The following is a 72,089-nucleotide window of genomic DNA, read 5'->3' on the forward strand; positions in this document are numbered from 1 at the left end:
AGCCCCAGCACACCTGAGTCACACCATGGTAAATATACCTACTGAGATCGAGAAGCATTTTGTCTGAGTAGGGAGTTAGTAAAACTGAGATCATGGGCTTAAAAATCATCCTCATAATTTATATTTGGAGACAGTATTGAAAGCTGACATATATAACAAAGACATACCTTCATGTAGCCCTACATAATAATAATTTCACAGAAATATTGGCATTGATAGTTACAGAATTCACTTGAATAATTGATCCCTCTACTTCAATAGAAGATCAGCCCCCATATCTATATTACTCACAGAAAATTAGAGTAGAAGATAAAAAAATTAAATTGAGAGGCTTTGGTAGCAAATGAACATATTTCCACTGAGTTCTACAGAATTAAAGTCTCATCTGCAACCCTGTCATCCAAAGGTATGTCTTTGAAATGCAGTCAGGAGATCTGTATCAGTCCTGCTTTTGTAGTATGTCACTGAAAATGGTTTCTGGGGCATCGGAACTGCATGATCCAGCAATTTGTTAAGTTGAAATGTGACATTTCAAAAAGAGGCTGGAATGGTCTCAGAGCAAAATCAACACAAAAATCTGCATCCCTTTTTTATCCAGACAGATGCTGGGTAAGAAAACTCTAATGAAAAACTGGGGTTAGTGGCAAAACTGCCCTGTGCAAGTTGCATACCGAAACTGCCAACAGCAGGGAAGCACAGCAAAGGGGTGTCTTCCTCTCACCTTGTTCATTCAGAACACACCCCAAAATCCTGATTCAGGCTGGAGGCCTCTCAGGCTCACTCTGCTGTTTACAAATGAGTCAGTAACAGAGGAAGTGCTGCTACTAAACACTGAGCCCCCCCAAGCTCCAATCAGTGTAAAACACCTTGTTTGAAGCAAAGCATTGCTGTTAACTTGTCTTACTTCGGAAGAACAGGCACAGATTTACTGGAAAAATAAGGAGAAAAATCAACCAAAACCAGCATCCTCCCAAATCAGGGCTGCCCAGAGCCATACACACACTTCTGCCATCATCATAAGGGAGCATGTGCAGCCTCCCCACCTACCCATTAGCAGGCAATTTTCTAACACACTGTCAAACAGCAGAATTATCACAAGTTTCATTTTCCTTACCAGCGGAGTTAACTGCATTCTGAAATGTGCTATCTACATATTTTTAAGCTTGTTTCATTCTCTCTGTTCCTAAATCAGCAAAATTTAGCAATCTTCAACATCTCCCTGCCATGAGTGAAATTTCTTTTACTACTGGAAAGGAGGGAGAAGGTCAAGAAGGCTTGGGAAAATTTGTTAGCATGATCTGTAATATGAATTTGGCAGTAAAGAAATTGAGAACATTTCTTTGGAAAACAATCAAAGGGCAAAGTTTCCTCTCAGAGCTGCGTGGTAATTCACGTCTTACATACTCCAAGGAAACTTGCTGCTCTGATGATCAGAATAGCAAACTATTTGCTGTCTGCCTGACAGACCAAAGATGGTCATTTTTCCTCCCTTTGTCAGTATCTTTCTGTCCAGGCAGAGCCACTTTGTGTGTCCCTTGACACACAGATGAAGACTGAATCATGCATCTCTGCTCAGGAGGATTAATCCAAGTTAGATATGGCACAAAAAGAAGTGACCAACAATAACAGGGCATAAATGCTGGCTGAGTCTTGTAGAGACTGACAGATGCTTTCTCTTACCTGGGTCTCAGCTGCTCCTGTTGTACACAAAAAGTCAGTGCCTTCCTGGTTGTCCACTCTCAGGACATACAAGCCACCAATACAGCTTAGGTTCTTGAAAGTCACTGATCTGAGGAAATTTGAGCCATCAGTATCCACTGCAGCTGGGGCTCATCAACAACACAAAAATGACAGTGAGAAGTTATTACCATTGAACAGTATGCTGGGCAGGAGCACAGCTGAGGTCAAAAAAGGACTAGACAAACTCCTTCCATTTCCACCCATGGGTGCATACTCTGGCTCCACAAGTTTCTAAAGCACCAGTCCATGGCAGGGGTATGCCCTTAGGATGTCCTGTTCCTATGCTCTTTGCTAAGTATCTCCCACAGCCAATGCCAAAGGTAGCAGCTTGGGATACTTGGATCCTGCTCTACCCAGATAAGACATTTTATATGCTACAATCAATACAATCATAAAAATAGACAAGAAAATTGTCTTGGCTGAAGTTTAAAAGATGTAAAATTCAAATGTCAAGAAAATGCTGTATGAAAGATCTTCAGAAATGGCTGGAAAGAGAGAAATGAAAACTTTGAGATATTCATGTAGACCAACCTCAGTGAAGGGAAGCAAAATCCTGATGCCACCTTTGCAGTCACCAGAGGAACAGGCTCACCTTAAAAGGTGCTGAAAGCAACCTCCAGAGGGTCCCACCATGAATGACCATGCACATCAGCATCCTGAAGTGATACAGCTCCACCAGCCATTCTTCAGGAACACAGAAGTACCATGCTCATTTAGGAGAACAACTTTTTTGGACCATTCTTCCTCACAGCCTCCTGATGTCAAGGCCACAGGTCTCCCCACTTGTTCCCTCTACCCTATCTGGGTGGGGTGCTTGTAACAACTCACCTTTTCCTTTTCTGTTGAGACAACTGCAGAAACATTCAAAAACACATTAAAAATAAACACAACTCCCAGTGGGCCTAGTGAATGAAGAACTGTGCATGAACAAACCTCCTGTTTAGTGCACCCTCTGTCGAGTCAAGGACAGCACAAGCTTTAGAGTAGCACTATTGCATTTAAAGCAGTCCACTGTGTAAAATGTCAGGTTTTTTCTACTCTGGAAATATTTTACATTCCGTTCTTTCTGCAGCATTACTAATTCCATGTCCTCTTTAAGGCTCTGCATCTGAATGGGACTCGCAATTACATGAGTCACTGCAACTATCCTTTGAAATTTTTTTTTTTGTACATGTGATCTGAATCCACAACTGCTGGAGCCCAAAGCTTGCTCTGCACACTCAAAGTGCCACAACAAAATGGGCTGAAATGCTCATTCCAAACGTTCAGTTTGGAGCTGCTCGTGGCAAGCAGCACAATGTTTTGTCACTGCTGTCACTTCCTTGTGAAGGGTGGTGGAGAAGCAGAGGGGATTTCACCTTGAACACAGCCCTCCCCAGACTGCCAGCTGACAGAACTTGGTGGTTCTCTCTTCTACACCCTTCTGGGTAAGCCCAGGGCCCAACCTGTGCTCCAGAGGCTTTTCAGGTAAGTACAACATGCCCACCTGGATGAACATGTTTGAATGGTCAGCTGGATCATGTGCTGAAGAGCCTGACTGAAACAGGCCAGTGCTGACTTTGCCCATGTTCTGTGGTCAGGTTGGCAGTGTAGGTTATTGAAGAAAATGTCTTATTCTCACCTATGAAAAGCTGAATTTGAAGCCTACGCACAGTGGCTTTTCTAGGAAAACAATTTTTCTAGGAATGCCAGTTACAATTTTAGGAAAGAAACAGTGTGGCAATTTTCAAATTCAAATCAAAATTCAGTGCAAAAGGAGAGAAGAAAGGCTTGAGAAGAAAAGGTCATGATAAAATACTATAAAACAGGTAGAAAACTGTCTTCTCTTTTTGTCTCCTCTCCCATCACTTTGAAGCCAGCTTCTTCCTAGAAAAGCTGCTTTCCATCTAAACTTCCATCACACTGACAGTGTAATGCAGAAAAGCACTGCCTGAAAATAGAGCTTTTCTTTCACCAGAGGATAATTACTAGTTTTGCACTGTCTCATTATAAAATGCTAGTACAGACCAGGATTTTGCCATGAAGATGCTAAAAAGCATCAATATTATACCTTATATAGGAGAAACTATACTGTTTCATCTGTCCTCTGCCCCTGGAAAACCACCACTTCTCTGGCAGACAAGGTAGAACACAACATCTCTTCACTTAATTTCTACAAGATCTATCTGCTTTAAATTGAGAGCTCTGTAGGGTGGGAACCTGTTAAGAACTATGCTATGTATGTGCATTGTAAAGAACTTTGTTAGATCAACAGGGTGGCAAAAAAACCCCCAAAAAACTCAAAGATAGTAATACCAAAGCCTCAAGTGTAGGTCCAAGGAATGACAGCATAATTATTTTTAGAGATGACTACAGCAGTAACTCAACATGACATGAGAGACTGGAGAAACAAGCAAGCTTGATTTAAACCAATGGGAAAGCCAGGAATACAGAATGGAGACTGTTCCTAATGCACCATATTGCATCTGAACATTTTGTTCTTACCCATCTATCCAAAGCATGATGTTTTGCATTTCATATTAACATTCTGAAGACATTAAAGAATTCTTCAATTCGATGTTCATATGCTGTGTCAGAACTCACACTCCGACTGCTTAGAGAGATGCTCTGTCTACCTTTTACTCATCTTCCCTCCCTCAGGCTCCTAACCATCCTCCTCCCCATTCCCAAAAAATCCCAGGGTCTGCTATTCTTTATTGGGAGCATTATTTAGTTCAGCAGAAAGTTGGTTACGAAAACGGTTTGTGGGATTTGGACTTCACTCTGGATTTCTGCACTACCTCAGCTGTTATGCATATGTACTAAGATTGACTGCTAACAAATCATCACAGTAATACTCGAGGTTCATATACTATTTCTCATCTTCAAAGCACTTTAAAATTTCCCAGAGGTTCAACAAAATCTGGGAGAGGGAGAAAGAGCTATGGGCAAAAGTCTTTGTTAACATTGGTCTTAATATAAACCATAGTTAGTCCCTTTCTGTTTAGCACTACAGCAGGAATGTTGCAGCCCTCAGATTTAGGTCTGAAGTGCTAAACAATGCTAAATTGCCAATAACACATTTTCACTAAAAAGTATTTTAAATACTCTTTGTCATATGGACAGCTCTCTTCAAAAGTTCTGTTCTCACCTTTGAGTTCAAAACTAGGGAAATGGTGACATTAGCATAATGTCTTGGGAGATGGATTTATGTATCAAAATAAAGGACATTCTGATTTCAGAAAGTTTCCTTAACAAAAAAATCGTATTTCATAGGAATAAAACAACAAAGGACATAACCAGGAATCAAAATATTTTTTTAAAGGTAGAACTAATAATGCCTCAATAATTCCTTCACTGTTCCAAGCAGAACAGTCAGCTTTTAACAGTTGAATGGAAGCTCTCACTAGTTTTCTGGCCAGCACTGGAAACAGCAATCAAGAGAACTTGGAAGTGAATCATTGCAGGCCTTACTTCTCCTCATCACGTACCAGGGGAAGAATTTTTCTCAGTGCATGAGACCAAATAAATGCTCTGTCCCTTCAACCATTGGTTTTCAGGAGCTCTGTGCCCACGCTAGGCACGCTCTGCAGAGCACACCCAGGCTCCTGGTGCCCAGGCACAGCTCCTGGGTGCTGTCTTCAGCTGTGGGACCATGTCCTGCTGGGCACATAGAAATGACCTTTCCAGCTGCAGGCTCAGCGCTGTGCTCACCACCCTTGAAAGTCAGGCAGCATCAAATCAGACCTTTTAGGAGAACTGCTACAAGCTGTTTTCTTCTTTGGACTGGCTGAGTCAGGCCTGCAAATTTTTTTCATTTACCACGACCAAAAATGGGGATGAAATTAAACAAAATCTAACTTTCTACTTAGTGGTAAATAAATATGAAAATGCAATGTATAAAATACTCTGTTTCTCATGTATTCCACTGAACATGCAATTCAATCCAGCCTTTATGCTTCAAAGCATGACTTGTATTTCACATGCTTTCTAGGGCACAGAGTTCTGTGACACAACAAATACAGGCTGCAAGTTTGAAACATAGATGTTCAACTGGTTCTTCCGAGGTCATTTATTTGGTTGGATTCCTTTTGAGCATGAAACATTTCTATAATGTCTGACAAAATATGGAAACATTCTCAGTTGAAAGGATACATGCATTCCAGAAAACAATCTACTGAAATCTAAAGAAACTCTTCTTGGAATACTTAAGTGCTAACTCTTCAGTTATGCAATTTTAATATGGTGGAAAGAAAGAAGTGTAAGCTATTAAATTTTTTTTAAAGCTTAGGAAGCAAATTAAAACAAAATAACATACATATTATTAATGAATAGCTACAGTGCAAGGTGCGTAATTACATCTTAATTAAATTCTCCCCTTATTATAGCTACAGTGCCTCAAAATAATGTTTTCCCTCTATGTCTTTTCCTTGTAGCAACATTTCTTGAAAAAAACCACAGGTGTAAAGCAGAAACTGTTAAGTATTTCACAACTGGGAGAATGAAACTGTAGCTCTTTTTTTTTTTAAGTTAGAATTTACAACTGTATTCAGAAATAAACTGAACTTCAACATGTTTTAATTATGTGTCCTTCTATGTGTTTATAATCTTCAACTTAAGTCTAAACTAAACAACAATGCTGGCAGAACACTGTAAATTTGAGGAACTGGGATGAAATACTTCAAGGTAAATGTTAACAGAACCATTTTCCTCTATACAAAAATAATTTGGTTCAGGTAGTGAGCCAGCCTCTGTATGTGCCATCCCCTACTGCCCAATTCCTGCAAAACCCACCATCACCTTTCTTATCTGGCTATTTAGGACTTTTCAGTTTTTCTCTTCACCAAGTCTAAGCTTCTTCCTGCATTTGCAGCTTTTCATTTAAGTCTGCCTGTAAAGAAAATCAGAAGAAAGAAGAGGTTATGATGGAGCTATCTTAGGCTGCACATTTTGACACAGTGTGGAGCAGCAAGGCAGACATTATCCTCCACACCTTCCTGTTTTGCAGACAGACCGGTGTTGCTGTCTGTCCTTACGCGATAGCGCGTTATCACATTGCCCTGTGCAATTCTGATGGATGGCACGGCTGCCATGAGCAGGAAGGGATCTGGGACAGCCATCCCTCACCTAACCTTGTCTTGGAGATAGGCTAATTTTCCTGTATTCTCAGACAGCCTTTACCAATAGACACCAAATCAGAAAAATTGCTTTGGGACCTGGTTGTTCCTACTGTTTGCCTTTGCTGCAGATGTTTGTTCTCTAGTGTAATGTGTTTTATTGAAACAGTGCTGGAATTAAAAAGCATTACTGAAAATGAACAATAAAAAACTGTATTTCTGTGATGCTGCTTGTCTGTCTTAATTACAAACACAATTATGAATATGCATCTCATTCTGGAAATCCAAACTGCTGTAGACATTGAGTGTTTAATTTGCAATGTAACATTTGTGGGGAAGGTACAGGGGTTGTGATGTGTTCTAATGAAATCTTTGGCAGTGATAATGCATAGCAATCTCTGATTGTAGAGCACTTGGAAATGTGGCATCACTGGAAAAAGGGCCACAACACTGGTGTTTTATGGGGAACTTGTATATTTTTCAGTATGAGAATTGATCACTGCGAAAATACAAGAGAAATGGAAAGAGTGCAATGACAGTATTTCTAAGAGTCATAACGTTTTGTTCGAACAACTGGGACAGGCTAACAGGTCTTTTACAGACTCTACATAAACTGTTCCAAAACTCAGAGTTACACTCTCAGTGGAATTCAGGTAATTTTGATAAAGCAAATGGATTTGTACCAGAAGCACTTGCAGTAACTTGACATTTCAGGAACTTTGTGGCTTGCCAGTCCTAGAAATCCCTATTAGTGCTATTCTGCAATATATCAATGGGTAACCACAGCTGAAATGTTTTCAAAGTTCTCAGTAGCTCAGATTAGAACCAAAAGGCTGGAATTTCTCTCTCAACTTTTAATCTTTGGAAATGGCCTTCACCATATTCAATTCAAGAATCAACAAATATGTCTTCATACCTTTATGTGATGTGTATACATGGTTGCTGGAACAGTGATCCTCTAGGCTAATCAACTCCCAGCCACTCCAGATGCCTTTTCTTCTCAAGTTTTACACACCTCTGGCTCTGGTCCTACCTCCACTGAAAATCATCTGCTACCACACTTTGCTATGGCTGCTGCTGAGACCACTCAGTGGCAGCACTGTGATACCAGACTAAAAGTTATTTTCTAGACTCAATTAGAGCAACAGTTGCCTTGTTAGTGCATATATTGAGACATAATGCAGATTGTGAAACCATATTTCACACGTAACAAAAAACGGTATGAGTTTGATCATGAAGCAGATAAAAACCTAATTATAAGACTTCTTTGGAGGTCCAGAAACTGAGAAAACAGGCGAAAATGATACACTGGTGAAAGAATTAAAACCTGAGGGGAAATTATTTTCTTTGTATACAACCAGAGTTGCAAACAAAAAAAAAAAAAAAAAGAAAAAAGAAAAAAAGAAAGCATTTTTCTCATCTGTGCAGTCTTGTAAAGAAAAAAAGCAAAAAAACTCTTAGCACTGATGTTAATGGCATGAAGGTCAAGTGAAAACCAGGTATTTACTCTTTTCTATTGATAGGGACAGGAGTGAGATAACACAGGCGAGATATCCCTTCCCATTTCTAAAGACATGTTGAAATGGAATATGAACTCAAATAGGTTTATCTAATGATCTAATCTAGTCTAATTAATATAATAATTCATATAATAATTCTAATTCATATTTCCCACTGATGCATAGTACAAGCAAAGCAATTTACCAATACCATAGTATTTTCAGATAATATTAGGTATTTATTAAACTGCTGCTTAGTCAATAGTGTCTAATGTGCTGTATCTGAAGTTCAAAGTGCCTAATGCCACCTGGTTGTTGCCAGTAAGACCAAATTCCAGCAGCTCCTTGGTGCAAATCTGTTCTAGCAAATCTGTTCTTTGGCTTTCAATCATTTCCTGTTAATTCCAGTGACAGTAACTTCCTTCCCTTCCTTCCATGAACCTCACAGAAAGAAATCATAGACCCCTCAGAGTCTGAAGACCACATACTGACAGCTGATCTGTTTCATTAAGGCAGCTCTTGTGTAGTCACACACCTACCAGACAAAGCCTAAAATTGGCATAAGTGAGTCATTTCTTACACAAATTGAAGGATGTGTGACATAGATGCATCTAACAATTTATATTAAGCACACATTGCATATACTCCAGCACAGCAGCTGGTCCTGAACCCCTAAAAAGGAATTTTATCACTGACATCACTGAGAGCAGGATTTGGCCTGTGTTTTTGACACATAGTAAGGCTGAAGATATATGTTGTCATATTACTGAGTATTTTTTATCTTATCATATGTAAGCTGACTAAACTAGGAGTTATTTATAGAGGCTAATTCACATTTTTACAGCATATGGATGTGCTTTTTGCCAGCTTTAGCACAAACACAGTTTATATTCATTAAGACTGAGCTAGCTAATTAACCATAGACAGAATTAGTGAATAGCTTTCTAGTAATAGTACCTCAAGGTTGCCAATAATTTCATTTGGGATTTCACACGCTGCAGACTTCTCCTCTTCAGCAGCGACTCCAGCTACAGCCTCGGAAGACGCTGCCCCTGGACAGGGCTCTTGCAGGCAATCCCCCTGGTCAGTCCCCTAGCAGCAACCAGCCAGAGGAAACACTGAGTTAGAACATCCTCCTGCCCTCTCTGAGACCCAGCAGCACCAGCACAAAAAGAGGCAACACACAGAGAGGTGCTTTTGGGAAGCAGTGCCTTGACAGAGACCATGGTGGCTGTCTCACACTGCCCAGGCAAGGCACACACATCCTTCCACAGGGCAAGAGCCCAGATGGGCTCACTCAAATAAATGTCCTCTGCTGACTGATTATTGCATTAAAAGTCTTTTCATTCAATCTTAGAAGAGAATGCATGCTATGTTCTAGAGAATAAATGCCATCAGTGACTGAGTTCCAATGGAAATTCATAGAAAATCAGCTTAAACAGCCCTCTCCCCCAAATAAACTAAAAGGAACAAAACTGTACCTGAGATTCTGTCACTGAAGCTGAGGGGGAAACTGCAGGTTGGTCAAGTTCAATCTCATTCTGGTAGTATTAAATAGAAAAAAAGAAAAAAGAAGAAAGTAATTTATGTTTAATTATTGCTCAGAGGTTTCTTGCAGTTTTTTTAAAATGGAAATGAAATGGCAGGCAAACAGCAAAAAACAATACCTTTTCTGTTACTATCCAGGTGCTCAGAACTGGAAAACATTCTGAAAATGATTATAGATCAGCTTTAATTTCTAACTGCATCTCAAGGGGCCCTCTTTATAATGCTTGGAAAGAACAGATGATTTTCATAATTTCATAACACTAGAGCTTCTTACTCATGTGGATAATTACGTTTAGAAAACACAGTGCTTAGGTAACATTCTGTCTTCCCACTGCAAATTTGTCACTTCTGAATGGGGACACTGTTGCAGTTTGGAATTGCAGGGGAGTATCAAAGGAGTCAGTTGGAGTGAAGTTGCAGTGACACTAAATCAAATAAGGCCCTAAGGAAGCTATTTTAATATGTAACTATAATTTAAGAGTTGCTAATGGCCCAAGTTTTGCTGCTTCTTCTTGTTCCTTTGCTGTGACTGTGGGAACCTCACTGCAGAGAGGGGGACCATGGGACCTGCAGCTCCAGGAATGCTCTGACAAGGGCACGGCTTTTCCCACCTGGAGCAGCTGGATGAAACACCAAGTCCATGCTCAGGTTCTCAGGAGTGATGCACAAGGCAGCCCTGTGTCCTCTAAAGGGACAAGGTTTTGTGTCCTACTTTAAAAAAATGGATGACAGAAAACATATGTGCCAAATAGGGCGAAAAAAGGCAATTGTGGCCAAGCAAGGAGCAGGGTACAGCACTGAAATGGTGTGTCTGGGGCCTCTGCAGGGGAAGTGCCCATCGAGAATATGAGGCAGATGTTCCAGTTCTGAGTCAGCGATTACAAACAGGATTTTGCTTGGATGGTGTAAGTAAACGACATTAATTCACATCAGGGTAATTGCAATTCCCATAAATTAATTTCATCATACTTTTGAAATTCTAGCTAGGTTGATATTTGGGTCATTTAGTTACTTGCTACAGTTAACACGCTGAAAATATTAAAGCTTCTATACATCTGCAGAAGTGATAGCAACCACTGAAAATACAAAGTTAGACCAAGCCACTTCATTACAATAAAAATCTCTTTTGTAGTCCTAAAAGCTTTTCAGAACTTCTGTTTGGACACTGTCACTACCTCCAAGGTTCCCTGTTATGTGTGAGCTCAGTAAAGTAGGTAGATAGCATTAGTCCATGTTTATAAGAATCTAACAGGCTGACAGAAAGATTTGCAGATTATAACTGAGGAGAAAAACAGTTATAGAAGCATTTTCTTTTATCACTTGTAATTTAAATTTTCAGCACTTTGTCAATGCCTACATACTCACAAAAGAAATACTCAGAAAGTTTGTGTTTGGAATCAAAATGAAAAAACTGACTCAAACTATTTCTTTCAAAAACAAAGACACATTGTTTTCAAATTCTATTTTTTAAAAACCTAGAACTTTTTTAATTTAGCAACTATCTCAATTTTCTTCCCTTATATTTTCTTATTAAAAATATTAGCTGAAGTGGATGACGATTCAAAATTACTTTCTGCTTCCTTAAAATAATATTTTTTGCTTAGCAACCTATTCACTAAAAATATAATTTTTTATTTAGATTAAATTATCATTCCATTTATTTTCTCCAGTCCAAATAAAAAAAAAAAAAGTCAAATTACGTAATAAAAATAGACCATGTTTTTAGAATCAATTCCAAGCCAATCAAATACACTTTTGTTGCATGGATAAGATTTTTCAGAGGTTCTGTTTTTCTGAATAATATTTTTACTTCATTGCATCTTTTTACAGAGAGCCATTCTTTACTCATCTGTTCCATGTCTAATAATAACCCTTGGATCATTAAGAAATAACTAAATTACAGCAGAACTAGTCTCTCTAATGAGCCATAATAGTCCCAACAGTCAGCCAAAAGGTTTTTTTAAAGACTGTGAAACTTCAATGTAGAATATGAAGCTTTTTGTTTAGTAATAACAAGTTTATGAGCAGGACTACAGTTTACAGCCAAAATATAGTGACCTAGAAATGCCATTCTGCATTGCTCCTTTCTATACATTGTGTCCTTCACAAGTCCAGGGGAAAATTAGAACGAATGAATTGTGGTGAGAGCCCGAAGCCAACAAACGTATTTAAATGAATCCTTCTGATGCAATACTTTCCTTTAAAAAATACAATTAAGTCTTTGTGTTTCCTTTGAACAAAACCTCATGTTTAATAGCACCAATGGCTCTGTAGTAAAATCTATTTAAAAACAGAGAAGGAGACACAGTAAGTTTTATACAGTTACAGAGGCTTTAAAAAAATGTTGCTAGTTTCTGAAGACTGAGTAAATTTATGGTAAATTACTTCCACTGACCTACATTAAAAACTTCACTCTCCTTTTTTTAATTCCTGAAGATTTGTCATTATGTGAGCATTATTCACTGTGACAAAGATGTATTACTCAAAGTGTCCTCTTGAATCAATATAACTATCGAAATGTGAGGAACAGTTTGGCAAGATGATAATGCCTTAAAAATTAATTGGCAATATTTTCCTGCACACTGCGGTCCAGCGGGTCCACGGGAATTCCAACATCAAGACATTGTGAGGCAGTTGCACAAATGTAGCTGGCATATCAGTGTCAGCTGCTCTGAAAGAGACTGAAGGGACAATCAGGTGCACTATTCTTACCAGTTCTGAGGTGAGGTGGGGTGCCAGGAGGCCGCTGGGCCGGGGAAGGCAGCACAGCTTGCCATGGGACTGATGGGTGAGCACCACCTCCCCAGCCCAGGGGCACCAGCCTGGCTGAGAAGTGCAGCTGGAGCAGACACTGCTCTCAGAGCACAGCCCCGTGCCACAACCCTGCTCTGGAATTCTTACTGGTACAAGTCTACATAAAGATAGGTTTGTATAAAAAGCACTGTGTTGTTCTGTACATAAACTCACTTTTCTTGTTGTTGAGAGGTAGCAAATTGCCTTTTTACAAATGTAGGCAGAGAAAAGACAGTAAAATAGTGCAGAGGGAAATTTCTACAACAGAATAATAACAGGAAAGAAGATTGGTAAAGCGTTCCAATAGATGAGTTCCACAGATGTGGTAGTTATTATAAAATTAGCTTTGCATAACTTACCAATACACCATTGCATTTTCTCCCTGATGTTATCTGTTACTTAAATTAATTTTTCTTAAGTTACTATTATTGCAGATTTTATCCATTCTGTATTTTATTATTTAAAGTTTCTGTGGCATATAACAAGCCCTGGCTGATAGTGTTACTTTTAATAATAGATATAAGAGGTTTTAGTATTATAGAAATGGCTGCTGGGAATATCTTAATAGTCATAGCACAGAACGTCTGCTCTCAAAATATTATGTAGATTAAAACTAGCTATTTACTTACACTCTAATTCAAGGCATTGAAAAGGTTTGCAGTATTTATGTATGTGGCATGAAGGGGAACAATCTACTCTAGGAATAAATATCAGAGTTTGGGAATTAGCAAAGCTAAGGTCAAGGTCAGTTTGGCTTTCCTAACATGCTTACTGAAAATGAGAATTCAGAGTTTATGTTTACTTATTTCATAAACAAGAAAAAAGACTGAGGGAGTGATGCATTTGCCTCTTTGATAGAAGGCTTTTGTACCACAGAAATATTTTAAAACCACCTTCTCAGCTTGGTATTACCTGAAATTCTGTACTCCTTTCTACACAGTCTTAACATAAATTCTCTGCAGCTAAACTTACCAAACACAGGAAAATAATTATTTATAAGGATTGGAAAAAAGATCCCACATTCAACATGGACCATTTCTAAAGCCTTGTAACATCTTTCCAAGCCTTTCAATGGATATAGGTTTGATTGATATGAACGGCAGATGAGTTTCAAAAAGGGAGCTCTTTGTGCATTATTCTCTATATTCATATCACCTGTGCAGTTTGTACTTGTATGCCATGGGACCTTATCCTACCAGAGGCCTGCACAGATTTCTCTCATATATATGTGAGCTTTGCTATCAAACAAACTCTGTAATACAGGATTTACATTACTTTGCTATTCATGCTGAGCATGGCGGGCCACACACCTACAAATGTGCTGAATTTCAGCTGCTGCAATAAAAGGCACTTACAAGAGGTGGTTTGTTGGGTGCCTGTATTTCATGTGGTTGAATTTGAATGAATACCTAATGGACAGAGATGCATTGACTCAAACCAGCCTGCTTTTTTTAATCCCTCCCCTTTTACCTGCCAGCATATGCAAACACAACAAATCCACCCCACCTGCCTGCGGAGGCATCACCCACGAGCGTTCCCACAGGAGGCTCCTGGGAGCTGCTGATAGCTCTACAAACACATCTGCCATCCTCTTCTGCAGCAATTGAATACATGAGGTCCAAAGGACCAAAGGATTTTACAAAGCACTCAAAAACTTAATCCAGGTATCTGATCTCTGTGGTGTGACTGAGGTGGCAGAGTTACCTCCTGTGCACCCTCACTACACGCATTTGTATTAATATTAAAAGCAGAATTAAGATCAATGAGGGCCTGAAACTCTGCCTCTGGAGGATGTCCCTGGTTGCCAATGATGCACACGGAAATTCTGTGTGCGTGTTCCTGGGCAGGAGTTTTCAAACCACTATTCCTAAAAGAGACAGAGGTTCAGTGAGTCAAAGGTAAGCTTTATGCTCTTATTCCTGCATTTCAAAAATCCAAGTCAGTATCTTCTAAAATAGTTTTCCATGTTTCTGATCTGTGATGTGAATCAACTTTGCTGACAATACATTAGTAAGAATCTAGTCTAAAATAGCTATTTGAAGCAATTTGGTGCCTACATTGACAAAACAGGATCTCCTCCTCCCCCCAGGAAGCTGTAAATCAGTCAGTGACATCTGGCCTCAAGGACATCAGAGTCATCTGAAATGTGGTAATTTATATTAATGAACATCAATATTAATTTTTAAATAAAAAGAATTTGCTACTGCCATTATGTTTGCATAAGAAATATTATTTATAGCTTGTGTTCCTCCTTTCCTACATTTTGCCCATAAATTACTGTAAGGAAACACAATGTCACAGTTATAAATATTTTTCCTTGGAGTTAAAGCTTTTACATATCCTCTTACTGTTTTCAGTAACTACATGAGGACAACCAGGATTTTCTTGCTACTCCAGGAGCTGCTGCCAATTTTAATGCTTGACTGAGTAGAAAAGGGTGCTTCTACAAAAACAACCAAAGCCTTCCTCTCTAGAGATATCTTGATGCAGAGTGCCCATTATGCCTAGATTCTGTAAGAATCTATCTTAACATACCAGGAAAAAAAACCAACAATAATACCCCCTGATTTTACTAGGCTGCAGTTGTCTTCTACTGCTTTCACCAAGCTTCCAATTATTGCTGCCAATTTGCAGATTATTTAGAAAGACAAAATAAAAGACATAAAAAAAATCCCCAGCTGGCTTTAATGCTGAGGACACATCACTAAATGATTCACCTTGGAATGGTCACTCTAAATTCACAGTGCATTTAGCATTGCCAAATCTCCTAGAGTTATGGGATTACAAGAGAATCTCAGCTTTCATTTAAAAATAAAGTTAGCTCTTATGGTTGCAGAGGAAAGATTGAAAACATGAATCTTGAAAGCTCAAAAATCAGACTGCAAGGAAAAAGAACCAAACAATCATTTTTAAGCAATTCATTATTTTTTGGGATATGTCTCATAATTTTAAATACTCAAGGCTAACATAACCCTTCAAAACATACATACAGATTTTCAGGAGGGGTGAACAATTTTGTTTTTTTTGTTCTTGAAAGCCATGGAACAAGCAAAGAACAGCCAGCTCCTATATTGGCCATACAATCATAATCAAGAGGGATCTAAAGTCATTTAAAAAGTAAACAAAAAACCATCACAAGCACCTTTCCCACAGGAATCACCTATCTAGAGCTACAAATGGTTTTAAAAAATAAAGGCCCTTTTATTACTCCTATGATCACATCTGAAAACCATAAAAGTAAGTTCTGTTGAACCCAATGAACAACAGGCGGAGGCATCCACCTTTATCAGGCTGGAGCTTTACACTTGTTGTGCATCTTTTCTACCACATTACTTTATCAGTAAAGAACCAATATGAATGCTGAAAACATTATGATAAAAATGTGAAACAAAACTGGGCCAGGTGCATCTTTGTACCTCTTTCTGGGACCAGGCTTCAAACATTTTATAAATACTGCAATTCCATACTCTCAGAAAACCAATTTGTATGAGAGCATGGGCCTTTGGCAACAAAATGGCCTATAAGAATTAAATTGCTTGGGGGGCTGGTATTCATCACACCTGCTTTAGGGGCTCTGTCAGCCCCCCAAACCCCTGCTTGCAGGAAGTGCAAAGACAACTGCCTCTCCTGAGAGACAGTCAACTAAGATAAATTAAGAACCTAAAAACTCCTTACTGTACCTGCCCTGGACTGCAGCAAGCACAGCCTGCTCTCTGGCCTTTTCCCAAGGGGAACCTAGGAAAGCTCACTCAGGGTCCCTGGTTTGCCTGGTGTGAGAAGCATGAAATATTCCCTTTTTTATTCAAATGGTCACTGTAGGAACTCAGAGATGATTACCAGCACCACGTGTTCCTCCTGCACCCTGAGTGTCTAGGGGAAGAGTCAGCCAGCTGTTGGCACCATCCTGGACTGTTTTTTCCAGGTGTTACATCCGAAATGCAGCAATATCTCACCAACTCCTACTGTTCCACAGGGCTTTAGGTCAGCCTCAGGGCTTCCAAAAAAAGCCTGCTAATGCAGACATGCCTGTTTCCAGCATGTGTGAACCTCCAGTGTGTCTCATGCTCTGCACACACCAGTTCAGAGCAGCCTGTGTGCTCCTGGAGCTGAGCCCCACCAAACTTCTCTTAGTACAGCAAGCACAGACTTCAAGCTTTACCTAAACAGGAAAAAAAAGGCACCAAGATTCCAAAAACCTAGGAAAACTTAATCCCTCCACCTTTTAGAACAAAAAGGGCTCAAGAAGAGCCCGGGGCACCTACAGAGAAAGTCTGACAGCAGAAAAATAGCATTTTGCTGTTGGTACAGTGAAGGGCAGTCACTGCCTGATGCTGGAAAGAGGTCCCACCTCCTGCCTTTGTCTGCCACTGCTCTTGGACAGCCTTCCCTTCCCACCCACTTCCTCTGAAATCAGCGTTTTCTCCACACAAGACTGGTCATGGACAAGCCCCTCACACAACTGCCCTGTGCTCTGCACGCTCTCTCAGCACCAAATGCCAGATGAACAAGCTCTCTGCAAACTCCTCTCAGTCATTAGGTGCATTAGATGTGGATAAGACTTGTCTGTATTGATTCACCCCCAGCTGATGCTACAGAAAATAGCTGCACTAACATTTAAAAGGTTGCTTTAAAAAAACCCCAAACCAACACAACCTAAGGAATATTGATCCAGAGCTAAAAGGGGGAAAAAACTGCTCACATAATTTCAAAAATACAATATAGAATTTTTTTTTAAGAAAAATGCCACATTAGAAAACTGCAGAATATATGGCCACATAAAAATGGGGAGCTTGTGTTCTTTGTTATTAGACCTAAAACATAAGGTCTTTGCCTGAATGTGTAAGTTTCTGTTAAAACAACAATTTGTCCTGTGGACTGTTTTTATTGGAATCACATTTTGCTTTGGAAACAATCATGCAGAAAAACAACCAGTAATTTAGACATCTTAAAAACATCTCAGAACAGGCATGGCTCTGAGAACAGATCAGTTATGGTAATTCTTCCGCTGTGAACTGCAAGGTTTTTAAAATCCATTTCCATATTTTTAATTAACACCTAGTTAAAAAAAAAAACCTTACTGTAGGTCATTTTAATCACAAATGGGAAAACAAATTTGTTTTATCAGAAAATGGATTCAACACTATTTTAGGGACTTATTTTTCATGTTTTTATCATAAAAATTAAGCCATTAGCATACATTTCCCAATGTGGGAATGCAGAAGCAAGCCAGCTCTCTGAAATTTCAGAGTTACAGTTTTCAGTCACCTCTCTATGTGAAACTAGTCTATTTTAACACCAGAATATTTGATCAGCACACACAAACCCTCCACATAAATCTAAGGTATCAGTGCTTCTTTACAACTCCATTTCTATGGAATTTCAATCTGCAGAGTTGTAACCATGGCCTGTTAGTCTAAAGAAACCCTCCCTTCCTTATGTGACACTTGGATTTCGTGTCCCAATGTAAAGAGGCTCTCTCATTACGTATGTGTTCATAAATCTGTTTATGCTGCATCTCAGCGTGTGTGCCTGTGTTTGTTGTAACTCTCCCTTAGAATCCTGTCATTCACGTTAGATAAAAACGCAGCTGTGGGTAAGGGCAGGGTTGGTCTGGTGAATGCAGGAGTTAAACAAAGCCTTGCCTCAGCACAGCTTGGCTAGGTGGGTGATTTGAAATCTAGTAAAGCTTCCCCTTGGTAAACTGCCAAAGCCAACCACACCTTGGATGATGTGAGGTTGTTTTTGAGAAGGTAACATCTCCTTGCAGATTATCTCCTCCCACTTCAACTTGGAAGGTTTCTGAGAACAGTCATTTCCATTTCTGTTGGGGCATGAAATGGTTTCTGCTGAAAAATAGCATAAATCTCATTCTGCTTTGACTTGTTAGGAAGCTCATGACAAATCACATAATCCAATGTGGATTTTTAGAATTTGTTTCAACAATGCATGGGAAGAAACAAACATTTCTACTGAATAATTTCTCTCCAATTAAAAAAAACAAGCTAAAAACAGTCTCTTAACTCCTTATTCCTTATAAACTCTGTTAACTACATCTTATAGAAAATCACCATACTCACAAGTAACAGAACTAACAAAGATCTAACATTTGCTCAAAGATTTCCACAATCATACAGAATTCTATCACAACTCAGAACAGAGAGCAAACACTTCCAACTCTGGAGTGAAAATCTTGAGCCAGCCATAGAATAAGTGAAGCTAAAGGGTATTGCATTGAGTTGTACGCTGCAGCCTTTCCTCTCCCTCCCCTTGAGCTTTGTCTCTCTGAGAAACTCTGTTCTACAAAAATAGGCAAAGAACACGTGACCACAAAGTTTGCACGCAGTTTGCCTGATGAGATAAAGACAATGTGTCAGCTTTTGATGGGAAAAAATGAAGTAATGATGCCAAAGGGTTTTATTTATTCCTTTCAGCACCACCTTTTCCTTGGCAGCTTTCCTAAATAGCAATGTCATAAATACCTAGAGGGAGCAAGCACCCAATGGCAGCATCTTCTCTTGAGAATGCAGAGCCATACCCAGAAACATGACATCGCCTACTCTGAAGTTGCTGTCTTTTGATCTAACCCTTAGAAGAAAGCACTCAGCAGGAAAATCCAATGTGTCTGGATTGCCAAGGAGAGAAGTGGAGGAGAAGATAGGAAAATCACTAATCGCTGGGAAGCTTGGCTGGCAGCACAGAGAAAGGCAGGCTGGATGAGGACACAGGATTCATTTGGTGCTGTGGAAGAAAAGAGCAAGAGTGATGGGAAGCAGCAACCACATCTCATGGGTGGAGGAGAGGCAGTAAGGCTGAGCATAACCTGGAGATCAGATCCAAGTTCTCACTCTGAAGACTCCTGGAGGTGGGCCCTATTTAATTCCTTACCTACATTAAGCTTCTTCCCTCCAATAGTCTCTTGATCCATTGAGACAAAATGTCACATATGCCAGTCCTTCTATGATGTCATTTTCCATTTTGGTCTTAAAAACTGGCAGAATGTGAAGCAATTCTCACCACTGTCACTGGGCTTGTGCTTTTATGTTGGCCAGAAATACTGACCCCTGCATGGAAACACAGTCCATACACACATACACACACATACATATGCAACTGCTAATTGTTTTTTAAGCCTGAAAGGACTGAAAAATAAACTTACAAAAAGGCTTTTAAAGAAGAAGTCGATACCAAAAGCTGAAAAAAAAATGACTTAACTAGATACCCTAAAGAGAAAAGACCTTACCAAGTATAATAGACAAATTTTCAGTAAAGTCCCTCTGTACAAAGTATCTCCACATTTATAGGACTGACTGCTTTAAGAGTTCTTTACAGGTGTCCATTGTATCATGTATACCCTTATAAATCATACTGGATGCACAGCTCCATATGGAAAGAACAGAGTTGATAGGAGGTACCTTTGAAAAACTTGGCCCCAGAACCAGAGACAGGTTATTTTTCCATGACAACAAGTAATAGATATATTTCTCTCTCTGTGCTAAATTAGTCTCAGAGCAACACCCTCCATCAGAGAAAGACCTTGAGGTGCTCTTATAATACAAGTGAATGACAAATGGAGCACTTTAACTGGATTTTTAACAGTCCTAAAATTATTAATTGTGAACTTTAAATAATTATATTTCAACCAGTGTTTTACTAGTTCTCTCCCTACCTTCTCTGATTTTAATTTTCTCACTTGTCAGCGTGCCTTGGCAGTGAGAACAAGAAAGACCTCAAACCTTTGCTGATTGCCTTCCATGCAATCTGATTTCTATAAATTAGAAGTTGCTGATGGGAAAGCAGACAGCAGTACCCTTTGATCAAGATACACATCTTGATCTCTTTTATCATTTTTTAAAAAAACAATAATATTACAACAAAAAAAAAATCATCATACAAGCTTTTCGATCAAAGTGTGTCACTGTCTGCTTCCCAGTCGACATACTGCCAGTAAATTGGCGCGGTGCCCGGAATGCGCAGGCAGCAGCTGGTGGGGTTGATTACCATCTGTATAGCCACTAGTGTAGAAAATATTATGTCTCCATCTAGTGGGCATCTGCAGTTTACAGGAAATTTCAAAATGGGTCGGAGCAGACTTCCGTGGGCGGCAGGAGCTTCACGCGACTCCCCACCAGCAGAACTGGGCTATCTGAAACAAGGAGGGCTTTGGAGCCCCGCCCCGGTTCCATCCCTGTGCTGGCACTTGTCCTTGAAATAATGTTTTCTGCAGAGGTATTCATAGAACAACTATTTCTGTTCTCACAACAAACCACCTCTTTCCAGCGCTCTGCAGCACCCTGGAAGATTCGGTGGTTGAAAAATGTATAAGAGGTCTGGAATGTATAAGAGGTAACAGGAAAAGGAAGGTGAGAGCAAGGATGTCATTAATGATCAAAACTCCTGAAATAAACAATAAGGAATGAGATGAATATGCCAAGACAATAGTTCCCTTTATATATTAATATAATATATATTATTATATTATTTGTATAAAATAATACAAACTGCCCTCCCAACTACTTAATGGCAGGACATGCAAAATGTACTGTTAACTCTCTCATATAGTTTCTGATAACATCCTTGACTGAAAAGCAACAGGGGTAACACAAGATACACAAACCTGTTTTCAGGAGAGTGCCAAGGAAACAGTCCTTGGAACACAGATTTTAGAATCCATGTGGCCACCCAAAGGAGAAACTGAGGCACGAGCCAGCACTATGACAGCTCTCTCACAACAGTCACAGGACTAGAACAAATAGTTAATAAAGATTAATTCTACTCCACTCATTACACCACACTCCTTTTCATCGATTTCCATCCTTTTTGACAACTACTCCACCAGCAATTTACTGACTGGGCATATTTTATGCACAGCCATCTACTGTGAAAACTGCATCCTAATGAAGAATATCAGTACAGCAAAATGAAATAAAAACCGACAAGATCATACTATTGATTTTCTCCATCCACACAGACCAGACCTAAATTCCCTTAGCTTGGGAAATCTGTTGAGATAACTCTCCAACATAGCACGATTAGATTTCATTTAATGACTTTTCAGAATGCACTGTAGGTCCTGAAACAACTCCTCTTGTTTTTCTGAGTATCTTTTAATAAAGTTGTTCTAAATGTGTTTTGATTTGACACCTAAACTGGTTACAGTAAAGCATTCTTTATTTTTATCATACATTTTGTTACATTAGAGGTAAGTTTATTACTCTATAAATAATTCATTCAAAGGAACTTCAGTTTAACAGCACCTAATAGACACAGTCACTTAAGGCAGTATGCTGGCAAATTCCAGCTTTAAATCAGAATTTGATCTTTCTTCACATAAAAAAAAATGGAAACTACTCAGAAGAAAGCATTCAGTTTTAAGAAACTCAGGCATGAGCACTTAAAAATGAAGTCAGTGTGTGCCAACTACTGACTTCTGTACTAATTTATTACATTGCTTGTTTGTGCAGGAAGGGGATGAGATTTGTTTCAACAGAAACTAGAAGAATTAGAAACGACTGTTTTCCCTTCAACAATTTGCTGTGATAGAAGCTTTATTTTTCAGGTCAGCGCTCTCCATTTTTGATTGCTCAATGGGAGTGCCACAATGGCTAAAAAAAGAATGCTCTGAAACTTCAGGAAATAGAAACTGCTGACTACCTGGTGAAGAAATAATGATTTATAATATATGAATAGGGGCAATAATTGGATAGCAGGCTCTACTCAAAAAAGCCTTAATTCACAGATGTGACATCAGAAAGTCATAATCCATCGATCTAGCATCAGAATGATGGATTATGACTTTTTGAGAACATGTAGATATGTCAGCTTCATGAGCATTCCGGGAACCGTAGTCCAAATTGTTTTACTGAGATCATTTGAACAATTGCAGCTTTTTCCAATAAAGCTGATGCACTAATATTTTGAAATACAAAAGTTCTGGTTTTTTTAAAATCCTAAAAATCCTCCAACTAAATATCACAGGTTGCCATAACTTGAGATTGAAGATTTATTTTTTTTAATTGCTTAGATGTTGTGTGATTTTCTAACAGAGATGACAAGAAGTTTAAAACCTAATTGCTTTTTACGTCAAAAAAGTTTCCTATTCGAGTTTGGAGGCAAAATAAACAAGGTGTTTTCTTTCAGGAAAGAATTGACATATTCTCTGCATGTTCCCCCCCAGTCTACTTAGAAAAAAAGTTATTATGTGGATTTAGATAGAATCCTTTATGAAAATAAATAATATTCTTGCAATGCTTGAATACCTAGAGGTTGAAATATATTTTTTATACAGAAGCTTTTGACATTTTAAATTTAAAAAAAGACAGTTGAAACTTCAATTTCCTCATAAAAAAATAGGCTAAAGTTATTGAATAAAATATTCACAAAAGTTCCAGAGATCGTTTCATTCAGCACTGCATACTTACTTAAAGGTAAACCAAAATTTCATTCATAAAATTCCATTCCAAAATCTTCCACTGGCTTTTCCCCATTACAATTATGTGAAACCACCTCTCAATTAACGACTGTGACATTAGACTAATTCAGGGGCTCAGACAGGTAAGACCTCTTCCAAAAATGCTTTCTGCTTGAGTGAAGTGTTGAGAATAAAAAGAAATCTAAAACATTACATCTAAAATATTACTAAGTAATTTCAATGTATACTCATATTAAAACTATAAAAAACCTGTGACTAAAATATCTTCCAAAGGTATAAGAACTTTATGTTATACAAGTAACAAGGGCTAAAGGGCAAAATAAACAAACAAAACCAAGCCATGGTTGCATATGTCCCTATTTTTTTTTTTCTGGAAGTTCATTTGTCTAGGAGGTTGAGTTTCTCCTTCTCTGATTTTTCTCACCTTATTTTCCTTCTTACTCACAAAACGTTCTAAAGGGGGCTTATTAATAAAGGAACTACTTAGGTGAAATTTTTTAGTTGATACCCCCTCCCCCTTTGGTCTGTTCCTGAATAAAGGTATCACAGAGGAAATGTCACAGGGCTCTTTTATAATGGCTGAAATAATTTCTTTCACTAAGTCCTATGTATACATAAAGTAAAGACATCCTGGGTCCAGTGTCAACCCAGATTTCAAAGCAAACAATAACAACAACAAGACCAAAGGAAGGGAAAAAAAGTTGCAGGAAAAAGAATCCACTTATTAGAGCAGACAGAAGTGATTTACTTCATTTTGACAGCTAAATATTAAATGGCTAATAAAAAAATCAGTGCCATGTTCCACAAACTCCTTCCTCTAAACTCACCTAATGTTCATAAAAGTCTCACATAAAGGAATCACATCACTGAAAAGCAGCTACTTCTTTAAAAGAGCCTTAAGCAACAATCACACTGCACAACTGATCAAAAGAGAGAGCACCTCACGCCATTAACTTTTCTGGGAACTACCACTGGCAGGCTGTAATTACTCACTTGAAGGCAGTCAGGAGGACACCATGCCCAACTGTTCTCTGCCTGTGATTTATACGCCTGAGGTAATGACCAGTGGCCAGAATATCAGTGTGGCAGCTCCCTTCAAAGAGCCTGTTGTGCAGCACCAAAACAGGTTCACTATTACTTCATCACCAAACCATCTTCTACCTGCATTTTCCTTGGATCCTTTTCCACCTAAGTATTTACCCAGCTCAACTCAATTAAGCTCATGCCATCAAATGAGATCAAGCAGGGTGGCTACAACCTTTCCAGACTGAAGAAAGACTAAAGCCCTTGGGACTGCATGCAGGGGAAGACAGGAGTACATTGAGCATCTCCTGATTCCTCCCCCTTTTTGGAGGTGTGCATTAGTCCTACCCTTTCTCTTGTAATTGAACTGGTTGTTTCCTTTCTTTGTCTCCACTGACACCACTAACTCATTTAATGTATGTTATGAAGCACCAGTCAGATGTTAAGTTTCTGCCTTTAATGATGTGTGCTTGAACCAATGACCTTGAAGTGCAAGGCACAATAGATCTTTACCATTCCCTCAACAGCCAGGCCTTTATTCATCAAGTTTATAAGCAAAACCTGTGTGCAAAAGGAACACTTACTCACTATTACTATTATGGTCATTCTGCTGGGGCTGTACATTGCACTGAAAGAATATGACTTATAAAGTGCATGGGTTAGTAAAATTTAAATCAAGCAAATGTTTAATACTGAGCCATTTCATCTTTTTCCAAAGTTCTGCAAATTTAATACAAAGCATTGAAATTGCACTTCAAGCCCTAAGGCTTGCAATGTTGGAGCCTGCCTGATTAACATAATTAAAAGAATAGCATAACTCAAAATTTAGTAAATAATGAAATATATGCAAACCTATTGTTTACCTCCAACTGATAGCATGATTCTAGCTAAAAAATTACACTGCTTCATAGCTGACAAGTTGCTAGAGCACATCCCCTTTTTCTTGCTGTGCATACCATTAAAAAAGCAGAGGTTAAACACAGAAATTAAAAAAAAAGGGGAATTCTATTTTTGGTCACAGTGGTGCTTAGTTCTTTCCTCTCTTTTTTACAATAAGCAGGTGTTGCTGAAGAGGTGAAAAGACACGTGGTAGGTGGACATTGACCTTGAGAAGGGTAGGAAAATGCTTCCTTGGAAAGAATTGTCCTTCCACAGTCACTACATATCTTGTATTGCATTTTCCTACCTTAGCCAAGATCCAGCTTGCAGGAGAAGCCAAGCTATATCCATTCGATTACTGGACATACATAGCTTGTGAGACCTGATCCAGAGGACTGCTCAACAAGGGCAAAGCTGACAATTTTATGTGGCATAAAAATCCTACCTTACACAGTGCTTGTGAGCCACTCACACCTGCATGGCCATGGAGGGCTCCCAGAGGTCACAGAGACAGGTTTTATGGGATGGAAATCTTATTTTCTTGACCCTGAAACCACAGAAAAAGTGCCGACTTTTTCTGCAAATGTTGCCTGCTTATCTTCATTCTCTCCTGCAACAATTCTGCCTTCTCCTTCAGCCACTACACTGATCACCAGCCCCTCCCAACATATGAGGTGGAAAGCCAACGACAAAATTAAAACAAGTTGGCAAATGTACCTATATATACATATTTCATGTTAGCACAGTTATGCTTCAGAAATTATGGCAACAGCAATAGAATTCTGCTGCTGTGATCATGGATAATCAAAGCAAGTGAAAAAAAAAGCCAGTGCTGAAATATTTTCAAAGGTATGAAAGTCTTTACTGTTGTGTAATTTAAATTTACTTGCCATCACTTGAAATTTCCTTTCGTCTGCGTGATTAGAATTTAAATGTTCCCAAAGTACATTAACAAATATAATTCCCGTTATATTGCAGATATACTGCAGCAACCTCCTCTTAATGCTGAACACTAACTAGGCTCCTTAATTCACTACAGAAAACACAAAGCACAATTAGTTAAAATGTTTTCAAATGAAGTCTTATTTGGGAATGACCCACAAGACGAACCAATGCAGCACTTTCTACTCTACTTACACATACACACATACACCCACGTGTCACAAAGTTGTAGTAGTATTTTCTACAGCTGTAAATATGGGATGTTTGCATTTTAGAGAGAGTGTTTTTAATGTAACAGTTTTCAGTTTGAGGCCAAATTTTGCACATTACACACCTCGGTAATATACTGTTTATTTTCGATACAATCCTAGCAGTTCCTCTGAAATTACTTGGGGCACAGTGGATTGAGGAAACATGAATTGAATGGTAAATCTTAGCAGCTCACTCAAAATGTTATACCTGGCAACAGTAACAGAAGGACAGACATTACATGCCTTCTCATGCAATATCGCATGAAAAATTTGTCTAAAAGTCACCATCCCAAATTCTTTCATTTTCAAATTCAAGATATTTTTGATGAATAGAAATTACTGTTCCCTGAAGACAGGGTTCCAGAGCACATTAGTGTCATGTCAAAGATTTTATGCAGCCTGAGTAAATTGGATCTTAACTGGGAAGTAGTTGACAGAGCCAACCTGAAAGCCAGGTAAACATGAAGCTGCAACACCCTGCTGAAACACAACTATTTATTGTAGCATTGGTCAAGTTCAGTGTACTCTTCATGAGCAGCTTTAATTTTTCCCCACCATACTGATCTTATCAGATGTGACAGGCAGAATCCTCTAAACAGCACAAATCTATAAAAATGACCTTTTATGTAACTGAATTCCACAGAGCAGGGTTTAGTTTGTTAAGTCATGCTATCTTTTTGTTACTCTTTGTCCATTCTTCTCCAATTGATTTGGTGGCAGGAGAAAATGAAAATTAAAAAAATCAAATTCTGTATGTCTGTATAGGTTAGAGCTATTGGTACCTATCTGATTAAGCAATTTATTTTGCTACTAAAATTGCTAGTATGTTAACAGATAAATGTTAAGGAAGAAAGCAGATTTGTCTTCTTAATTGTATTGGTTCAGTACAAAATGAAACAAAACCCACTCAAGTTATGGTCTGCAAAGCCATAAATGTATTAAAATAGCAATCAAGCTCTGAAAAACTTTAGGGCTTAATTCCCAATTCCCAGAGCAACTCAGTCCCCTGTGTAACACACAATGCCCTGTTGATCATTTAATGTATAACCTTTAAACTTTCCCATTACCCAAATAAGCTTCCTTACCACAGACTTCTACATTTTTTTCTAATGCATATGGTTTGCTGCTTATTAGTTTTTGTAATGTTTCCACTACTATGGAAGAAAGAAAAAAACCCAGCAATCCAGGAGACAAAGTCTCATTTTATCTTACACTTGTCAAATATTAAGATTCTCCTAGTCTGTCAGATTTCTAAGCTTGTCTAATGTCTTTCATTTGTATCCAAAATTAATAAAGTCTATCCATGCTGTATGATTTTCCAGTTGCTCTGATTCTGATTATGCACAATAATTTGTAATTTAAATTCACAAAGATGTGCCAGTGTAGCAATGTATTTATGTTGTCAGTTTTAAAGGCTTGGCCTTTTTGACTCTGATACCAAAGCCCTGTTCTTTCTGCCCACTATAAAGTTCCAGTAATGCTTGGACTGACCAATAACTGCTGGTAATTTGATTATGTACCATCTTTTATTATTTACCCATTTAACTGAGGATTGATCAGAACAAAGAGACAATTAAATATACTGCAATAAAACCAGTATGAATAACAAGAGTAGGAACTGAAGACAAGCAAGGAGGAAGGACAAAAGATAAAATCTGTGTCATGGCAAAATAAGTAACATTTGGCTCCTTACTTCCACCTTGACAATTTCTTGATTTCTCAAACAAAACATGATTACTAAACAGAAATTAATGGTTCAGTGCACAGTTCTGTGCATGCAGTATCAATAGACTCAAGGGGTCATTCTCAAAATTGACAGAAACATAATGACATTTTTAGAAATTCCACTGCAGGGCACCACAATGAACCAATGGTAGGATTATTAAAAAAAAAAAAAGAGTAAAAAAAAAAAGCCACACAAAAAAACCAACCATCCCCTCCTGCCCCCCTCCCTCCCCAAAGTCAGCTACCTAGGCTCTAGCCCTCACTTTCTTTTAATCTAGACCTTCCAGGACAACAGTGACACTAAAAACTGAAAATGGTCTATTGTGAGAGTAAAACTTTTCAATACTTCATTGGAAATCTGACCATTACAGGTAATTTAACATTTCTCCAAAAGTAAGTATTCAACTACATCCTAATTCCTGATGAATACAAAAAGCCGGCACAGTATCTTTCTTAGAACAAAAGAAAATCATTAAGATCCTAAATGTATAACAGATAGAGACAAAAATGATAAATGGGCTCCATGAATACAAAATGAATGCTAAGAAAAATGCCGAGAGAATGTAAAACAGATATTCAAAGTAGAATAATCTCTAAGGAACATCCCTAGCGCTCTTTCATTTTATTATATAAGAGTACTATATGCATTGGTTGCAATGTATTGCAATCTTTTCACAACACACAACGTCCAGTAAATCTAGAAATAGACCTGAATTCCAGCCTGTTAATGCCTGAAACTTGTCCACAGCCTTGATCAATGCAAAATTCAAGACATATCAAGCACAGGATGTTCTCACAACTCCGAGACCATATTTGGATGGCCTTCCTATAAAAGAAGCATGCAACTTTCATCTTTATCACTTAAAATCTATGTCATTTCCTTAGATTGTGTTCACAGGCCAAATTTGATATGCATAGTCAAAGTAAATGACAGTGCAAGTGCACAGGAGATATTTTTCCTTACCTCGTATTATTTGAATAGAACAGAATCAACACATAGGCACGGGAATTCTAATACTAAGAAAATAGTCATATGTGTATCAGAATGTAAATCATGCAGAATGACCTGTTCTGTGGGAGTAGTAACAATATTTTCTGCAATATGTATTTACAATATAGTGGGATTCTTGTAGAACCAACCAAAAAGTCAAAAGGACTACTTGTCATAAAAGTGGAAAGCAGAATGTTGAGGTATTTCAGCCAAAAACATCTGTATTTCTTTAGGAATTATCCTGGACACAACACCATCTGCAATGTAACCCTGCAGAACCTACATGGGCTCTGACATAGGCTTTGCAGTCAGAGGACAAAATATGAGGATGAAATCAGCCTAAAAAAAAAAAATAAGCTGAGCACTCACCATGTAAGCATCTTAAGGTCAGCCAAACAGTCAGCCCACTCTAACAAGTAGGAAAAAGTAAACATTAAGTATAAACAATTAAGTGTTTCTTCTTCTTCTTTCTTTCTTCAGCTTTAAGTTGGCCAAGAGGAGATTCAGGATGAGTTCACTACCAAATTTTCAACAGCGCACGTGGAAAGCCAAACCAAAAAATATTTTAGATAATAATCTTAACTGTGAAGAACACCAAAAGGTTCCAGCTGCTGTGTTTTCAAGCCTGCCCTGAGGAGATATTCTACCTATCTGATGTTTTCTGAGTGCTCAAAACACATAATGAAGTCTCAGCTTCCACAGAAACACAATGGATTTGTGGGAGACTCAGGCAGCACAAGGTTAGCTAAGGCTGATGGAAGAGGCAGATTGGAGCCCATTTCCTAAATCAGAAGAGGAAAGAGTGAGGCTCAGTGGGCTGGAGCTGGTGGGAGCTGGCCATCAGCCCACACTGAAGAAGGGATTGGAAGGACAGAACTTCCACCTTGCTCTGTCACTAGCAGCCTGCAAATGACTCCAGCCTTGGGATCAAATGGTGAAGGAAACTGTGCAGACAGGAGAGAAAGGGGCCAGAGCCCTGCACTGCCACATCTGGGCTACCTCAGCCTGATCTCTTTGCTCACCAGGTGCAGGGGAAGGAGGGCATGGAGACCACACTACACCCAACATATTGGGTATGTATAGGCTCTCCTTCCAGTACCATTTGGCAGCTTATTCCCATATTTCTGGTGCATTACAATATTGTTGCAGTGTATTCAGACTCTCATGAAAGAATCAAACATTATGCTTTGGATAAACTCCATCCCTTTGCCAAATGTTTTCCTCATTTAAGCCCTAATAAAAACATTTTGAATGATTATACAGAACCTAAACGGTGCTGAAGTCTTCCAAAAGTCTAGCAAGCTTCAAAGAACAAATAATACAAATGCTGAAGAAAACAGTTGTTTTGTTAATATTCTATTTACACAGCTGGATCCTTAGGAATTTTATCCATCTGTATATTTAGTAAGCAAGGCAAATTAATGCTTAGAATTGCCATTTCCTCAGTGAAAAACAAACCATTAAAATGAAAAGACTCCCCCACAATCTGTCTCCCTCTGCCCCATTCCAGATAGACATACACACCTCCCCCGTAGCCATGAACCACGAAGTAACTGGAGAGGATTCTTCACAGACAGATGTAATTTATAACAAAGGCAGGAAAAGGCAACCCTAACACAGAGCTTGCTGCCCTTCCTATAAAGTTCACCTCCTTACCAAGAAAAAGCAGAGAATAATTTGTTTGGTTTCTGTACTCAACTCCTTTTTCTTTTATTGTGAAAAGTTTCCATTGTCCTTTTATGTTTTGATTACTGAGTAAGTTTAGAGACTTGCCAAATAGCCCTAGATTGTTAACAGACCACCACTATTTAACTCTGAATGCTTTAACAAAATAAAGGCACAGTTCACATTAATATTCGATGCCCTCATTTTATTTATTATCTTTCCTTTGAAATTTAAACAATTTTCTTAGCTAAGGTTTATTAAATGTAAACCTAAGTAGCAATATAAGTTACCTCAAATAGCAACCAGACATCCTATAAAACTTAGCTTTCTAATGAGTAACACTACATTTTGCTGAGCTTAGCATATTTATAGGACATCAAAATAATGTTTTATGAATTAATATTCAAATACATCAGATTCAATGTTCAGTAAAAATACTTTATGTTGGATCTTATGACAAGTTGTAAAATTCAAGGTGGAATTAGAAGACACAAACTTTCTGGTGCATTTTAAAAAGGAACTTTAAAGGATTGTAAAACTTGTCTGTTATTTAGACTTGGATTACATTTGTCCTCATAACATCAACTAAACGGACGAAAATTTATTAAAATGTATATTGATTATAAATCATCATGGTAAAGAAATGTCACGCTATTTATTTATATGAATAAGGTCAACATGTTATTCATAACATAAGGTCATAAGATGTATGAATTTGATACTTAAATATTCACCCGTGGGGATACATTCCCATGAAATATTACATCACTTGCCCATTCCACCAATACTTTTATGAATGCAATTTGATTTTCAAGATGATGAAAAGCTGCAGATAAAGGTAAAGAGTACAAAACAGTTGTTAATTGTACTTTAAGGTCATGGATCTCTGTCAGTCGATTACCAAAAATTATGCAGGAAATCTTGGAAACAGGGCAACTGCTCTGGAAAATCAGTCTCCAGTAAGTCAAACTGTACAGGCACCAAAATGGTACCTTCTGGCAAACAACTTTAAAAAGGGCAGCTAAATTTGAACCACCAAAATATAAACAAAATGTGGCACATTCTTGAATAACTCCTTGATCCCTGCTACATTACATAGAAGGGTTTAACACTGGAAATAGCACTGTACTGCAGCAGACATAATGCATTGGGCTCAAAATAAAATGTGTCTCTACTTTTTTCAGCAGATTCCTTTCAAGTTACGTTCTTTGAACTTCCAAAATTTGAGTTATTGTGCAAATAACTTTCTGCCAATGTGCCAGCAGTGACCTACCTGGCTCTCAGCAGCATATGTACAAAGCCCTTCCAATGGTTTGCCACACTGGCTGATAAAGAATCCTGTTTTCTAGATTCCTGTCTCCCCAGCAACATGCCCTATGGCAAGCTGAGGACCCCTAGGTTGTGTGGGTCTTGCTCCAGCAGAGCCAACTATGCCATGATGGAGCTGGGGCTCTGAAATGATCTTCAAAAGCACTGCTTTTGTGTCAGGGAGTTTAAACACACACATGTAAGAATAGCAATTCTCTTAAGTGTTTTTCGTTTTAAACTGGAAATAAATCAAACTGCAAAATTCTCAGATTCTCCTATGAAACAAAATTACCGATCTTTGCTCAGCTCTAAGTACTTTTTTTCATGCTGGTCAAGTTAAACAAGTAGCATTTGCAAAGGGCATCAACAGAGTGAGGTATTCTGGAATACCAGAAAAGTAAAACAAAATTGATATCCTAATAGTCTGTCCTCAGCTACTTTGCTTAACCACTTAAAAACGTCTCCAAGTCAATACATTTCTGCCAATCTCAATGTCTTCTATTAAAATTTACATCTTGACTGATAACCATTTTTAAATGTGCTGTAGTCTTCTGATAGAGCACTTCATCATTTGGGTCACAGAACTTTCTGATGACTCGCAGAAACAGGCTGTCATTAATGCACTGACTATCCTTCCAATCAAAGCCTACAATTCCTAGCTGACCTGCATTCCAGCAAATAAACAAGTCATTACTGCTCTTATCACAACTATGTATGCTTCCATACATTCAAACACATATACACAAACACACACACACACACGATTCCATACATATGGAAATCAAGTCACTTTCTAAATAAATAATTAAAAAACTCATAGAGCACATCTGTGTATATATTAATTCCTGCATAGTTCCAGAATTGTTTTCCTGCCAAGAATTCAAGGTTTTTTTCCCTCTCTCTAACATCATACAGTCAAAAAATGTGATGCTTTGTCAGCTGTACAACTGAACTAAAAAGTGATCATGAGCCTCAATTTTTTTTTCCCTAGTATCTTTAGTTTTTCATCCTCCAGGGTGCTGAGCAATGTGACCCCAGTCAATTCTCAGTTTAATCCTGTGTATGTGAATAGGTCCATTGAAATTAAAGTTCCCAATTTGTTCAGAAGAGGTGCTTGTTGAAATGCTGGCTGGGTCAGAACCATGGTGCTCAGCACACTGAAGGCACAGCCCATGTCAGCTATTTGGCACTTGTCCTGCCTGAATTCTTTTCTTTCGTGACTTCACGCATGTTACTGAGTTAAGAAGCAGGCTTGTTTTGTATTTGATGTTTCCTAAGAAAATAATTTAAAAAACGTTTTGTTAATCGTTCTCTAAAGCCTTGTAAAAGTACTCAGCACTGGTTTATGAGTTCCACCAGCTCTCTGGAGCTCTCACCAACTCTTAGGGCAGAGCAGTACAGCTACCAAAACTCAGGAATGTTAAAAGTTCATTAGAAGACCATCAGCATGTGACCTACATGGAAATTAACTGCTAAGCATCAGTGTAGCTCCCCTACTGACAAACGAGTATACCAACACAATCTTTGGAAAACAAAGGCTGTTTCTAGTAGACAACAGATGCTTAAATATTTGAAATAGCACTGCATACAATTCCAACAGACTCCACTTTTCACTCAGACTAATCACAAGTCCTTCAAGATCTCTGGTTACAGCCATAGCAAGCCTCAAGATCAAAGGGCTGGATATCTGTGAATTTTGTCAAAAATCCACTGGCTCTCCAGCTGCTTACTTCAGTAATCTGGACTTGGGTATGGCACACTTCTGTAACGGACATCAAAAATTACCCTTCAGACATCAAAAGACCGAGCAACAGTTTTAAACATCCACAATCAGAAAATAATGAACCTACTCCTGAAGCTGTAGTTTTGATCTTCATAGCAGCAAAGGCTTGAGGAACATGTTTTGAAGGAAAAACTAAATAAGAGCATGGCAATTAAAGAGAAATGGAATGCAACACAACATCAATTTATCAAAGATACATGATGCCAGACTAATTTCATAGTAAATTAAATAAATAATTTCCTAGACAAAAGCAATGTGAGAGACATGATCAATTTATGAGTAGGCAGGAATACCACACAGATGGGACTGAACGCCCTTGAAGTCGATTCACTCTTGTATTCAATGACAAATTGGGAGGTGACATTGTGGGGACATCTTTTTTTTAAAGCCTATAGTGCACTGGGAGTACCTCAGCTAGAAAATACAATAACAAAGGAGAACTAGAATAGCAGATGTACAATGAGATAGGCACACGATACAGGTATAAAACGTTTCTAGGACCTATCATGTAGGCTATTCCCAGCAGAGGAAAAGAAAGCACTATTGATATTTTACAAGGCCTTGCTTTTATCTCAGCAACAATATTATGTCAGTTTGGTCACTTATGTTCTAACAAAACTGATTTAAAGTGGAACAATTATAGAAGAAGGCCAACAGGATGACAAGAAGCTGGTATGGATGTAAGCACATGTGTATCAAAGTCTACCTTTAAAGCAAAGATTAGAGAGGGCTGGCTTTTCTAGTCTAGCTGAATGAAGGCTGACAATAAGATTGCTGTCTCTTTATGCACTAGAAAAATAAACACTGGGGATGGAATGAGAGCTAAAGGTCAATACCCGACAAATTGTCACAAGGACAAATGCACATAAGCTTGTCATGAATACACCCAGACCAGAAATTGAGGTTTTATAACAACAACAGAAACCAGGCATCAGGGCACTTCCAAACTGAAGGAGCAAAGACAAAAAACAAGTTAACTTTTTAAACTGGAGTTTGACAGGTTTCTGAAGAGGATTATGAATGTTTCCCTAAGAGAAAGCAGCATGAGAGTTGACAATTGAAGACATCCCTTCCAGTCCTATGTTCTTCTTGATGTCTTTGCCATGGTGATATTTAGAAAACAAAGCTACAAAACATCAACTCACTGGTTTTTAGGCACTAAAAATATCTGAAACCTCTAGGCTTTGAAAAGCACTCCATTAGCTGGGGAATGAGTTTCTGTAGTGTGAACTGATATGCTTATGGAAATGTTCTGGTTTCATACATCTCTAAAATGCAGTTCTCAAGAAGTCATGGATCAAATTCATTTAAACAATGATTGATTAACCAATCTAAATATTCAACACCTAATGAGGATTAGGTATCAAAGTCAAGTCCCAGATTTTAGGGCTTTGGCTATCAGAAGAAAAAAAAGCTTTATTAGCTTTCAAAAAGCATGTTCTTCCTATCCAACTCCTTAAATTCAAATAAAGAAGGGATTTTGTTCAAACTTAAAAAAAACCCCAACCCATAACTGGGTAAGGACCAGACACAGCCCAAATGCTTAATGCTTCAGAAAGTAGGGAGTACACAGAATGAAAGCATTAATGGAAACTAGTTTGGAACTCCAAGTACAGAGGATGATATCTAGTGACTGCTATAATACTGAATCTGCACTGCCATTAAATTTAATCTTTGATATTTTTATTGCAACCTGACCCACTATGACATCTCTAAAGAAAATTACATTGTACACTACTATTTCAAGAAGTCAAACTTAGCTAGTCATCTGGGCCATAAAATAGCAGATTACTCCATCAGGCTGGCTAAAGCAACTAGGAATAAAACTAGATTTACCAACCACATTATTTTTATTAGGAAATGTTTCAAAGCAGACATAATCCCAAAAGACCTTAGCCTCATACCATCCAAAAATACACAACAGAGAGCAGCAAAAACCGTGAACTGCAGTATAAGGTACAATTTGTAAATGAGAGAAAAAATTTGCAAGATATTGTGTAATATATCATCTTATCAAAGCAAAATATATTAACTAAATGTAGAAATAGAGAAGAATAAACTTCTACACGATTCATGTATTAACAGTTTAAACCTTTGTTCTAAGATCTGACGTGTTAATAGGAATTGCTCCATTGACTCCCTGAACATCAATATTTAGTCTGCACTCCTTTTGCTTTCCTTGAAATTGCGAGCTAATATAGGTGTACTAAATCACAGCTAGAGTGCAAAATGTCCAGAACAGGCAGAAGGGAAAAAAACAGTATCTTTAACAGCAATATTCCTGAAGAATTCTGGTATGGTAGCACTGCTTGCATTTTATTTTGGATCACAGCCACAGAACAGCTAAAGCACAGCTTCTTCTGTAATCATTCTAAATGGGGGGAACTGCTCATAATAGTAACAGGAAAAAAAAGCAATGAATTTACTTGGCAATCTTAATACTTCTCAGCAATTCCTTGTACCGTCATGTTTTCTAACAGGTATTCATGCATACATAATATATAGGTCTTTGTAGATCTGGAATGAAGGAGAAGTAAGGGATTTGATAGCTAGAAAGGCAAGTTTTAAATTTTAAATACTGTCAAAGTAGGTTAGAAGTGTGATGTGTGTTTTATCATCTAACCAAGCATTCATGTCTTTCTGTTTTAACCTTTTTTTTTCCTAGGCAATATGATCACCTTAGGCAGTTTGAGGTTTAAAGGCTTTAGCCCATGCAAAATATATATATATATATATATATATATATTTAAATTAGCCTGGCATTTGTTACCTTTTTTTAAGACTTGAACACTGTCTGTGTTTTACAGAGGTGGCTTTATTATGCTAGCTGCATCAAATGCAGAATATTAATCAGACTGTGAAGCTCCACTAATTATGTGCTACATTTAAATAACTTACATTTTGTTAAGTGGCACGACCACAGATATTGTATGCATAATCTGAGTTTTGAGTCATTTCCCTTTTCTTGTCTGATTTTATTCTACACAGGAAATGACAGGGTCATTTGAAAATAACTGCAGTGAAAGATCAAAAAGGAAACTTGATTGAGAACACTGTATAATTGCCTGTGCTAGAGAAAAAAAATTCCAATGACTTTACAACCCATCGCTATAAGATTTCTTTGGAAAACACACACTGTGGTTTCCCTAAAAGGATATGCATTACAACACTGAGTACAGCTTTTATTTGTTGTTGCTGTATCTCTTTTAAAGAAGCAGATCTTCTCCTGAGGGTGCTGGGCTTTTATTCTGTAGGTAATTTTTTCGGTGCACATACTCACTGAGCTAAAGCCATTTCAGGGGAAGCAAATCAATTCTGTTGAAGCAAGTCATTTCACTGACTCGTCTCAAAGTGTTCATTTGCAAAAGGAGATAATGCTGTAATTAAGCTCTTGGAACACTGTGGTTCTTGTTATTTGGGCAAATCTGGCCATTACAATTTAGAGTGTCCTGTTCCAAAAGAACAGGCTTTTATTGCTGGAGCTAAAGGAAAACTTCTTAGACATTAGTTGCACTCAGCTTAGAGTCAGGATCAGATCCAGCTTTGGGCTGTGGTGTGCCTTCAAGAGCATTTTTTTTTTTTTTAGTAAGACACTGGTCTACATAACAGGACAGCAGCCAAACTTTCAGCACAAATTTACTATCTACTTTCAGCACAAGGATTTCCCAGTTGATCTCCCATTTCTTGAGCAGATGCACTGCACAGCAATGACCCCAGGTGTGTCCCTGCCACAGCCACACACACCAAACCATGACAGCCCAAAAAACTGTTCATCTAAGAGACTGCAAAATAGAAGTAATGATCTCTTTTATGCATAAGAATTACTAAATAAAACAAAGTTACAGCAAAAGAACTTGAAGTCTATGCTGAGTTCACCTATCCTCACATTTTAACACATAAAGCAAGTGCAAATAATGCCATAAATTTGTATGTGCAGCTTCAATACCTTAAACTTTTACTTATTGAAGAACAATGCATCACCCTATCAAAATGAACTCTAACAGAATATAAGTATTGATTTTCTTGGGTGTTGGAGTGTAGTTGGACAAATTAAAAGCTCTCTGCCATGTAGCTCAGAATACAAAACAGATGGATTGAAGTGAAGTGGCACCATAGGTAAGAAAAGGCCATAAAGGAGTTACAGTTAAAGATTGTCATGCAGGGTTTTGTGACAGTTGTAGCTGCAGAGAGCACTTGTTGCTTGGATGGATCATCACTGAAGTCATTCCCTGAAATCCACTCTTACCACTGCCCATAGGTGCTGGTACCCTCAGCAGAAGTGGTGCTCCCCCAGAGTCTGCCCAGGGCAACCCCTGTCCTGCAGCTGGGACAGCGCATGATGATCTCACCCACCCAGAAAGGAGACTTCAGAAAACACAAATACATTTCCTTTAAGCTAGTCTGAAACCTTCTAAGATTCATGATTCAAGTTTACACAAGAATTACTTAATCAAAGCCCCATTAAAATCGATTTTACCAATTAAGAAGTGCTAACCACCCATTGATCTGATTACCTAACACAGAACCCCCACCCTAACATAGTAATGCTAAAGTTCTGCTCCACCTTTGTATTGACAGTTTTGTCACCAATTTCATCACAGTTGGAATTTTAACCCACCTTGCAAATGACAAGAATAATTTCCAAATATTTGTATCCATGTCAAGGAAAGTTATTTTATAATATGGCTACTTAAAAGCAACACAGAAAGCAATTATCCCACATCACCAGAGTCAAAATACCAGCTGAAAGTGTAAAGGAATTTTCCCAGTGCGCTAATTTTAACTTCATTGTGTACTGATAAGCTAAAATATAAGTACCACCAAAAATAATACACTACTGTGCCCCTCTGGGCCATCAGTTGGTTCCTAATACAAATTTAAAGTGGAAATATTTTTTAATGTATAATAACAAATATCCTCAAAAAGCTAAAGGAAGGTTTATTTGATTAATTGAACCTGTCCATTTGATTAAAGGCCATGTTTTGCATCAACACATTTTCTTATGTAGTTTTTCACATGTAAGTTAGAACACATCACAAAGCTCATTGTGATGCCAACTCACTACTGTTAACTGAATTATTTCAAAATGCTCAGTTTCTAGCTTGTTTCTTTCTTTATAGTCAGTATAATTAACTCTTGGTGGCTACAGAAGCATGTACAGAACTCTGTACATGCACATGCATACGTGTCTATTAGGGCTGTGGTCAGACTAGCATGGCACACAGCATTTTCTGATTTTGATTGCTGATTTTAAAGCAGAGTCAGACTCACGTTGCTAATTCAAATTACATGCATCAACTTACAAATACCTACACAAAAGTGTTCCTGATTTAACACAACTAATGACTTAACCAAGCAATGCATTTACACTTTTTTGAGATCCCAAATTAATTTTGAATATGAGGATCAAAACATCTTAACTTGCGCTCTTTAATCAGCCGTTTTACGTTAGTAATGCAGGGATGTTGACATGAAGTTGCTTTGAGCAATATAAAACATATGCCATGGCGCACTCGTTAAGGAACTCTGCATAATGAGTTCCATCTATATAAATGACTCACCTCATTACTTAGCACAGGATCTTCTCTACGAACGTGGAAGAGGTATTCATATGCTTTATAGTATTGAAATAAGCTGAAAAACAACATAACATAGACTATCACAGCTGCAAGTTTTTGGAAAGGTAACAATATTACAAGTTTTCTTAAGCTAAGAGGTTCCCTCCAGCATAGTAACAGTCCAAATTTTAAAAAGAAACAGTTGTTTAACTTCAGAAACAACAAGCAGCATATTTAGTTTGCAGGATTTATTATCAGATGGCTGTAGAAAATGCAGTGTGATACTTAAAAATACATCCACTTAGCCCTTATGAAATTGAACTCCGAGAAGACAAAGTTCTTCTCTGAAAAAAGTAATTCCTGAAACACTTATCACCAGGATACTTAGGCCTTTATTATCAGCAATAGCAGACAAGAAGGAAACAAAGCCAAATCAGCTTTCAGATTCTGGGATGGGCTGCCAGTACAGGGAGAAAGTTTGATCTTGGAACACCAAAACAATAAAGAATAGAAGTATTTATTCTCTCAAGGTCACTTTGCAAAATCAGCATAGTATTTCCTCAAAGAAAAACTAAAAAACTAGATTAACACACAGCAGTTTTGTGTAGTACAACAAAAGGAACTTTAAATAGACTTTGTCAATGGACTAAAATATTTATCTTCCTTAAACATGTATGTATGGCTTTCCATTTCACATGTTTCAAATAATTTTGTTTCCTTTTCTAATGATCAATGATACAGCATTTGTTTAACCAAAAGTTTTGTTTGTCATAGTCTGTTGCAATTAGTTCTTCTCTTACAATCATGATACAGAACTCCTGGCTTCTGTCACATCATTTTGACATGATTTAAAACGTTGCTCTGTGATTTCATACCAAGTCCAGGCTGAAGAATGATTCCAAGAATTTACTGCTGTCCTGCCTGCCGTATCTGTGAAAGGTACAGCGATATTTGCAGGGAACATCTGTAACTGGTTCCTGTGCTTTCTGCCTAGGGACAGAACCCAGGTTCTTTTCTTGGGAGACCCATCAGCTGGGTCAGCAATATCTTTGGCTTGATACTGCCAAGGCCCACGGAAGAAGTCTGGCTGCCATCAGCTAGAAACTGCCTTCCTCCAACCCAAAGCACACAGGCAATTAATTAAGTTCTTACAGTATTTGCAATTTCATTTAAGTACATTTTTATTGCAGCACTTCACCAAAGAATTCCTGACATGTTTCAGTGGAAACACAGAAATTATGTTTAAAGAGAGTTCAGGACTTAACCTGGAAATGACTCACACTGATTTATGTAAATATGTGTCCCCTTTCATACACACCTGTAATTTGGTAAAATTCTAACAGGGATTATTTGAAAAAAGACAAAAAATATTTTATGAACATCATAGACACACAGGAAATAAGACATATATCCTTCCAATTGGATTGGCAGAAATTAGTATTTCAAATTTGTTCTCTTATCCTAGTGTTTTTGAAATAAGCCAGATTTGCAGCATGTAAAAGTCAGGTCTTTTCTTTCCCCTCCCCTCCAAATGTGTTATGATATTCTTCACGGACTATGTTACAGGTACATATAATTTAAAATATATACCCAAATGTATAAGTAATTATTTCTGGCATTTCTGAATTTTATGTCTTTATTTTTAAAAATATCTCTATTCAACCTGGCACCCCTAATCCTGTATGAAGGAAAACATTTCTCCATTTAATGGTCTTGAAATCAAATTACATAAATCAGACATCAGTATTTATTTAGAAAAACAGTGTCATTTTCTTTCTCCTATCAGGCATTATACAAAATGCCCCTTTTTGTTTCAATTTGCTGTGAACAATTTAAAAATTCTATACCAATCTTTCTAGCAATTACCCAGAAATAATTTTACTTGCGTAAGGAATATTGTTAATAATAGGCCCTCTTATGATGTCATATGAGAATCTGAAGGTGATTAACAATGACATATTTCCCCAGCTCCACTGCTTCCTGAAAAGAAAATGTCAGGAGCTATGTTGATGTGTGTTTGCCCAAGGAGACAAGATAAAAAAATGATAACTGTCACCTTCCACCAAACCTGAAGGTGTCATTATAGCTGCTGCACAGTTTGTGCCAATGTGGTTAAGCATTTGTCCCTGTTTCCATTATAAATCCCGTGGGTTTACAGCTCATCTGTAAAAATGTGATCTGAACTACAACATGTCATACTGTCTTGAGTTGAAAAAAAGCTACAGGCTCATCATTTAAAATTAAACAAGAAAAAATGTATTGAACTAATACATTAATTTGAATTGTAATAAAACTCAAACTATTTCTGAGTTAATATAAAATACATCCATTTAAGTGTGCCAATTACATCCTTATTTATAAAAAAAATATTCCAGTGACTGAAATAATGGATTGCATAAACAGGACACATATGATACATTTCAGTGTATGTGTGTACATCCATGATACCGCCACAGCACCCATTTGTAATAAATTAAGCAGTTTGGACATACAACCCATATCTGGTGGCCAAAATACCATTCTGCTGCAAAAGTTTTGGAGCTTGATTGTATTCCTGCCGAGCTAATACTTTGGTTCAAAGTAGGATGGAGCACCTAATCTCTTGGATGAAATTCTTCCGACTGTGAAGGAATTACTTCATGGACAAGATATCTCTCAATGGATAATTTACACAAGAGTTATAGATGTGCTATTTGGAAAGAACATTTGTTCCATATAAATACACAAAAGACAGACAGGAAGGCAGAAGTAAAAAGAGTTGAGACATCTTAAATGCCAAGTTTCCTTTTAGTTTAGGGCTAGTACTTGGCAGGACATTATTTTGCCTTGACTACAGAAATTTGAGATTTAAAGAGATGTTCCCATTTCTTATGGGAAGAATCTTAAGTGTTTTATATTTTCCATGAGAAAGAAACAAAAGAAAAAAAATCAGAGAGTAGGAGAAAGAGATATATTTTATAGCCTGATCGTAAGAGAAATTGCCTGCAATGGGTTTAAATCCCCCTTTAAATCCAAGCACTCTAAACTAGAAGGCTAATAGATACCCTGGTATTTTGCCTTTCCTCAAGAGGAAATACTTTTCTGCATTCAGGAAAACACTCTAAAAACTCCCACTTTGCTGTGTTACAGTTTTCCTACAGAAAAGTTAGAAAATACCCAGCAAATCTACATATGGATCAGCCATGATCAATTTTTATGCCCATCTGCCACAAATCCCTCCACCTCCATTTGGGTCAGAAAATGGGCTGAAGGGCTACAGCTGCAGTACAGTGGATGAGCACATACTACAGGAGTAACTTATTCATTTTCCATCTCCTTGCCCCTGACACTGATGGATGGTTGAACAGCTTGAGAACCATTCTGTCCATCATGTACTGCAAAGAGGGGTATGTCAGTGCAGCCATTGCCTGAACCACAGCAGTCCAGTGGAAATGGGGTGTACACATGGCTACATAGTCAGAACTTCATACAGGGGCATTACTGTTGCTATCAGACTCAGTATTTTTCTAAAATAAATAACGAATGTACAGCTGTTTGCATCTCTTTCTGTGTCTCTGTTTAAAAGCTGAGACCTGCCACAAAACTTTTTCACGTACATACCAGACTTTTGCTGATTTTGAAATGCAACATTTTTATGACTTCTATATGATCAGAACCTCAATTCTGTAAGTACAAAACTTTCAATCACTTCAGTCCACAATAACTGTCAAGGCTATACAAATACTTAGAGTAACGGAGTCAAGATAAGATCTAAATAAGATAAATAAGATCTACAATTTTATTCAGATGGAATCTAGCTTTTAAAAGCAAAACAAGATTATTGCCCATGCATCACTGTTTTCTTTTATCACATCAAACAAAAGCCTAAAGGAATATTTTCAGCATAATCTTATATTTTTATAAACTTCCAGTCCAAATTTATTTTTTGGACTTTCACATCTGAGGCCAGATCTTTACTATTCCTTGCATATTGTCTCTTCTTTTTCATGATTTAAAGTTTGGTGTTTGCAGTATGTTGGCACAGTAGGAAGGTATCCAGTAAAATAAGAGCAAAATACTAGCAGTAGAAGTAGTGTAAATATAACAATAATTTTAAAATTGTTGATGTTGTTGTTCTTATTGTTGCTGTTATTTTATCAGTCATTTTCTCACTATATTAGATTAATGAAATAAAAATAGATTCTGTAGAAATAAATACCTGGAAAACAAGAAATCAATGATTGCTTTGCCTTGGTCAATGCTGAATAAATTCAGGTCACCTCCTTCTTCTGACTCAGTTTCTCTTATTCTAGTCACTGCTCTTTCAAGTTCTTTAACGTTGTCTCCCAAGGTCATACGTCTGACTGCAAAGTAATCCCAAAGAACAAAAACCATGTATAAACATGACAAGGTGGGATGGGGGTTTTTGGTCCATTTTAATTATAAGACTTCTTAAAGTTTTAGTTATGACCTACCACTTAAAAGCCAACAGCAGTCAAATACTTCTATTGCCATTATTCTCATCACTCAAATGTCCATTGAAACTCCACTACGAAGCCACCACTCTGCCTTCACAATGGAAGGATCGTAACAATGGGTGTTCAAGACACTACAGCTCTTACCTGTGCTGAGAGAACCACAGGCAGAATAATATGCAAATTTGAGAGGCAGAGTATGTTTTTCTTTAAAATAGCCTACTTCTTATGAATTGTAAAAGATTATTCTTCTGACCATGCCCCTTGCAACATAAGCCATTACAGGAACAGATATTTAAAAGGGCGAAGAGTATTTTAAAGTGCTTACAGTCATAATAGATTAAACATGAATATGCATAAGACCCTGCATGTATCATCAAACTTAGAGACATTTTTGCATCCTTCCAAACCAGATAATTACTTTACATTTTTACCCTGGAAATCAAAACCAAATGCCACAACAGGTTGGAATTAGAATTTAAATTCTGTTTGCTAACTGTCCTTACAAAGAGGACAATCTGAAATTTATCAGTGCTTGCTGAACCCATAAAAAGAAAGGATTCATCTTTACGATTTGCACACAGTGTCTGCCATCACTAGTACCATGGGAAGTTAAAAAAAAAGCTTCAAATACAATTTTTTTTTCTTTTATGTCTAAAAAAATTTACAAAAAAAATGGGGAAATATCCACCAGTGGCAAAATAGATTTATTTTCCTAATTGTTTTATGTCTCTACTGATACACTCCTTGGGTTCTTTGTACAGAAAATAAATTAAAATACTTAGAAGACTTCTTTTCTTTTATAGTTTTGCTCTTTAGTGGTACAGTAATCAAAGGCTTGAAAATTCTACCTCACTTTTCAGTAAGAGAGGCAGAACAATATAAATAACTATATGGGAAGGGACAAGAAAGATACACAGAGAACGCAAAAGAAACAGAAGCCATAGGAAATGAGGAAAAGCAACAGAACCAGAAATATCACCCTTTGTAGGGAAGTGAAGGCACATAACAGGATCACCCAGGCCCTGAGTCTGTTGCCAACTCATCCAAATTTTCTTTCCTCTGCACACCTGATTTTTAGTCCCAACCACCGGTCTCAGGAAGACTCATGCAGCACTTCTGTGAGGTAAGGAGTACTTTACCCTCAATGGATAGAAGAGAATCAAATCATGTAACTCATTCTGACTCCCCATCAAGCAAGGCCTCCGGTTTTCCTTGCTGCTTTACCTGCCTTAAACGCATTTCACTACCCTCCTTCTCTAAATCCATTCTTCCTGCTCAATGCTACTCTTGCTATTATGCCCAAGTCAGTTTAATTCTCCAGGCTGACTGGGTCCAGTGCAGGGAAAGGAAAAGAAAGAGTCATCAATATAGAAGACATTAGAATTTTGCTTTTAGTTAAAACGTTTGCTAATTACAAGAAAATTAATCTCAGCCCTGGGCTGTGAAGCAAATATAAGAAGTTTCCTGCAAGTATTCAAAAACTACATTTTCTTTCTCTAAAAACCATGTATATCTTAGCCAAATCTTAATGGATTTTCACAGGAGAGCAAAAAGTAAATTCACAACATTTGCTTGCCAAATCTTTATCTTTACTTCAAAGCACCAGGGCATTTACCCTGTTTAAAAAAAAAGACACAAAATAGCTTTTTGGTTTTTTTTGCCCACAGCCCCTGTTTGCAAGCCCACTGAATTGGTTCACTTGCAATTTTATATATAGAAATTCACCAAAAGCAGACAAGGCCTTGGAAAATTTCTTAAGCTTAAAGAGTTAGAAGTTTGGCAAAGCTTAATATAATTAAGACGACATTCCTGAAAAACGTCAGTTTTAATAAGTGGTTGTGCTACCAGCCTGCTGTGTACACACATGTATTACATGGTCTCATAAAGCTGATTTCTGACAGGCTTCCATTCTGCTCCATTGTTATAGTAATATAGTTAGCATATGTTAAGATACTTCCTCATTGGCGACAGGAAGGACAACTGGAATTCCAATGATCAAAAAGCACGTACATATTCTGTCAAAATTCCAAGTCAGAAAGGCCCTTGAACTAAATTACAGTGAACAAGTATAATAACTGTTATGAGTTTGATTTTAAAAATATTTGCCTTCTCTTTTGAATGAAACTGCTGAGTCCTTTCAGTCTTCCTCTGGGGTGGACTTTTCTCAACATAATCACCTTCAAAGTGAATGTTAAACAAGCATTAGAATCTGTAACAAAGAAGGTTTTAGAGGACAGTGCTACCATTTTTTTTCTGGCTATTTCATTCCCACTAGACCAAGCTTCATGCTTTGTGGCAAATTTCCTCATAGCCACAGGAGCTACGGTCCTTTCATTGTCATTTTTCATTTTCAGCAGCAATGCCAGTTTACTTCCCTCACCAGTCCTTAGTTAACATAGATTCTGTGCCAGAAGTGCAGCATTTGCCATACAGGAAGCTGAGAGTTGACCTCTGAGGATAAAAAAAATGTAATTCACCTGCTGTAATGCTACAGGATGTACTGAATATCTCAAACAGAAGAGAAATGTGCCCAAGGCTATGGTGAGTCAGTCACTGAGAAAGCTGGAATTGGAATTTAGGAGCTCCTCGCTCTCACTCTACTGTAATTATTATTTATTTTACCATAGCAAAGAAAAGGTCTCTTCAGGACTTGAGCCATTTGTACAACATATTGTACAAACAAAGAGTAAGGAATATTCTACTCAAAAGACTTGAGATCTGCCAGTAAGAATTATTTTTAGGCACAAGGTCTAACATAGCAACATTCAAGAGGAAAGTAAATAATTTCACAATTACATGTAATTAAATATCACTTTATTAAAATGACTGGGAAACATTCTTGCCTTCCACTTCAGATATTTATTTTACAATTCTTAATTATACTTACTGCTGAGGTTCTCCAAGGCAAAATTTAATAGACCCATGAATCCTGAGATCTGGATAAGACTGAAGTTCATTTCCTTAGCCCACCAAAATCCTGCAGTATAATAATCGAATAAAATAGTTTCTTTCAAAGATGTCTTTAGTTGTGTAAGATTCAGAAATTCTGCCATCTTCCTAAAAAAGTTGCAGAGTAAAATAATGAAATTAAAAAAATAAATTACAGATTCCAAAGTCTTACTTGGCCTGCATTCAATTATATCCATAACATTGGTTTAGTTGCTATATTATTCATATGTGCATATGTACATAATTTCTTGAATTTAGCTACATCAATACCTAGATTGCATTTATGATCAGAGGACATATCAAAAAGTAAACAATCACCTGCAGGTTTCACCAAAAACTATTGAAGTGTTAAGATATGACTGACAAAAGAACAAAAATTAGAGCTTTACAAAACCAAAGAGAAATACATTGAAAATTCTAGAGGAAAAAAAGTGTTTCATCAGGAATTGGTTTGTGGGATGAAATGACACAATTAGTCTCCACTTTCCACTATCATGCTTTCACTCTGATTTAGATAGTTTTACAGTAGTAATAAGGTCTTGTTTACATTTCAAGATTATTTTTCATGTGGCCTCTGATGAAAAATTACATTTGAAAATTAATGCAAATAATATAATACATAATTACTGAAAGTAGCTAAAATATTTAGAAGCTTAAATTGCACTTCCATAATGGTCAAAACATTTAAAAAGAGCCTTATCCCATTTTACTGGCACACCATGAAAATTTTTCCACTCACTTTAACTTGCAAAATTTATGAAAAAATACACTCCCTTGTAGGAGGCCATACTGTTGCTGACACATTTATGTCTACTCTATCCAAACACAGAATTAGTTACATCTTTTATAATAACTGTGTGCGTTTTTCCACATGAAGAGAGGGGACTGGGGCTAGGACTTGGTTTCAATTCTTCCAGTGTAACTTTGGCCATGTCTTAGATAGTTAAGTTTTACATTAAAGCAATCCTTGGCTTCTTAACTACAGCTGAGGACACAGGTGCCAGTGATCAGAGTTTCTACTCCTGTGTGAAACAGCAAGGTCTTCCCAAGCCCTGCTGCCTTCTCATTCCTTCCTAAGAAGGACATTAATCCCAGACCTACTGATTGCAGCCATTAGAGTTTCAGGGCTTTACCTGACACAGTACAGATATGCTGTCAAAAGAGATGAGTTTCTTTCTTTAATTAAAGCCTCAATAGCCAACAGAGTAAAGCATATAATCCAATCAGTTTTGTTTAAAACATGTATTCCTTTGTTCTGCATGACAAATTTGTAGGGCTGCACACATGCAAGTCGGTTAAAAACACTTAACTTGTGTCCTGGAATAGAAGTGGAACATGGCCAGCTGAACTTTCCAAGGTTTGAAACAGTCCATATCCTCTCTCTCTGAAGCTTCTGCCAACTCTGTGTGTTCATAATCAGAGCTTCTCAGGGATTTAGATTTTCTCTGATTCTGCTAACAATGCCAGTGCTCATCTTTCCAATATTCTGTAAGGCATGTCACTGACAACAGTATCTGTACATGCTTGTGAAATGATGGGGCAGTTAGATTCCACAGTTACCCTCCCTGCTTTTTCCTTCTTCATAGGGTGCAAGTCTTACCAAGATGGACAGCAGTACAAAACTCCCTAGTCAAAACTCTCAGACTCAGTCAGACCTATTCTGATTTTCTAACCCTAGCTGTGGCCTTCAAACTGCTCTTGTAAATAGACACAATGCACTGTGGTAAACAAAATTTTAATGCTGCTGTTAAACTGCTTAGTGTGCATAAAATACCCTGTAACTATGCTCTTTCCTGTCAGATGCAGTATATACTTTACATTCCCCTTGTACAGCATGTATATATAAATACATATGTGATCAGCTGAGACTAAAAGAACATATGATCTTTCAGTGCTCTTCATTTTAATCTTGATGAGAAAGTTGCACAAAGAATTGTGCACATTAAGCACATTTTAGTCTCCATGAGTTATACACTTCAGTCTCCTCTAAATTTAAAGAGGCCTATTGTGCAAGAGAAAACAGGAAAGGAAAGAATTTTTTCTATTATTATTTGATGGTGGCAAATTTTCTTTCCATTTTTTTTTTAAATATCCCAGAAAAACCTTTTCTCCCTAGAATAGTGTCAAATAGGAAGAACAGAATATGTTTCAGGAGTATTTTAATCTCTATTAAATGGTTACCTATTCAGAGGAACAAAGCTGGATTTTATACACCCCCCACCTTTTCCTTCCCAAACTAGACCAGCGGCCCAGCCCTTTGGCTTTCAATTCCCTAAGAACCTACTAGCAGACACAAACGCTCCTAAATAATTCTTGCACTTCTGAAAAGTCCCATTTTTCAAATATAAATCTGGAGTCTCAGGTCGAACTCCTGGCCTCCTAAATTTAGCTGCTATTAAACACTAATAACAAGGGAGTGTTGGTACAGGAAAGACAAAGGCAGCCTGACATCAGAAGTCTTTGGCTGCCTCCTATTTCCCCAGAGCACCATAATGGCGACCTACTAATGCCTTCTTAAGCTTTCCATTCCCTGCCGAACTTTCAAGACCTTTATGATTTTTTGGTAACTCATGTTACAGTACAGAATCTTGAATGTTTTAGCAAAAAGGGTTACCCAGTGAGACTTACCAAAAAAAGCTCAGTATCAGCCTGTTCTTATTTTGTGTTTTGTTTACAGCGTATTTAAAGCTATTGTAAATTCAGAAACCACAAGGTGAAATTCAAGTGGAAAAAAAGGAGTCTAAGCAAAATTAAAAGATATAGGAAAACCAGTAAACCAGGCTGGATCTGAGATCAAAAGTGTTTCTGCCATCTTTCATGAATAACATTAAATATCAATGATTTAACTGAACAATTAAAGACTAATGACATAACCATCACAAAAGAAATCTAACAAACAGTCTGCAATTTTTATTTCATTATTATATGGGTTCCAGCATTGCTGTCACTGCTACTTACTTTTCAACTCCTTCCAGATCTTCTTCTGACAAGGCAGTTACTTGGGAAAGAGAAAGAAATGTCCTATTGATAATCTTTGCTCCACCTAAATCACCCTGATCGCGGACTTCATCCTGATCACGAACTTCATCCTGCATACATGTACATAGGAATGTAATTTAAAAATGGTGATTTTATTATGACAGTAACTTATCTAAATAACATTTTTATATTGAGGAGGTACGCAAGGGATTAATTCAACAAATGTCAAAAATGCAAGACAGCTGTAATTATACAGCAGTAACACAATACCTTAACACATTCTTACTAGAGAAAAGCTGGGCAGATACATGGAATATAGTATTTTTGTCATAAATTCATATGGGAACACACTGACATATTATGTGCACAAGATTAAATTAACTTGCAAGTAAAAACAACAGAGCTTTAAAGGTGCAAAAGAATCCATGAATCTAAATTTGACCAACATGATACTGTGTTGCACAATAATTAAATTTTAAAATTAACTTTCTCCTAAACATACTGTGAGAATACATGAAAATTACTATGTTATTTGCTCTCCACCAGGTACTTGATTGCATTTTCAAATTTACTGTCTACACTATCTCCTTCCCCTAGCCAAACAAAAGTCCAAGATGTTTGCTGCAACAGAATAATAAGGATCTGACACTACTGTTCCTAGGAAGGATGGACACGTTTTAGGGAAGAACAAACTGAGCATGAACCAACAATGCAATGGTCTTCGAAAAAACAGGAATATTTGATGATATTTTGTGTTGTCATTGACAAAAAAAAATTCAGTAAGAAATCTATGAAATGCAAAAAACAGTAGAAAAAAATCCCCTAAAACTGTTTCACAATAGAATACGTAGATGACAAAGTGAGGTGTGAGATGAAGCAGCCCCTTCAGAGAGGTGCACTGCAGGGGAAAAAGGGACAGTGGGTCATGGGACTATGCTCCAGTTGAAGGGGATCCACAATGAGGCAGCATAAGGAAAAATATTTCAGTATGAAAATACTTAAGCATTAGAATAGATAACCCAGAGAGGCAGAGGAATCTCCATCCTCACAGGCTTTCAAGAGCAAACTGGACAAAGCCCTGCTGGGCACTGGGTGCTGGCCCAGCTCTGACCAAGCAGCTGAACCAGTCCCAAAAGGCCTCCCAGCCTCCGGCTGGGAGTCTGCCTGGCCTGACCACACAAACCCCTGGCACAATTTGCTTGTAGCAGGTACACTTGTACTTCTGCAGGATCTGGGGTTTAGAGAAGTGCAGCAAGGCAAAGCCTGCAGAATCCCGCTTCCAGCTCATACACGGAGAGCAAGGCAGAATTCCTGACACACACCAATTTTTGAGCCCGACCAGCACTGCTCTGAGCTGATACCAACGCACTCCAGCGCCGGTCAAGGAGAGGCCCCAACTAAAGCTACACTACTCCCCCTGCTGCTGCTGAGCTACAAGATGTACTGAAATCCTGGGACTAGCTGAAGAGCTGCCACAGACGGGAGGGACAAAACAAGACTGAGAGCAACAAAGAACATTCATTCAGTGGACAGACTATTTTCTCCTCTCTAATTAAGTACTTGAGTACTTTCACATATACTTCAATATGAAAAATTATTGCTCCCAACTGTAAACAAGTGAATCTCAGATACACTATCTCATAAGAACAGAAATGAAATAAACGAAGGCTTCCTTCACATAGTTAAAAGCATGATGTTAGTTTGCTTTTATCAGCAGTAATTTAAACAGCATTAAAAAATGCTCCTACAGTCAGTAATGCTGCTATAATGGAAGCTGCGGGGAAAAAACAATAGCACTACCTGCTAATATACAATTATTGAAAGACATATTTCAGTAAGAAGAAAAAATATAAATGCTTTCCTATAGTGGTGTTAGAAACCTGTTGAACATGAGATTCTTTAGAAGCTGTGGGGGCTGAATTAAATGAATAACTGATATTAATGTTTTGGAAACTGAATTAATGTTCCTCCCTCGCTTTCTCTTAGGATGTTCAATACATAGAATACTTTAGTATTTACAGTGACCACCACTATATAAATTACATATGACTGGTCAGTCAGTCAACATCTTACTGGGCATAACTGTTAGTAAGGCAAAACACTAATATTTTACAAGCTGCAGTTTAAACTGAAGAGATAGGCAGCTGCTGTAACTAACTGAGTGTTGCAGATAAGGCTCCCTAATCTGCACATCAAACCACAACAGTTTACAGGGCAAGGTGAATGCTTCCCAAGATCCATTTCATCACCTTGTGGCTGGAACAACATTCCCAGCAGCAACATTCCCACCAATGTATTACTGGTTTTGGTAATGCTCATGATAAGATGGGGTTTGGGCACCACTGTCCACCATAACAAGCAAAGGTATCAGATAAGAGATAGTGTCACAAATGACAGATGAGGAACTATGGGACAGAAAGCACATGATTTAAATTTTTTTAAGATCAGCAATATTTCCGTAATTTAAGAAAGTATTGAAGGTCCATAAATCATTTAAACAATCCTGTGTTTATAGACAGTTGCTGTTTGGGCTGAACCTACACACACACCTGACTAAAAGCTTACAATTATTTTGATTGATTACTTTTGTCTCTTTAACCACTACTAAAAGTACCAGGAGATTATTTTTATATGCATTCACTGGTGTTAAAGAATTTACTGTTCATTTTAGTATTAACTGCAGTACTGACTGAGGTAATCCAAGGTGAGTTAATTCTAGTAATGCTGTCTTCATGTGTCAGGAACAAAACTCCTGAAACCAATCCTACCAATGCCCACTCCCAGCAGTAGCCTGCCTGTTTAAATACAGGCTGCTAGTAGAGAATTATTTGTTACAGGTTTATTTTCCTTTGATGGATTTTTAGCTGTTCTGAATGCATAATATGTTTCTGGCTGTTCAATACATTACTGCAAATGCTGTGGGCATCCCTTGTTAAGAGCATCAAATCAAAATACCAAACCAGACATTCTAAAACAAAAAAGTAAGATCTTTCAGAAACTCTCAGTCTCTCTTCACTACCATGAAGCAGGAAATAGCAGCAGCAGCCTGATAAAGTTAAACAGCAAACTGCAAAAATCCTCTGTGCTTACAGGTGGGAAAGAACTCTCAAAGCCTCAAACCTGTACTGAGTCACCCCTGGCTAGGAAAAATGCCCCACTACCTGCAGTTTTGGTGAGGGCCTTTCCAGAGTGGCCAAACCCCAAAACACAGCAATTGAAATGAGCACCAGCATTCCTCAAGAAAAATAAGCTTGTCCTTTGGGATGAGCCTTCTGCAGTGGTTGAAGACAGCATTTGCATTTGTTTGACAGTACACCACCATGCTTTGCAAAATCATGGCTTCCAAAAACATACACAGAGGGAACAGCAAATCTCACCAAGTGTAGCAAATACTCAAAGCATAAGGAACCCAAGATCCTGCTGTCCTCACCCTACCAGGGAAATCAGACTGGACTCAACTTTCCAGTAGCTCACAAAAAGCAACCTCAGCTGCTCTGCCTGGGCTGACAGCAGAGCAGATGTACCCTGGAAGAGCGCTGTAGATCAGTTACAACTTCAATCAAAATGGGAATGAAAAAAACCCAACCAAACTACACCAGCAACACAGGCTGTTATTTGTATTATTATACACATTTTGTTATCAAGCTGTCAAATGCTTCAGTAGCAGCAGAAAATCCTGAAGCTTTCTACACAAATAGTTAAGGCAGAAACAGAAACACATTCACTGTTCCTGTTTGTTTTTAAAAGGCTCCACTTGTCCTCTCCCACAATGGGAAGTTAAGATCAATAGTTGCTATTTTTAATCATAAACATTTCTTTTGTCATCAAACAAATGAGGAAATAAAAATAATAGCACTCATTTCAACTATCTTCAAAAGGGAAATATGCAGATGCGTCAAATGCAAAACACAAAACCTAAAGGCAAAGAAAGCTTTCAAGGAACACTATAAACATGATGGTGTCCTTTTAATAACAAAATATGTTTCAAAAATGTCACAGTCCATATATCATGATTTATGGTTGACCAAACGTATGATGACTATAAATTTTCCTGATGTTTTCACAGCTGCAGACCACTTATGAGAAAATGTGGTTAAAAATAAAGCAGCAGCAAGACTTGATAAGATCAGTATTCAGATTTTCTAACAGACCTTCTGCTGGAAGTCATTACAAGCTGTAACGATTATAAAAATATTCCATTTAAATAAAAAGGAATTGTCTCAAAATGTAAGAAATTATATAAGGAAACAGTACCAGAATAGTGTTTCCTACACCCTATATATGGACCATGCTAAGCTACCTTCAGCCAAAACTAGAGACTATAGAATGTAATTCATAAAAACACATAATTCCACGTGGTTTCCAATAAAAATAAATCATAAAGGATAGACAGAAATATCACAAAGGTAAGCTGCTGTGTGTCAAACAAACTTCAATACATGAGGAACAGAAAACACGTGGAAAAAAAAGTTCACTGAATTCCTCTAAAGATTCTTTTTATAAAGCCATGAAGTAAAATCTACAAAAATTTCAATGGTACATTTCAACCAGATGTACAATATATTTCTGACAGCCTGTCGTGTCCCATAGAGCACACCCTGTGTCCTTTTACTGTGATCTGACTGCATTACCCCAGTGTTACGCTGCTCCAACTGCCAAAATATTTACACAGAGCGCTAACGGAGCTCTGTGAAAGATGCATATATTTTTCATAAAGCATTTAGAATACTTAGCAACACATTTCACTTGGAAGACGGTTTATTTATTTAAGGAAACCTAAATGGTGAGCTTTTGTACTGACAAAGACACAACCATGACACTGGCTGAAGGCGCTTAATCACTCCCACAACAGTCACAGCGACTGCTTGGCCAGCGGAGACAACAAAGCAGTTCAAGCAGAAGAAAATTATCTTATAGTAGCTACAACTACATAGACAGGCTTGAGGGAGAAATTCTGAGTTGATGCAATACCTCATACATTCTTGGGAGGAATGAATTTTACTCTTATACCTCTTGACAAGCAGCATTAAATGAGTTGCCTGTCAGAAACCACACCTCTGTCAACCAAGTCAAAAAAGGAAGCAGGAAAAAAACAGGGAGGAGGCCAAAGACAAGCAAATAAAGCAAATATTAATGCAAACACTGTGGATTGGTAAAATCCTCCAGAGCACTTCAGCTACCTAAAGCAATGAAAGGTGAGAAATACAACTGTGATATTGCTGGAAGGAAAGTGTAAGCTTGCTTCTACTGCCCCAGTGCTCTTTAAAAGGAAACCACAAGCCTTTTCCTCAACAACCAAAAATTAGGAGACTCCTACCACCACAAAAAAAGCCCACTATGGTGGTTTGACCTAGGCGGGATGCCCAGGAGCTGACTACAGCCTCTCTGTCAGCCCCTTCCTCAGCTGAACAGTGGAGAGGACACATAACAAAAGGCTTGTGGGAAAAAGTGAGGACAGGGAAAGGTCACTGACCAATTACTATCATGAGCAAAAGGGTCTCGGTTTGGGCAGAAAAATAATTTGTTACCAATGAAATCGGGGTAGAATAATGCAAAATAAAAGCTACATTTCAAAACATTCCTCCTCTCTTCCCAGGCTCAACTTCACTCCCAATTTTCTCTACCACCTCCCCCCAGGAGTACAGGGGGATGGCGTAGAGTGCTTTCAGTCATTTCATCACGTGTTGCATCTGATCCTGCTGCCTCCTCATGGGGAAGACTCCTCACACTCTAACCCTGCTCCAGCATGGGGTGGCCCCCACCAGGGAGTCTTCTATGAACTGCTTCAACATGGGTGTCTCCCCCACCATGATCTCCATGGGCCCCAGGGGCACAGCTGTGTCACCATGGGCTGCAGGGCAATATGCTCTGGCACCTGGAGCATCTCCTGCCTCTCCTTCTCTGCTGGCCTTGGTGTTTACAGGACTCTCACTCTCCTATATTCTCATCCCACTCTTCCAGCTGCTGCTGTATGGCTTCCTTCCTCCCCCTCCTAAATCTGTTATCCCAGATCTCTGTCTCTGGTGAGGTCACCCTTGGCCAGCCATGGGTGGGTCCTGGAGCTGCCTGGCATTGGCTCTAGTGGACATGGCAAAGATTCCAGCAGCTTCTCACAAAACCCACTCCTGTAGCTCCCTACGACAGAAGCCACACAAAGCCAACGTACCAAGAAATAACCATATATTTATAAAGGAGGGTCCATAACTGAAACCGGGCGAGGCAGTGGGAGGTCAGAGAAGGAGGAGGCACACACCAGCAGCAGCAGCTCCGGGTGAGGGAGCTGGCTGGGCTGTGCTAGCCCAGGCTCCAGAGTCTCTGCTGGAGGAGCTGCCAGGGCAGGCATTGTCTCTCCATTGAAATGACTGGGTGACGACAGTGACATTGGGACCTGACAGTGGGAACTGACATTGATGACAGGTGTATTTTTACATGTACATATGCATATTTACGGACACACAGAGCTTTTTTAACATCACACCCTTTTCTACACAAAATCACAGAATCGTAAGGGTTGGCAGGGACCTGTGGAGGTAATACAGTCCATCCCCCAGCCGAGATAGAGTCACCCAGAGCAAGTGACAAAGGAACGCATCCAGATGGGTTTGCAATGTCTCCAAACGCCTCTCTCCAGAGATGGAGACTCCACAACCTCCTTGGGCAGCCCGTTCCAGGGCTCTGCCACCCACCATATGAAGAACTTCTTCCTCATATTGAAGTGGAAATTTCTGTTGTGGTTTATGGCCATTGCTCCTCATGTCACCGGGCACTACTGAAAAGAGACTGGCACATCCTCCTAACCTGTGAGACATTTAAATATATTGATAAGACCCCTCTCAATCTCCTCCAGACTAAACGAGCCCAGCTGCCGCAGTGTCTCGTCACAAGCGAGATGCTCCAGACCCCTCACCATCCTTGCGGCCCTTGGTGCAGCTCAGCACGGACAATTTACCACAAACCGCTCCCGTCCCGGCGGTACCTGCACGCCCTCCGCCATGGCCGCCGGCACGGCCGGGCCCGCCCCTCACGGCGCCCTGCCCGCGCTCCCCTCAGAGCCCGGCCCGCCCCTCACGGCCGCGCTGCCGCCGCGGCCCGGCCCAGCGCCTGCCGCTTTTATTTAATAAACGCGGAACAGTAGTGAACTAAAACTACGTCGAAACATTTTCTCTGTCAGCTTTGTATTGCACACAGCAGCAGTAATTCAGAGTAATAGCATTTACCCGCAATATCAAATAAAATGCAAGCATTTGGTAGGTGAACAGTAAAAAGAACAAAGAGCGAAATAACTTACTTTGCAAAGTTTATGGATGTGCTGAGGGAGCTGGTATGACAAAACAACTTCCTTGTAGTGCCTCACATAAAGCAAAGGCCTCCCGGGATTTTGTGCAGCTGTTTCAGGCTGTGCCACTGCTTTGGAGTAGTTTGCCACCTTCAGAAGGTATTCAGTTTCTTAAAATGTGCAAACCACAAAGTACAGTACCTGTGTCCTAGCTGGGGCACAGGAGACAAGAACATGCCCATTACCCACTAAGATTGTGATGTAAAGTGTGAGATTCAACACGTCTGTAGCTCCTGTTCTGCTCAAACACCCTGACCCTCACTGACACAGGTAGACCAATCGCGCTTCCAAAAGGAGTCAGAAATCTTTGAGGTTCAGAGAGCTGGATCCTGCAGTGTTTTGTAGAATTATTCATAGTATTTTAAAGAAATAGAGCCCACACTGTGAATTTTAAAGAAATAGAGCCCACACTGTGAATTCCTACAATTTGTGCTGTGCTCTGTGGCTGATAGCTGCACAGCTGTGTTACTGCCCCTTTTACAGTGTATATAAATCTAACCAAATAAGAACATTATTCAGAGCTGCAAGCACTGCACGTAGTAAGGTGTTAAAACTGGGGAATTAAGTGGATGCAATGTAAGATTGCATACATTCATTATTATGTTATCTAGTTGGTAACAGGTAGATTCTAGACTTAACCCTGCACTCCTCGGGAACTGAAAATGCCCATTGACTTCCATGAACATTTTCAATGTAAAAGACTTGGGGGCTTAAAGCCTTTAGAAAGGGCTAATTCTGTTTCTCTTGCTCAATATAAAAGGACTGAATTCTCTCTTACACAAAACCTGAACTGAGCAGGTGATTGAAGCTGAGCACTGATTGAAGCTCAAACCACATTTCCAGTTGTGAGCTCCTAAACTTCCTACTTTTCAATTTAGATTTTTAGATAGTTGCTGTCAGAAGGCTTAGAAATAGGGGAAAAAAAGGATTCAAGGGTCGCATCAAACCATGCCATCTAATTTCATGCGGATCCTTCATGTTTACAAAACCACATTCATGTGTACGTGAATATTTAAGGTGGCTTTTCGATTTCCTTCAAATGCAAAACTTCTAAGTGCAACACAGAACTACTAAACTTAAAATGCTGACGTAGTCCTTTCCTATTACAGGTAACTATGGTAGATTTTCCTATGATTTCTAATCATCAAAGAGACCCCAGGTAAGAGAACAGCAGAGCTCTTTCTCTACCGGTGCAGTTCTGTTAGATGTAAAGGTTTCCTGAAAGTGTCTGTTATTTAATATTTAAAATATGTCATGTATGCAGAACATATTTGAAAGTCTGGCTTTACACCCTACGTGCTCTTCTATTTGTCTGAGAAGCAACCAGAGCTAAGGTTTGGGAGAGGCTCTGCCAAGACTGCTATCACTCAGTGCATGAGAATCATGGAAGGAACACTTCTTTGTCATCTCTCTTTGATTAAAGCTCTTTAGCTCATGGTGCCTGGGCCACCTCTAGCCTGCACAAGATAACCACCACACAGCCCACTAACACTCAGCCCTGGCAGGGGCTGGGCAAAGAGCTGGTTGTTCCCCTTAATTTTCTTCAAGTTGCCTAATTTTCATTTTACTAATTATGCACTGAAGCATCACCAATATAGAAATTCCACACTGCTCTCTGCACAATGAACTGCTCAGCTGTCTTTGTAAAAATACTTCTCCTCTTCATCACGATACTCCATCTTATGGGCAGGAGCAGGTTCTCCTGCATCACACAAGTCCATGTCAAAAGGGGAACAAAGGTCACAGCTGCAAGGAAATCTTTGATAGTGCAGTCCACCTGCAATTGGAACACATCCAGCAGCTTCAAGTGCTCCAAAATATTCCAACAAGTCTTTCAACGTTTTAGTAACCAAGGTGATTCAGTCTGATTTTGTTACTCATTGCAGAGATCCTGGCATTTCAGGAGTAAATGAAACTTAGTAATTTAAGAAAAGGAATGAATTTTCAGAAGTTGCCTTTTACAAAGCAAAGGTTTTGTAACACAAAACAGGCCCAAAGAAACATCCTCCTATTGACAGAGATCCTATAAAAATGTTCAATTGCAAACACGTTTCCAGTCACTTTTAGTTAAGCATTACCAAGCACAGTAATTAGCCATAGGCAAATTCAGGATGAAAAGCAGACAGAAATTCCTAGCAGAGCCTTGCTTGTTATATCAACATCAGATGGACATATAACTCTCCTGGCTGCCAGCCCTCATGACAACAAATTGCTTATACTCATGCCCTGTGGTACAAGAATTGAGAAAAAACTATAGGCATATGTGGAGGACTTGCACACAGTATTTGGGTTTGACCCTCCCAGTAACAAAGAGGTAATTTGTGAAAGCAACAGGACATTAGTGCTACGTGACTCTTCATAAAGAGCCCTGCATTACTGTACATGAGTGCATTAACGCAGTAATTAATCATCCCCTCCTGGCTCCTTTATAACATTCTTTGCAGATACTCTATCCAGGGAACAGCATTCCCTCTAGGTAATGTTCTTCTGTTTTACATATATAGATACACACCTTCAGAAAAAAATTCCGGGCATGATTATGTACTAGGAAAAGAAAAACATAAATCCCAGGTTGTCAAGGAAACTTGTTTTTAAAACAAAAAGATAATTCTGCTATTTCTCAGGCAGTATCCAATTAAAATGAGATACAGGTACAAGAGGATAACTGCTTTGGTGTATCAGCAGCAGGACAGAAAGAGTTCTGAGTTACTTGGGGACAGATGTTGCTTCTTTTTTGCTCACTGTCAACACAATCCAGCTCAGTATCTCTCCCTGCCTGTTTAATTAATAGGTAGGCAAAATTTCCATGTGATTTGACAGTGATTTTGAGAGACTTGTAATGTTAGTACTCTGCCCAGCAATAACAAAGTCCAAGTTAAATGGAGCAAATCATAACTTTTCAATTATTCAAAACAATATGCAAACGAAGAAATGAAAGTAGTAAAACACGTATTCTATCAACTATTCCATTATCTTCTCACCATAAAGAGAAGTGGCTCAATATAGGATAAAAGCAAATTTTAGATTGATTCTCTTCTTGATCATAGCCAGAAGACTGCTATATCTATTGCCAATAAATTGAATTGAGGTTCATAGAAATCCTAAAAATTAGATAGAAAAGACTTATAAGAACATGTAACCCATCTCCAGGGGACCTGTACTTTTTCTTGCCAACAAGAACTTGAAGCAGAAATAAAAATTGATTTAATCCAGTAGTTTAAGACAGCTCCTTACTGTGTATTAAACTGTAGAAATAATGTAAATGTGTGTATAACATTGCAGTTCACCAGCAGCATGAACTAAGAAAGCTTAGTTTTTCTCCCCTCTAACCACCTCTTTGTACAAAAACTTAAACTATGAGACCTGATGAATAAAATAAAGAAATAGGGATAATGTAGAGCATAGCTGTTTCAAACTACCTCCCCTCAAGGTCACCAATTGATAAAACAAAACCCAAAATCTCTATAGAACTCAGGGACTCCTCTTAGTTATTATTCAAACCAGAACAATACACCCAGAAGTCCCAAATTCAAGACAAGAGACAAAAAGAAGAGCACTGACCATTGAGTGACTCTAAGTCATATACAGCCATGAGTACACAGTGGCAGTGGACAAATAATTTATCATAAGGTTAGCGTATGTTGAGAGAATTGTTTCATTGACAGAGAGCTGCATTCTTCAGGAGGACATGCTGTGCGGCACAGAATTTGCCAATTAATGTAGTGATGAAAATCACCAGAAAGAATAATTTAACAAGTTTTAATTGCAAATAGAAATAAAACTTGTAAAATACAGGAGTACATATATTCAGATTCTATATAAAATGCTATATATTAAAAACATACTCAGGTATTGGTACTATATAATACACATGTATATATTCTCTCTTCAGACAGCCACTTCAGCTCAGATTCCCATCTACTCTGTATCTTTTCTAAAGATATAAACTACTGTTAATCTTGGCAAGTTTACAGGAACTGGAGGATATTTTACTCCATGAGAAAGATGAGACTAATCTCCTGGGAAAACTCTCTTGAAATTTCATTTTGATAGACAAAACTTGCCTTTTCCATTTGAACTACTGTTTCATTCTGTTGGCAGACCAAAGAAGATAGAAAGACACAACTGCGTGAAGTATTACATCTTAGTAACACAGCAAAGTCTACAGAAAAAATATAAATTCACTGATTCCATTGTCGTTGCCCTTTTGCCCCCAAATAGGAACATAATTTCTTTCATAGGTTTCATATTTTACTCCTTTCATGCCTTTGTTGCGAAGCTCTATTGATTTTTTGCCACCTTCTCCATGTGATGTTAACCAGCTTTTAGAATAACATATAACAATTTAGGGCAGCAAGTGAAAAAATACATCCAGCTGAAATTACAGGGGGACTTTAATAGAGAGACTATAGTTACTCAAGACAAAAGTTGTCTTGATACTAAAGCTGACTGTATTTTTGTTTATTTGTGAATTGTTTGTTTGTTGGACTACACAAACAGCTTCCAAGGTGTTTCAATATTTCTTTAGTTATTTAATAAGGACTGGCAAGCCTGAAGTACTGGGACATAATAACATCATATTTAAGTGATGTCTTGGAGTAGGATCCCAACTACAGTAGCAACACCTGAAGAGTCAGTATGGCAAATCAATCTCCATTTTACAGAAAGAGGTCTGTCCAAGAGAGTGACTGCAGTGTGTCACTCTGCAGTCTGGCCATACATCCTAAGTGTCCCTGCCACCAGATCCAAGCAACAAAGTGGATCACGTGTCTTCTCCTTGTGTACTTGGAATCACAGAGTACAAATCCCAAGAAGTGGATAAGCACATTCAGGAAGAACATGTCCATGTGGTCTCCTTAAATATGTAAGCATAAAGGTTATTTTGTGATCACTAGGCAATAGGGTTAAAATTCTGATGAAGCTGTTTGTTATTGCCCTTCCCCTTTATTTCCCTGACACATTTGAGGTTATGGACTTATCTTGGCAAAGTACATTAAAATAAAATGGTATATAACTCAGTAGTCAGTCCTGGGAGCACTTTCCTTCCTGGATTCTGAATTTGAAATATCTGCTGTGCAAGCATATGTTTATAGCGAGCTGCAAGGAGGAGTTAATGTCCATATTCACTCCAAAAAGATTATGTAGTTGCATGTAAAAAATGAATTTGCAGAGCTCTAGAGAGCTTAAGTATATTACTTCTTATAAAAATAAAAGTCATTGAGCAGAGGATCCAAGGCCAGCACATATATTTGTGCTAAGAATATCACTTTAACTGCGCATGAGCTCTGCATGTGATGTCACATAGAACATTATGGGTTTCTTCTAGAACAGGAGTCAAATATGTCCATAAGGTATTTACTAATGTAGTTTATTGATTTAGATGAGGCAGATTTAGCCTGTTTAGAGTGGAGATCTGAATATTCTAACCCATTCTTGAGCTCCTCAGTATCTTGGAACTCAAAATCCAAAGGAAGAGAAAGATGTGGCACAGCTAACATACACTCTGCTGACACTTGTGACTTGGGTTATGGAGAATAGGGCTATTTTGGTACAGGGAGCAGAGTTACCCACACATTTATCCTAGGAAATTTAGAAGGGGAATGAAAAAACTGAGTGCACTGTTTGACGGTGTTCCCTGAACTGGAGCGTATGCTTTTCTCATTTACTTGAAATTTGAAAGAAGATGATAGAAGTTAATGGAGTTTCATTATGGTAAAGCAATGTAAAAGGAATCATCTTCCTTGTTTTAACATCTGTGAACGCCGTCTTCCTCTTCCTCGCAAACAAAACATACGAGATTCTGCTCAGTTTTAATGCTGTTTGGCATCTGTGCCTATACTGCCAGGGACATTCAGTACTATTTACATTAACAGCAAATATTTTTACTCTAAAGTAGGAAACATATCCTTATTGATATTCAGCAAGTGGTGCGTTGTTGCAACCAAGATATAATTTACTCACTTGTCTGACTGGATTACATTACTCCATGCATTTTCTAGTTTCATCTGTGAAAAATTGAACTTTAGTTCTACAGCTGTCATTTCCCATAATTCTTTTAAAACAATCTGTGGCAAAAGGATAAAAAATAGCTCCAATAGAAACTGCTTCTGGGGATGGCATTTGAAAGGACATTATTTAGAGTTAATGAATTAGACTAAGAAGTTTGTCATATTCTTTACATGAGCTGTGAGTCAGACTTTGTATACAAGTATTTCTGCCACTTGTGTACTTTGTAAAGGCCACGACTCCCTTTGTTCCCTGGGAACCCTGCAGTGAAAACATTTGTCTTCAGAAGCACACGGCTTTGTTAGGCTGCCTGGGTAATATTTCCAGTTGTTCTGTTCAACCTTTCCGTGTGCTCAGAAGCAGCGATGCACCCGCCCACTGCCATCCTTGTCAGGGCTCCCCTACCTCAGCACTGCGGCCACCTGAGCGGGGCAGCAGCTCAGCAATCCACAGGCAAAGCCACAGGAGTTCAGCCAGAGCAAGGATGGGAGGACTGAGCCATTACTTATTTATAACATTAGCAATTAAAACTCAACTGCAGCAAAAATGGAAAGTCCCCAAAATGGAGGATCAGAATGCTCTTTCAGCTCTGATTTCTGCCTCTTCACTTCCTCTAATGTAAATTTTCAAACTCCCTTTGATGAAAAGAAGATCAAGCTCCAAAACCAGACTAAGCTTCAAAAGATGATTATAGGCTTTCCTACACAAAACTGACTCAAAGTTTTATTTCCTGGGTTTATCACACACAATGTAATTTTTCTTCTACCTCTTGCTTTTACACTAGCACATGGATCACAGGTTCCTTCTTGGTAACTACCTTTTGCATGTTACCCAACCAGACATTACTCTTGATAAATGACTGTTTAAATTTTCACTGCCTCTGCTGCGTTTCAAAATATTAACTGTAACTCGATGTTTTATACACATACCAGAGAAATATTTTTCTCACAGCCACAGTGAAAAGTTTTGTTGAAAATACAGAGAAATTAAATACAATCCAAATAAAGCATTTTTTACATTGAACTCAACCATGTAAATTTTTGGTGCCAAATTAGAATTAAAATCAGAGGCTGCAAGTAGGGAATTATAATAGAAACAATTTTTCCAATGCTACCTACACCTTTTGCTGTTATGCATAAATCCTGTTATCACTCATGTAATAATGATAGAGCAACCATAATTGTTTCTGTATTAGACCAAAAAAATTCCCTGTATGATTTAATCTGATGGTAAAACATAAATCATTTTACTAAATAGATACTTTTTGCCTACTTACAGAAAAAATTGACTCAATCTTCTTTCTCTCCACCCTATATAATTAAAAAAAATCAGACTCCAATTTTTAGCCAAGCATTCATCAGAGTATGTATTGTTAACAGGTGTTGTGTATTACATTTCCCATGCACACAGTGTTGGAATGTAAAACTGTAATACTGCTCCTAGGAACAAGTAGCATAATTAAAATTCTTTGTGAGTTTGATTTACTGGGTATTTTCTTCCTTTAAAATAACTACATTGCGAACAAGAGCCAATTTTTTAGATTTGATCTATGGGTTGTGCAGCTTATACTTCAGGTTCAAAATGGTGATTTAGACAATAACACATAACAGCTGAATAGTTATTTATAATGGCACAGCACCTGCGGCAGATTGTCAGCTGAAAGGCAAATCTAAATGCTTTCAAATTCTCTTGTGTATTATTATGGCAGTAGTAGTGGCCACTATAGATACAATAGTTAGGCATGTAATGTAACTTTTGTTTCTGATTGCTTGCCATTTTCTGTTTTATTCCTTTGAGACTGAGAATGTTCATAGTTAGTGTCAGTCCATATGCATTTTAAAAAGCTCAAGCACAGTTTAGCTTTCTGTTAATTTTGGGGGCAGGAGGTGTCAATGAACTTAAATATTAAATAGGACATCAAACTCTTTTCTCATCACTTTGAGATTTTGCACATTTCCCAGACCATTATACATGCATAATTAACACAACTTAGGCATTTTTTAAAAATCTTGATTAATGCTGCTAAGAACTCCAGAAAAATTTGATCTGAAATTTTAAAACTGTAAAGACTTTTTCTTACCTCAATATGTGCCAGGATTTTTCTATGAGCCTTTTAGCAGCAGCTCCCATTTAAAAATCTGAACTCGTGCACATGCAGTTTCCTTTTACATTTGGTTCCTTCCTGGACTGAACCCAGCATTGATCATTTGTGTGATGATGTGCTAATTCTGCATTGATGTGAAACACATGTTAGGGAGAAATATAACAGCTTGTTGCAGCAGACCCAGGCCCATACAAAACCATCAGTGCACTGATGTAACCTCCACCCACAACAGAAAGTCCATTTAGATGCACAGTCCACCAAGCAACGCTCAGGTTTCCACCAGAAGGAACATCTGGGATGTGAATATACAAGGATCATTCCCAAAAGGCAAGCACTCTAAACCCACTAGAATTTTCCAGACAAGACAGAATTTGAAATCCTCTTCTTTGAAATAATCTATTAAATAGCTATAAAATTACCTATATACTTTGTGAGTGTTGGGAGGCATAAGATGGGCCATATGCTTTGGATCTTTAGTTGGAAGGTGACAGACAGTCCAAGTACAACAGTACAATTCTACCAGAATGACCAAAGTCATATTAGGTAGTAACTATAAAAACATAAGCAGAAATAGCATTTGTCTCCAGATGAAAGGAAAAATAGTTTCCTATGAGCTAATTGCTTTAGAACACAAAGAATAGATAGAAAAAAAAAAGAAAGAAATTACTTGTCTGTAATAGAGATCTGTAACAGAGACTAGGAACAATCCACTTGCTCTGGGGTTGATGGGATGATGCCATTGCCAATTAGCACGAGCACTTTGTTTTATAACATCCATTTACTCACTACATGACCTGTTTTAGTGTACACCTCAAAATCATCTTTGGAGTACTTCCACTGGAGCCAAGGGAGTTAGTCCATGAATTAGTTTGGTCAGTGAAGTGATTCATATGCAACAGAAAGAGTTACAGAAACTTAGTCGGAAAAGAGTAATGGAGAGAGATTCATGCGTGCTATAAATCTTCTTGGCTTTGTGCTAATGTTATTTATCTATTTGAGATAGCAAGGAGGTTCTATAATGTGTGCAATATGGGACAGTGGCTTTGCAATATAAACTGTCCATTAGTAATGCAAAGTAACTTTTTTTCATCTGCTAGATCATTACTGTGAATTTTTCTCCCTAGTTTTGACATGTTATAAATCTTCATGAAGTCCACATTTGTTCTCTTTATCTTTTACTTCCATTTGATTCATTCTATTTTAAATGTATGTAAACACATTGTAAGACCACCAAGCTTTTTGTAATTTCAGGAGGGTAATGCTTCCCCTCCTTGGAAGAAACTGATGCCCCACATCTCAGTCTGTTGGCCCAGCTGGGGCAACTCAGACATTCCTGCGAGCATCCCTCACTTCACAGTGCCTGTACCACCATAAGACACAAAGGATTTAAATGGATTGAAGCACAGTTTGAGAGAGTTGAGCAGAGGTGTGGCACCAGAAGATGCCAGGGAACAAGGTGTAAGAACTCCTCTAGCATCCCTCCCCAGCAGTAAGCAGTGTCCCCGTGATCCTGTAGAGCTGTGTGCACTCCTCAAGTGCCTTGGCAGCAGCACTGAAGCAGCTTTGGCCACTCAGAGGGCAGCTGGCTCAGGGCTGACTCACATCCCCTTCATCCTCCCAGCCTTCAGCTGCCTGAGCCCCCCTGGCATCACTTCTGTCATTGTACCACTCCAGGATCACTCACAGGACACACGGCCCTGCACCAGCCGGTGACACCAGGCAAGATGTGACCCCTTCCACCAGCTCCCAGAACTGACCTCTCAAACAAGGTGCCACATGGTCCATTTGGTACACCTGGGTTTATTTCATGCAGTCACAGTATTTCCCATACTCTCCCTCTGTCAATAAAGAAAAGTGGAATGCAAGAAGTAGTAGGCTGCTACTCACTCTGGAATGACTTCAGGTCTGCTGAGAACTGTTGGGATTTTTTTAACTCTGGCCTTCACTGCCTATGTAGTAGAGACAGATGTATGTACTTACTCATCAAGAGTCCTCCAGTTGCTTCTCATCAGTAAATCTGTCTCATCTTGGTGCAGCAGAATCCACATTGTTGCACCCAAATCATTCCCTAGAAGAGCAGTTGTATGCTAAAGGAATTCCAAGGTGTTCCAAAGCCAGAATTATTTGCATACCTTTTATTATTCTGACTACAACAGAACATTGAAAGAAGTAATTGGGCTTTTGTAGGACACTGGTCCCATTCCACTTCCCACTGCAGATCTGCAGCCACAGCCACTGACAACTCCTCCATGTTACTGTGGTTTCTCTATAGTTTCATGTTGTTTTTATCTACTGTGCCTCTATCCCCAAACATTCAAAGTAGGAGCAGGAGACATGAGCTTGCTGCTGGAGTTGGCTTTTCAGCTAACTTGGATACATCAGGTCCAGTGATTTCTGTGATGTCTCATCATCATCCACAGACCCTATAGTGCAATTTCACTGAATATTCCAAGCTGGACCTACTGTCATATCACAACATTTGTATATTTATGGAGTAAATAAAGCTGGAGCAAAGTCAGTCCAATGCACACATGTTGGTTACAGCAGAGTAATTTAAAAAATGAAAGTAAGAACTTTCATTTCCAGCTCTTAACTTAAATTTTCACTACTTTTTATGGTTTTGATCAAACCACTAATGTTTTTTAAAAATTATTTTCATATAAAACTAGGCACTCAAGATTTTCAATATCATCAAGACACTAATGTAACTTAGAACTAAAAATGTTTTTAAAAATCACTGAAGATATGTATTGAAACCTTCCAAACAAACTTAAATTATCTTTCAGGATTTGTCTCCACTTCCTTCAAAGCCTCAATTTCATTATGTAATAATTGTACACACTTTCTAAATATTTTTAAGTTTGCAAGGTTCTACTAAAAATTATTTCGTTAATATTTATAAACTACAAGTACAGCTGTAAAGCTTTTTTTCCTACAATAAGAAGTATACTTTTAGCATTGCATATATATATATTTTTTAGGAGGTATTTATTGGATTTGATAATCACTACTCTGTGGGAAGCCAGCAAAAATTAAGATTTAGCTGATATTCTTTATCCAGGAAATCCTGATTAGTGGAATCTTACATAAGAAATACCAAGAAGTAAGGCAGTTTTACATTCTCTTTAGGAATGAGCTCTGGGGATCTGGATTTTCCTTCTTTGGACAAACACCTCCAGGGAATTTCAGCCCAGGAATTAGAGAGACTTTTGCTTCTTCCTTCCATTCTTTTTTGTGCCCATAAGCCATGTCTACTCTTTGAAGACAATTAAATAGCTGGCGAGGAAATGTCCTTTATTGCTAAATAGCACTTAGCTGTTTAAATAGTTCACTGACTAATAGTCACAGGTTAATAAGATAAAAGCATTAAACACGTTATCTGTGTGCACTTCACCTGAAATGAATTCCCAGACACTTCCTGCCATACATGAATGTTGTCATCTTATTGCAAAGCTCCCATACCTTCTGGGTGATTTCTCACAGGTAGTTCCTCACAGCACAGACAACAAACTCCATCTCCCCCCTCACCCAGCTAACCCACTCTTTTGTCACACTCGTCTTCTTATTGGACACAGCTGTGGCCTACTAAGGGCAGGCCTGTTCCTAATCTCTGGTGATGAGTACAGCTGTAACTCCTCAGGTGTGAGACTGCCTTCTGCACTATCTTTATTTTCTTATATTCTATCTCTCCACACATGAATACAGCAATTTGCAGGATAACCAAACCAGAGCCATTGGGAACTGAGTTGACATCCCCTTATTGCAGTTCCCAAGGGTTAGAAAGGCCTGTGCGTGTATTCCAGCCATGCCTGTGTTACACACACTAAAATGAATCAGGGCTTTGTGTGCTCTAGTTTTGTTCACACTGGCTCCCAGACAGGCACAGCAGGGCTGCCTTGAGCCCAGGATGCTGCTGTGCTCCTTACTGTGACCACATGGACATGGAGCAGGCACTTTTGCAATGCTTTCCTAGTTATTAGCACCACTCCTTCTTGGCAGGAACCAGTGATACACTACTGCAGAACAGCCAGCAGCCATGACCAGTTGCCAAGCTAAAAAGAATGCAATTTTTGGCTTCAGGCTCCAGAAAATGTTAAACCCATCCCTCCCTTGCATCTTCCCCCTTAGTCTGGTAGGCAGGAAGTGCCTCTGCCCACATCTATGAGGGAAGGTTTGATAAAGATGACCCTACGCTATCAAGTATTTACCTTTAAGTGGCAGTAGCGCATTGAGCTGTTATCCTGCACCATGTGATGGCAGCCCTTGTGCCACAAATACTCTCTTCTCAAGCCATCACTGTGAGCTTGACAAGCTGCCTGACAGCAAACCAGATATTCCAACAGCCTTATTCACAGGGTATAAATTAAAACAATACTAGCTCATAGATTTTCTTTGACTATTGGAGATAAATAGTTTGTTAGCAATAATCCATCATATTTCAACCCATTTGGCAAAAGGCAGAGAAATTCTTAAATGATGCTGTAGTTATAAAGCTGAGTAATTTCTTTATATTTATTTTACCAGTATGGATTTTTAAGTGCCCTCTGGGAGCAAAAAGATGTTTGTAGAGATAAAGCTGTAGGGAGCAATACATTCGTGCTGACACATGTAGCTGAACTACCAATTTTGCTTTATTAATTTAGTTGCTGGATTTCTACAGAGGTATTATCAGCTCCTAGAGGTGGATCAGTGGGTGGAGTGAGGTTGATTACAATTGATTTAGTAACCAAAGAGTAATTTTTCCATTGTTTGTTCAGCACATTACTAAACATATGGCTTAATTACAGTTGCCTTGTGTTCTTTTCAGTGTGGTGTTGCTTATTTTACTGAGACACTGATTTATGCAAAATATTAAGTGAAATAGAAAACAGACTTACTATGAGAGCTGGCATCCATAAAAATATTAGTTGCTTATATTTTGCACTGAGCCTATTGGACTTCTCAGGGGAATTAGTGTTTACAATTTAACTTGGAGCAACATGGGCTCCCTCCCTCCAGAAACAGTGGTAGAGCATGTACCACAGTCTGGAGCATGGGTAAAAGAAATTTACTTTTACCAGCAGCTGCAAAGAGAAATCCTCAGAGTTCTTGAGCCAAAGTCTCAAAAATGTGCTGAGGTAGCTGTTCCATTTCAGTGTGATTGCAATAATTGTATGCAAATGTCTCATTAAAAGTAATTCAACTTTATATAGCTATAAATAAAGTACTATGCTGTTGTAATGTGTTTCCAGGCCATTAAGTAGTATAATAAAGATACATGGATTCTCTCAACAGATTAGACAATCAAAAAACCACCCACCCCCACAATCAAGCAACTATACATTGGGAGATCTTGGGGTTTTTTTCAGTCATATTTATAATTAATCTTTTTGGAATAAATAATTCACCAAATGTAAATATAAAATAATGTTCAGTCACAGAACTCATAACTCAAAATATCCAGGAGGAATGCTTTTATATTTCCTATTCAGGATTTTAATTCAATGCATTGAATTTTGCTGTCTATTTCATAAACCAAATCTAATATACAATTAACTTTATAACCAGATAGTCAAAATACAAAATTAAATAGTTTTGCAGAGGCACTAAAATCCTTCTAAACATTTTTAGGAGAGAGTATGAGAATTTTGTAACCTTCACTACCCACTAATAGGATTCAGATATCCACTGTGAAATGATCCAAACATTTCCTGGGTAACAGCCTCTGCACTTATAATATTAATTTAAAAGAAAAAAAACCAAAAATTAATACACATATCTCTATACTGCTGTACAGAGATAGTCCTAGAGCAAGACTAGACAATGAGGGAAAGAAAAAGCGAGCCACAATATCAAAGTCAGCAGGACTGGCAAAGAGAAGGGTTTGGATACCATCACTGAGACCACATCCAAGGACTGAAAAGAATAAAAAACCTAAAGCAAACCCCAATTAAAGTTTTTCCTGTGAGGAGGTGGAGATACTCAATCTCTCAGTGGGGTCATGAGCCCATACACAGCCAGTACAGAGTGTTAACCACAGTTACTGCCCCACATGGGCCCTTCTGCCTGCACCAGGCTGTGCCCAGATGGTTTTCTTTTGTTTGATCCTAAAAACGAAGAAAATTTAGATTGCCCAAAAAAACCCAACAATATTAGACATTGTTGTGGGACCATAAGGAGGCATTAAAATGGATGCTTAATGTGTTCTTGCCTTAGTTTAACCCCTAAAGATTTTCAAGGCTTGAGAAACTGAAGAAAATACATCTAGGAGAAATAAAGGAGAGGGAGAGCAGGTGAAGAGTTGAAGTTTTAGTGACTTTTTGTTGTGGTTTTACACTGGCTCAATGCAAGGCACCCACTAGAGTCACCCACTCACCCTCCCCTGCTACAGCTGGGCAGAGGAGAGGGGAAAAAAAGTAACGAACACTTCATGAGTGGGATAATGACAAGGGAAATACTTCAAGGGGCAAACCAGGCTCAACTTAAGTTGCAAAGTGAATTTTATTGCTAACAGAATCAAAGGAGGATAATGAGAAGTAAAATAAGCCCTTAAAACACCTTTTCCCCCCCAGCCCCTTCCTCCTTCCCACCGACAATACAAGGAGACAGGGCTTGGGGGTTTTGGTCTTATAATAAGGGCTTATTTTGATTCTCATAATCCTCCTCTGAGACTGTTAGCAATAAAATTCACTTTGCAACTTAAGTTGAGCCTGGTTTGCCCCTTGAAATATTTTTCCCAGTCCTTATCTCACTCATAAAGTGTTCATTATTTTTTTTTCCCTCCCCTCTGCCCAGCTCTAGCAGGGAAGGATGAGTGAGTGACTCTAGGGGGTGCCTGGCATTGGGCCAGTGTCAAACCACAACACTTTTTAACAGCAGTAACATAGGGAAAGCTGATATTCCAAGGCTGTGGGGGCATCAGGAGAAAAAAGTTTGGGAGTCATGGACAATATGCATACCCACACTGAAGTTAGCCAGGACAGGAAATGGCCACCTTCTGTGCAAGGTGCTTTTAGACCCGTGGTTACTCATAAATGCCAGCCACATGC

At 38.4% G+C, this 72,089-nt stretch overlaps 1 protein-coding gene across 1 annotated transcript; it reads right to left on the bottom strand.

The window, feature by feature from the left end:
• Positions 1-5,773: 5,773 nt before the first annotated feature.
• Positions 5,774-56,609, bottom strand: CABCOCO1 (ciliary associated calcium binding coiled-coil 1). The gene is made up of 8 exons (XM_066554911.1): positions 56,592-56,609; positions 49,595-49,725; positions 46,575-46,744; positions 43,429-43,573; positions 39,234-39,306; positions 9,817-9,876; positions 9,293-9,427; positions 5,774-6,610 (listed from the first exon to the last, which is right to left on the bottom strand). Exons 1-8 carry the CDS (start codon positions 56,607-56,609, stop codon positions 6,569-6,571), a joined length of 774 nt encoding a protein of 257 aa, XP_066411008.1. The 3' UTR covers positions 5,774-6,568.
• Between the last annotated feature and the right edge of the window lie 15,480 nt (positions 56,610-72,089).

Source organism: Molothrus aeneus, chromosome 8, assembly GCF_037042795.1.
Source record: "Molothrus aeneus isolate 106 chromosome 8, BPBGC_Maene_1.0, whole genome shotgun sequence".
NCBI lineage: Eukaryota > Metazoa > Chordata > Aves > Passeriformes > Icteridae > Molothrus > Molothrus aeneus.

What these genes read in the sequence shown, in the direction of transcription:
- CABCOCO1 (XM_066554911.1), bottom strand. An exon ending in ATTGATTTCTTGTTTTCCAG is followed by an intron (nt 39,307 to 43,428) that starts GTATTTATTTCT and finishes GTTGTTTTTCAG; the next exon opens with CTTATTTCAATACTATAAAG. An exon ending in CTTCAGTGACAGAATCTCAG is followed by an intron (nt 9,428 to 9,816) that starts GTACAGTTTTGT and finishes GGTTGCTGCTAG; the next exon opens with GGGACTGACCAGGGGGATTG.